The sequence below is a fragment of the Andrographis paniculata genome, unplaced genomic scaffold, assembly GCF_009805555.1.
Source record: "Andrographis paniculata isolate CXL003 unplaced genomic scaffold, ASM980555v1 Contig95END, whole genome shotgun sequence".
In the NCBI taxonomy this organism is placed as follows: domain Eukaryota; kingdom Viridiplantae; phylum Streptophyta; class Magnoliopsida; order Lamiales; family Acanthaceae; genus Andrographis; species Andrographis paniculata.
The window spans coordinates 1,296,114-1,357,061 of record NW_026137634.1 but is presented as its reverse complement, the minus strand read 5'-3'; the positions used below and the strand labels follow the sequence as shown (position 1 = coordinate 1,357,061).

At 36.5% G+C, this 60,948-nt stretch overlaps 11 protein-coding genes across 20 annotated transcripts in view; 6 read left to right on the top strand and 5 right to left on the bottom strand.

Moving 5' to 3' along the window:
* Window positions 1–379: 379 nt before the first annotated feature.
* Window positions 380–2,217, top strand: LOC127243405 (sm-like protein LSM36B). The gene is made up of 4 exons (XM_051263403.1): window positions 380–546; window positions 691–826; window positions 1,758–1,871; window positions 1,955–2,217. The coding sequence occupies exons 2-4, from the start codon at window positions 718–720 to the stop codon at window positions 1,999–2,001; spliced, it is 270 nt and encodes an 89-aa protein (XP_051119360.1). The 5' UTR covers window positions 380–546; window positions 691–717; the 3' UTR covers window positions 2,002–2,217.
* A 374-nt stretch (window positions 2,218–2,591) lies between these two features.
* On the top strand, window positions 2,592–8,474 carry LOC127243404 (DNA repair endonuclease UVH1). 2 transcript variants are annotated; one of them, XM_051263402.1, is made up of 10 exons: window positions 2,592–3,350; window positions 3,602–3,906; window positions 4,707–4,927; window positions 5,159–5,235; window positions 5,456–5,617; window positions 6,135–6,848; window positions 7,006–7,113; window positions 7,198–7,458; window positions 7,586–7,846; window positions 8,055–8,154. In XM_051263402.1, the coding sequence occupies exons 1-9, from the start codon at window positions 2,817–2,819 to the stop codon at window positions 7,811–7,813; spliced, it is 2,610 nt and encodes an 869-aa protein (XP_051119359.1). In that variant the 5' UTR covers window positions 2,592–2,816; the 3' UTR covers window positions 7,814–7,846; window positions 8,055–8,154. The 2 variants fall into 2 exon arrangements, with proteins under 2 accessions (XP_051119359.1, XP_051119358.1); XM_051263401.1 differs by having other exon boundaries at window positions 2,623–3,350; window positions 7,586–7,809; window positions 8,055–8,474.
* A 1,588-nt stretch (window positions 8,475–10,062) lies between these two features.
* On the bottom strand, window positions 10,063–12,533 carry LOC127243526 (auxin efflux carrier component 5-like). Its single transcript, XM_051263603.1, has 5 exons — window positions 11,509–12,533; window positions 11,320–11,405; window positions 10,785–10,942; window positions 10,465–10,541; window positions 10,063–10,366 (listed from the first exon to the last, which is right to left on the bottom strand). Exons 1-5 carry the CDS (start codon window positions 12,363–12,365, stop codon window positions 10,297–10,299), a joined length of 1,248 nt encoding a protein of 415 aa, XP_051119560.1. The 5' UTR covers window positions 12,366–12,533; the 3' UTR covers window positions 10,063–10,296.
* Window positions 12,534–14,530: 1,997 nt separating this feature from the next.
* LOC127243564 (cell division cycle protein 48 homolog) lies at window positions 14,531–18,093 on the bottom strand. The gene is made up of 9 exons (XM_051263651.1): window positions 18,065–18,093; window positions 17,810–18,011; window positions 17,288–17,516; window positions 16,423–17,189; window positions 16,105–16,326; window positions 15,940–16,011; window positions 15,581–15,862; window positions 15,043–15,402; window positions 14,531–14,918 (listed from the first exon to the last, which is right to left on the bottom strand). The coding sequence occupies exons 1-9, from the start codon at window positions 18,091–18,093 to the stop codon at window positions 14,634–14,636; spliced, it is 2,448 nt and encodes an 815-aa protein (XP_051119608.1). The 3' UTR covers window positions 14,531–14,633.
* Window positions 18,094–18,775: 682 nt separating this feature from the next.
* Window positions 18,776–22,753, bottom strand: LOC127243531 (transcription factor MYBS3). The gene is made up of 3 exons (XM_051263609.1): window positions 22,008–22,753; window positions 21,463–21,671; window positions 18,776–19,591 (listed from the first exon to the last, which is right to left on the bottom strand). The coding sequence occupies exons 1-3, from the start codon at window positions 22,300–22,302 to the stop codon at window positions 19,055–19,057; spliced, it is 1,041 nt and encodes a 346-aa protein (XP_051119566.1). The 5' UTR covers window positions 22,303–22,753; the 3' UTR covers window positions 18,776–19,054.
* A 17,107-nt stretch (window positions 22,754–39,860) lies between these two features.
* On the top strand, window positions 39,861–42,587 carry LOC127243412 (bax inhibitor 1-like). Its single transcript, XM_051263411.1, has 6 exons — window positions 39,861–40,041; window positions 40,711–40,854; window positions 40,937–41,028; window positions 41,761–41,947; window positions 42,041–42,196; window positions 42,310–42,587. The coding sequence occupies exons 1-6, from the start codon at window positions 39,925–39,927 to the stop codon at window positions 42,358–42,360; spliced, it is 747 nt and encodes a 248-aa protein (XP_051119368.1). The 5' UTR covers window positions 39,861–39,924; the 3' UTR covers window positions 42,361–42,587.
* Window positions 42,588–42,680: 93 nt separating this feature from the next.
* On the top strand, window positions 42,681–50,320 carry LOC127243413 (bifunctional adenosine 5'-phosphosulfate phosphorylase/adenylylsulfatase HINT4). Of its 6 annotated transcripts, none has more exons than XR_007836994.1 (8): window positions 42,695–42,987; window positions 43,097–43,143; window positions 44,149–44,225; window positions 44,311–44,377; window positions 44,851–44,928; window positions 45,000–45,111; window positions 48,379–48,503; window positions 48,595–50,320. XR_007836994.1 is itself a non-coding variant. In XM_051263414.1 (7 exons), the coding sequence occupies exons 1-7, from the start codon at window positions 42,781–42,783 to the stop codon at window positions 45,094–45,096; spliced, it is 495 nt and encodes a 164-aa protein (XP_051119371.1). In that variant the 5' UTR covers window positions 42,681–42,780; the 3' UTR covers window positions 45,097–45,575. The 6 variants fall into 6 exon arrangements, 3 of the variants coding, with proteins under 3 accessions (XP_051119371.1, XP_051119370.1, XP_051119369.1); XR_007836992.1 differs by having other exon boundaries at window positions 48,235–48,503; XR_007836993.1 differs by having other exon boundaries at window positions 48,235–48,516.
* Window positions 50,321–53,623: 3,303 nt separating this feature from the next.
* Window positions 53,624–55,516, top strand: LOC127243505 (auxin efflux carrier component 5-like). Its single transcript, XM_051263562.1, has 5 exons — window positions 53,624–54,562; window positions 54,666–54,751; window positions 54,914–55,071; window positions 55,184–55,260; window positions 55,339–55,516. Exons 1-5 carry the CDS (start codon window positions 53,796–53,798, stop codon window positions 55,409–55,411), a joined length of 1,161 nt encoding a protein of 386 aa, XP_051119519.1. The 5' UTR covers window positions 53,624–53,795; the 3' UTR covers window positions 55,412–55,516.
* Window positions 55,517–56,286: 770 nt separating this feature from the next.
* On the bottom strand, window positions 56,287–57,986 carry LOC127243563 (uncharacterized). The gene is made up of 4 exons (XM_051263649.1): window positions 57,891–57,986; window positions 57,098–57,721; window positions 56,898–57,008; window positions 56,287–56,748 (listed from the first exon to the last, which is right to left on the bottom strand). Exons 1-4 carry the CDS (start codon window positions 57,984–57,986, stop codon window positions 56,287–56,289), a joined length of 1,293 nt encoding a protein of 430 aa, XP_051119606.1.
* On the bottom strand, window positions 57,941–59,111 carry LOC127243589 (uncharacterized protein At2g29880). Its single transcript, XM_051263679.1, has 3 exons — window positions 59,050–59,111; window positions 58,599–58,940; window positions 57,941–58,531 (listed from the first exon to the last, which is right to left on the bottom strand). Exons 2-3 carry the CDS (start codon window positions 58,713–58,715, stop codon window positions 58,106–58,108), a joined length of 543 nt encoding a protein of 180 aa, XP_051119636.1. The 5' UTR covers window positions 58,716–58,940; window positions 59,050–59,111; the 3' UTR covers window positions 57,941–58,105.
* A 1,727-nt stretch (window positions 59,112–60,838) lies between these two features.
* Window positions 60,839–60,948, top strand: part of LOC127243625 (vesicle-associated protein 3-1-like) — a 3,143-nt gene continuing 3,033 nt past the window's right edge. The window contains exon 1 of one of the 4 annotated variants that reach the window (XM_051263734.1): window positions 60,839–60,948. This exon is cut by the window's right edge and continues 205 nt beyond it. The gene's annotated coding sequence lies outside the window, so the exon portion shown is untranslated. The other 3 variants (XM_051263731.1, XM_051263735.1, XM_051263732.1) reach the window with 3 other exon arrangements.

The following is a 60,948-nucleotide window of genomic DNA, read 5'->3' as shown; positions in this document are numbered from 1 at the left end:
AAATTTATAAAATTAAAACTATATTATAATAAAATATTCTAATATAATCAAAATATATTATTTATGTAAAATGCATAATAAATTTTTTAAGGCGTGTATAAGGAATAAAATTTTTTTTCAATAAAAAGTTATTTCAAAACACTGATTAAGTTAATTTTTTTTTATCCAAAAAGCTATTACAAAAAGTTAATTTATCAAATACATTTTAATTAGTCAAACAAGTTGTTCAATAAGTTAAAAGCTTTTCAAACAGTATTTGACAAGCGCACTTAAAGTTTTGAAGTTTAATTTTAAATTAGTCGTTACACACAATTGATTATGTAGAATGACTGAAGCCGCCGAAAACAATTCGTGAATATATATATATTATAAAATAAAAACAATTATTAACAACTGAAAAGAATTCCTGGCTGGGCTTAACGTTCAAAAAGCCCTAATCGCGGCGTTTCGGCAGCCAGAAGCCGTCGGTCGTATTCCCGCAATCGGCGCCGGCCGCTTTCGCTTCTCCGGGATTGGTGTTCTTGCCCTGTCATCTTTACCTAATAGGTGTGTTATCTGCTTTTGCCGATAAATTTGATTTACTGCGAAGAAATTATCGGCAATGGCGAGATCCTTTTTTCTTATTTATTTCTGCTACGAAGCGATATTAACTGTGTTTGTGGTATTTTCTCTTCTTTTCTGTTATTTAAGTGCTAATTTGGGCAATTGATTTGGATAATGGCCGGAGCTGATAAGCCATCCACGGCGAAAACTCCTGCTGATTTTCTCAAATCTATACGCGGTCGACCTGTTGTAGTCAAGCTGAATTCGGGGGTCGACTATAGAGGTCAGTTGCATAGCATTTACAGCTTTTGCGTTTTTTTTTTTTTTTCTCCTTTTGCTCTTGTTCTGTTGTTACGTAGGGTTTCTCATTTGTTTTATTTTCTTGTTTTGTGGTAATTTTTCTTTGTGAATATTATTACAGATATATTTTCTACTTTAGAAATTTGTGAGAAAGGTTCTTGTTGGTAGGGGTTTGGGCAAAAGAAATTGTTCGATTTGGAATATTAGCAAATATTTTTATTTAATTGCAATTTTAGTTAATTTTCTAATATATTTGTTTTTTTTTCTTCGGTTTGGTTCGAACTATTGAAACTACTGCAAATATTTTTTGTTAACAAAAATTTTTGGTTCGAATACGGTTCACGGTATCAAAATTTTCCGGTCCTATTTGTTGGTACACAGGAAGTTCCTATAACTTAGTATAAGCTCTGTCCACAAATGATTCCAATTAATGTTTTTTTAAGGATTGGTTGCTTAAGGTTTATGCATTGAATTAGTTCTTGGTGTGTATTGCCATGATTGGACGTGCTATGTTGGGTGGAATGGCTTGCCGCTTCTCGAGGACTTAAAGTGAATTATGATCTTATGCTTGGAACAAACAAGAAAGAATCTAATTGTGCAATATTTATCTTGAGCTCGGAGATTTGAGGTTATTGCGATAAGTTGGTTGTAGTGGCCTTAAGGTTTTGTTATATGCTCGAACTTGGATTCAAATGGTGTTATCTATACTTGGCTTTGTCAACCATGAAAAGAACACAATAGCCAATGTTTCTAGGATTGCTCAAAACTAGCAAAAAAGTACTCAATAACTTTGTATGATTAGTAATCTACTTAAAAACTGGCAAAATCTACAATGTCGAATGAAAATCGGTGATCATTTTTGGCTGCTTATCGAATGTTACATTGTCTTTAGACTTAATAAAATTATTCCACAGGTATTCTCGCGTGTCTGGATGGATATATGAATATTGCAATGGAACAAACAGAAGAATACGTAAATGGTCAGCTGAAGAACAAGTATGGCGACGCCTTCATTCGTGGAAATAATGGTAAGGCACTCGAGTTTTCAATTCGATACAGCATCCTTCGAACTGGATTAAAATTGTCGATTGATTTTTACCTCCTTACGCAGTTCTTTATATCAGTACGTCGAAGGGAACCCTGGCCGAGGGAGCTTAAACTTTTCCATTCGACGATACTGTTGACGATGATCGTTAGTCGAAACTGCCTGCTTTCTCTAAAAGCTAAGCTGAAATCAGTTTAGAGCTGTCTTTCGATCTTGGAACTTATTTGTTTTTTACCTTTGGATATTTCATTTTTCTCAGTATTTTAGGTCGTTGAATTTGAAATTTGCATGGATTTTTTTTTATTTATTATTATTATTATTTTTATTTCTTTGAGTTGTTTTAGAAATAATATTAAGATTATTTTATTTTTGTAGGTATTTAAATATACGGGTGTATTTGAATTGAGAGTTTGTATAATCTTTTTGGATTTTAAAATTTGGAGTATGATTCGAAATTTAAAGGTCATTAAAAATCAGATGTATTCATTCCAAATTCACACATTTTATAAAAAGTCGATGAATTTTACCTTCTTTTTCTAATGAAAAAAATAAAAAATTTGAATTAAATATACCATTTGAAAAAAAAAAATCAAAAAAATAAATCCATATTTGAATTTACAAAATTAAAAAAAAGGGAAGGATGTCCGGCAAATGGAAACGGTTAGAATAGATTATTAAAAAAATTATGTTGGACGGAGAGATTAAAGAAATTATTTAATTTAAATTTTTTTTTTTTTTAAAATGTTAGAATAGTAAATTTTGGGAAGAATATCCCAAACAAACAGATAGTATGTTTTGTAGTGCGGTTACAGAAACCCGCCCTGCCTAAAACCGTGGCTAACCCTACCGCCGGAACGGTGCCGCCACCGCTACCTCATCCATCTCCGCCGCCGCTCGCTCGCCATCTCCGCCGTCCTTTTAACCGACTATGGTACAATTTCACGAGCACATAATCGGAGACCTCCTTGAGGACCCTAGCGGCGGTCTCGTCGTTCTCTCCGCTGGCCTCGGTCTCCCCAAGCTCATCTCCTCTCTTCTCAGCCTCCACGACCATTCACAGGGCTCTGTCCTAATTCTCAACGGCTCTGTTTCCCAGAAGAATTCGATCGACGTCGAATCCCACTTCCCTTCCATCACTTCTGACCTCCCGCTCCAGCAGCGCCTCTCTCTCTACACGTCTGGGGGCATATACTTTATCACCGCTAGAATTCTGATCGTCGATTTGCTCACTCAACGGCTCCCCACCACTTCGATTGCCGGCATTATCCTTCTCAATGCTCATTCTCTTTCGGATACTTCAACCGAGGCGTTCATTGTTCGGATTCTGCGGTCTTCAAATCGTTCTCTTTATGTTCGAGCCTTCTCCGACCGCCCCCAGGCCATGGTCTCTGGTTTTGCTAAAGCTGAACGGACCCTCAAATGCCTCTTTCTGCGTAAGCTTCACCTCTGGCCAAGATTTCAGGTAATAGGTGCAGATAAAGACTTCCAGTTTATGGATAATCAATTGAGGAATTTAAAATCAGTGCTTGTCAAAATTTTAGAAGTTTCATGTTTTTAGACTTCCATGTTGATTAGTATAGGTTTAGATTAAGTTTGAACATCATCTTAGCTTGTTCAAGGTTGTAAAGTGAGTGCTTTGGTTTTCAGTGAGTTTTATGTTCTTACGCTGTAAATTTGCAATATTCATATCGAGTAAATTTTTGGGTGGATTAGGTGTACGTTTCTCAAGATTTGGAACGGGACCCACCTGAGGTTATAGACATTCGTGTCCCGATGTCTTCATACATGATTGGAATTCAGAAAGCTGTGATTGAAGTGATGGATGCATGTTTGAAGGAGATGAGAAAAACAAATAAGGTTGATGTAGAGGATTTGACTGTTGAAAGTGGTTTGTTCAAGTCATTCGATGAGATAGTGCGGAGGCAGTTGGACCCTATTTGGCATACACTAGGGAAGAGAACAAAGCAGCTGGTTTCAGATTTGAAGACATTGCGAAAGCTGTTGGATTATCTCATCAGGTATTTGATGCTACTGTGCGTGTGCACGCGTGTGTTTGTCATTTAGGAAGATAATATTAGAAGTTAAAACACTTTGAGAAAAGGAGTGGAGTATATTTTTTTTGGACGTGATAATATTTAGCGTCTTCGAAGTATAATTTATAAGCAATGAATTTTTCGCTTTAGTTTTGATAATGTAAAGGGACAGACAAAGAGGACTGTTTGCAGCCTTTTCTTAATGTTTGAAAGTTATTGGAATTAAGCTATATTAGTTTTAACCGTTAGCTGAAATGATGATGCACTGACTAATATGTTTAAGTTAGGAGGGGAGGTGAACCTATATGCAGGGAATGCTTCTTGAACAGATGATAATATTCAGCTTCAGGAAGTGCATGTGCATGAGATTTAGGACAAAATGTATAACTTATTCCTATTCATTATACAGCCACTCGTACTGAGTAGATGTAATTTGCCATAGTGGTCAACCAAATCAGTTTTGAGTCTCTGGCAAACTTATTTGAAGCTTGATTGGGCCCAAAAAAACCTAATTCAGTTAGACCATGTTCTTGCAATGGCTTCTATGAATCATTGATCTGGGAAGTATTGTGTGATGAGTAGGTGTCATAATCTACATGACTGTTGAAATTTTCTTGTATTGGAGTTGTGATGTTTTAGTACGTGATTATTGAAGAGATGTGATTTTGGCATTCAATCTGAAATTTGGACATTTATATCCCCTTCAAGATTGATAGACGTTTTTTCTTCTGTTTTTGAGTTTTATATATATTTATATATATATATATATATGTCTGTTTTAATAGGTATGATGCAGTGACTTACCTGAAGTATCTGGACTCACTAAGAGCCTCCGAGAGTTTTCGATCTGTTTGGATCTTTGCCGAGTCTAGTTACAAGATATTTGAGTATGCAAAAAAGCGAGTCTATCAGTTTGGTAGATTGGATAGTGGAAAAGCGACTGGAACAAGTAAGAATGCATCAAGTCGGAAGCGGAAGTTAGATGAAAGTAACACGGAAGGAAATGGTGAATTCTTATTCTGTGACTCTTTCCAGTAATGAGCTAATAAACACACACGCGCACACACACACACACACATATTTATATTGATATAACCGATGGTTTGTTGATTATTTATTTATGGATGACTTTGAAACATTGAAACTCAATGTACAATAAGCTATCCCCGAGAAGGTTCTTTTTTGTTTATTCATTTATTTAATTTAAAGCTAATAATACTTTGTCACCTGCTTGTAGATTCTTCAAAAAGTGAAAGTAGTACTGCCGTCTTGGACGAAATCTTGGAGGAACCACCCAAGTGGAAGGTGTTGCGTGTGAGTTGAGTGAGTGAGTTCTATATCTTTCAAATCTCAAATTCTTGTTGATTAGTTTAAAAACACTGTTTTGGTTGACTCTTTCCATATGTGAATGCTTTTAGTGTAGAAAGGCAATAAGGCGTTATATATAATTTAATCAATAGAATTAAAGTGTTGAGATTGTTTGAAATTTTTTTCATATGAAGGTACCCACTTTTTATTGGTTAATTTACAACAGGAAATTCTCAAGGAGATGGAAGATGAAACAAAAAAGCAAGTGACAGATGGGGAAGAAATAGATGGAGGTGAATGCAAACATAATGGATTTATTCTTGTGGCATGCAAAGATGAATACTCATGCATGCAGCTCCAGGATTGCATTACAAAAGGCCCGCAAAAGGTTTTCCTAGACACTATCTATTACCTCAAGTTTTCCCTGTTCATTTTTCTATTGTCTTATGGACTGTAGTTTCACCATTATGAAGCGGAAAATCCTAATTGGAAAGAAATCAAGTAACACATGGGTATACAAAAATTTCTTCCTACTTCGTCTGCCCCTTCCAAAGCCTAACAGTCTATATCTAGTTTCAATCCTGAACAATTTTAGAACACTAACCATACCATACCATAAGACTTATTTATAGTATATTCCAAACTGGCTTAGCTCTAGTAAAAATCCTGCCTGCTTCAAAAGAGCCTTGTCGTCAAGCCAGATGGCAGTGGGCCAGTGGCAATGATGGTGGTGGTTGTGGCATCCCTAGGAAACATCAGCTGTGACCATCTGGTGATGGTTATTTTTTGCTTGTAGAAGTTTCATGTGTGCTTAACCAAAATTACTGTAGATCTGTGGATCCAATTTGTTGGATGCATATCAGCGATGCACTGACCGTGTGCACTTTTTTACTTGTTTTCTGAAGGTCATGCATGAGGAATGGGAGAAATACTTGCTAAGTAAAGTGGAGCTGCAATCTTTACCAAAATCCAAAAAAAAGAAATCGAAAGTACCAAAGGGTTTCGGAATTCTTGATGGAGTTGTCAGCTCTGTTTCTGGACAAAAAGGTGAAATGAGTAGCATGAACAAACAAGAAAATGATGCACTGCTGGCTGCAGCACGTGCAATAAGTAAGCAAGCTAACGGGGATACAATGGCCAAAGAAGGCGGGGCCAATGAAGAACTTGGTAAAGCAAAGAAAAGTGAAAAATATAAGAAAAATATAGCGGTTGAGAAAACTGGTCCCGAATCAGATACAAGTATTCAGCCTGAAATTCCGACCTCTGAACATGATGCGCCAATTGAAAACAAAAATTTGGATAGGGTGGTTCTCCGAAAGCATGATCAAGGATCAGAAACTTACAGCCAACTAGTGCATTTCCATGCCCTGGAGAGTGATCAGAGAATACTGGATGTTCTACAGCCCTCTGTCATAATTGTCTACCACCCTGATACGGCTTTTGTCAGAGAAATTGAAATTTACAAATCTGAAAATCCTTCTAAGAAATTAAAAGTTTATTTTCTGTTTTACGAAGAATCTACTGAGGTTAGGAAATATGAGGCAAGTATAAGAAGAGAAAATGGAGCATTTGAGTCCCTGATCAGACAGAAATCTCTGATGATGATTCCGGTCACTCAGGTTTGCTCATACACACTTTGCTAGTAGCTTTCCTTAGGAAACATCTTCTATTGCTGTTATTCTCTGCCGCACTACATTTTGGATTACATTATTTTGAGACTAACAGTAATTGTTTCTACCGGTTCTGTAATAACCTGTTTCTTGGATGGACTATCAGGATGAGCAGCTACTGGGTGCAACTTCTGTAGACCCACAGTCGATAGCTGCACAAAATGCAATTACTAGAAAAGCAGGTGGAAGGAAGGAAACCGAAAAGGAAATGCAGGTCGGTGAATGCTGCAGAATTTTATCACCAAATTTTTCGTTGAGATTCAAATTAATTGAGCAAAGAAATTATTGCATTTTCTAGATCATAGTGGATATGAGGGAATTTATGAGCAGTCTCCCAAATGTGCTGCACCAGAAAGGCATGCGGGTTGTACCGGTGACCTTGGAAGTGGGAGATTACATACTCTCTCCATTCATATGTGTGGAACGGAAGAGCATATCGGATCTCTTTCTCAGTTTTTCATCCGGTCGTTTATATCATCAGGTGGAAATGATGTCCCGCTATTATCGCATACCTGTTCTTCTGATTGAGTTTTCACAAGATAAAAGCTTTTCGTTTCAGGTTTGTAACAATTGAAGCAGTTGTTCATATCATTCTTCGTCTAACTACTATTTAATTTAATTAATTATTCAATTAATTTTAACTACTACTTTATTTTGCTTGACAAAAATGTGGTTTGTCTGTCCAGTCTGCCAGTGAAATCGGCGACGATGTTACACCAACTAGCATCATATCTAAGTTGTCGTTGCTGGTACTTCATTTTCCTCGGCTTCGCATCGTCTGGTCTCGTAGCTTACATGCTACGGCTGAAATTTTTGCCACGCTCAAAGCAAACCAGGACGAGCCAGATGAAAATAAGGCAACTAGAGTTGGTGTCCCATCAGAGGATGGCAATGTCGAAGATGATGTCAGGTAACATGTGGGCCGGTCTACTTTAAATAATTAATTGGTTAGATCAAATGTTACCTTCTTTAAAGGATGAATTTCGATTCCCATCCATGTTATATATGTCGACTCAATTATCCCCTAAACAGGCAGCTACAAAATCTATTGATCTTATGTTCATGTCTATATATTCTTTTATACAAGTATATAGAAAACTACGACAACCGTGTTATTGTTTTTGACAATATTGACGAATGTATCTTTCTTGGCAGAGCCGAAAATTTCAATACATCCGCAGTGGAATTCCTTAGGCGGCTCCCTGGGGTTACTGATGCCAACTACCGATCAATAATGGAAGAATGCAAAAGCCTGGCAGAACTTGCGATGCTACCGATGGATAAGCTTTCAGTTTTAATGGGAGGCCACAAAGCTGCGAAAACCTTGAGAGATTTTCTTGATGCCCGATACCCAACCTTGCTTTAGAATTCATTCGAGTCCGATTTCAAGGTAAATTTCTTTTCAAGATTTATTCATCGTCTTGCTATGCTAATTTCCGAGGGGGGCTTAATGAGTGTATTGCTATTATCTCCATTGTAGTTTTGAGGTTGATAATTTCTTCTTGGGATCTCATATTTGTTGCTTTAATTATAATTTGTTGTAGTGAATAAAAGACATATAATGATTTAAATTATTTGTTTGGGTTCGATTTGAAATTAGGTTTTTTATTTGAATTTTAGTTTAAATCATTATTTGATTATAATTTTTTCAATAAGAATACATGTCCAGTGTGACAAATTATTTATCTTGCTTGATCATGGTAATCATTTTGTTGATTGGTAAAATTTGGATTGAAATAACACTTTATTTAATTAATTATATTGTTCCTCAAACCTTAACGAATCGTGGCACTTACTAACGACCATTTTGGATGTGTATTCATCTTGATAGTGTTATTTAAGTTCATGTTCATGTTAAATCATTTTTAATTATATTATATTATATTGGAATTGTATTTTATTTTTGATTTTTTTTACAAAAATTAGTATTATCTTCAACATTTTAACAAAGTGAATTTTGAGGTTTTGGTGATCTTAAGAATTGAATAGTAAAAAAAGTAAATAATTGTCATGTAAACAAAATTAAAGGTTATTCATTTATTCAACCATTATCAATTATTCATTTTGCTTATCATATATAATTTATCTAGAGCATATTCGAAAAATATAATTAGGAATTCCCGTAATTAATAAAAAAATAATTTAAAGATATTGAAAAAATAAAATTAAGATTCAGTATATATCAGAAAAAAATAACTAAAATTATCATTAAAAAGTAAAAACTAGAGAAATTATTTTCTTTTATATTTACCGAAAAAGATAAATAATGGGAATCGAAATTATACTTTTACCCTGTGTATATATGTATATATATATATGCCAACCCCACAACTCCTCTCACATGTCGTATATGCCAATAGTTAGGTATTGAATGAGGATTGTTGGGTATGAGATTGTTGGGTGTCACCCGTGGGAAGATATTGGAAACACTCTTTATTTATAAAGGTGAAAGACAATTCTTGTTATCATAGATTAATTTATTGAGAAGGAACAAAGGTGAAGGACAATTCTTGTTATCATCAATTAGTTTATTGAGACGGATCCCGTATTTTTTTTTTCTCTGACAATCCGGATCTTATCAAAAAGCATAGGGAACTTGTCCGAGGATTTTGTGATTGATATGGATTTCGTCGTTCAGCTACAGCATTATACTTGTATTCATCAAGAATTTTCAAACAAGTTCTCTATGCTTTTGATAAGATTCGGATTGTTTTCTTGCCCACAAAACCAGTAGGAAAAATTGAAGATGATCCGACAAAATCTTTTCCACCGAAGACAACAAGATCGCTCGTATTAGTTTCATCCAACGAAGTTGCTTGGTGGCATTTTTAAGTGAAAGATAATTCATCTTATCACCGATTGATTTTAATTTTAAGATGGAACCTCATATTCTTTCTTGGCATCAAATTGACCTTATTAGATAGCATATTGATCGTAGATGTATTCATGTGCTGAGTAAATTGCCAACATTTTGTTATTTATTTACTTTGTGTCTTTAGAGGAAAACATAGCTTAATGATTCAATAGATTTTTTAGATCTTCAACCAAAAACTTAAAGAAAACGTAAGTTTGTAACTATAACATAGTAACACATAATTACATCAATTAATTAAAAATATATACAAAAAAAAAGAAAAACCTAATACTTGAATTGCACCAAACAATAAGTTTTGCAAAAATGGGCAAGTTTGGCAAGAATACTTAGTGTATTATTTTGCCCATTTCATTTTCGTGTAACAAAACTACATGAACTAAACTTGTTACATCAATGTTCGAACAATTTTGTTAACTCAAATGAAAATTATGAATGGATTCAATCCATTGAAGAAATTGTAGTAAACTCTATGTAAGAATGTTAGGAAACCTCTAAGAGAGAATAGTAGCCAATCAAAGAATGTTAGACAATGTCTAAGATAGAATAGTAGCCAATCAAGAGCGGGAGCGATATGATCATGCCGAAGATAACCCTATAAAGATAAGCAATAATGAATTAGTAATGAATACTTCGATCGAAAGATAGGTATTTTCAAGAAAAATACTAAGATTAAAAAAATTAAAAGTTTACGCTGTGCTGAGGACAGTAGGGTTGACGTTGTATTCTTGAGCGATGATACACGATAAAATCGATTGTGGTAAAGCTGCCTGGAGTGAACAATGAGATTTTATGAGTTTGTTTTTATCATTTTGAGTTATCTACAATCAATATATCAATTTTTTAATTTAATAATTGTGGTCCTTACATAATAGTAAAATATCCTTACTCTTGAAGTAAAATTATGAATATTTTACTGTCTTATTTTACAATCTATCAATTGTACTATAGGATGTTTTCCTCAAGATACTGTTTAATCTATGTATCATACGAGAAATATTAATATTATTTACCGTCATGATTGCTACTCGAAGAATGTTGGATCTCAAGCCTAAGGCGAGAGAACTTGAGAACATAACAAGTGGCCCGACCACAAATCTCAAAACCAAGGCGAACGCGGCACGCTTTATGCCACATGATATTACCTTCTCTTGCAACGCCATAAAAATTCCTACAAAGAAATGCTAAAACATTAAGGCTATTTACATAGATATTTTTGGAGTTTTTAACATTTTATTTAACAATAAATTTTTTAAAAATATCACATCAAATATTAAAATATTATTGTTTTCAATTTTATTTTTTTAAACTCCAAAAGTCTAAATAAAACAGAGCTTAATTAGCAATGTATCGTAAACATATCCTTAATCTTGTCGAAACATGTTGATTGGAAAAAAAAAAAATCAGCATTGCTTAGCAACAACTAAGAATAGTAAGTAAACAAACTTCGAACATTAGATTAACCATCGAATAATAAACTTTAATGATTTCAATTTACACAACATATGATGTTTAACTTAGCGATAGCCTATTGAGAAAGATACGTACCGAGAGAGAACATTGCTAAGCAGCTTCCGGCATTGGCCATAATCATAATCGAACCTTGTACGAGGGTTGGTAATTCGATATCAAACCTTTTACACGGTAAATCATTCATTTCTCGATACGTGAAGTTAAAAAAAAAAAAAAAAACCGAATATTAACTACGAGTATTAACAAATATTAACATTATACTACCTCTGCGCCAAAAAAGCCCAAGTGAGGCCAATGGGACAAGCATACGAATTCGGGTTCGCCGCGAGCTTCAAGAAAACTTTCTTCAAAATCGTTGACAAATTACTTTGGCTTGCCGTGTTTTGGACATTACTTTGGCTCGCCGTGTTTTGAACATTACTCTGGGTTGCCGTGTTTTGGACATTACTCTGGGTTGCTGTGTTTTGGACATTACTCTGGGTCGCCGTGTTTTGGACATTACTCTCGCTTGCCGTGTTTTGGACATTACTATTATTCGTTGTTGTTGTTGTTGTTGTGGCGTTTGTCGCGTCGGGTCCAACTTCCACGACGACATGAGGCGGTTGATCTCGACTCGGAGGATCCAAAGCGGCGGGTCTAGCCGCGGTTTTAGCGTATTGAAACTCCAACAAAAACAAAAGAGTAGGAAACCAAATGAGAGTTTGCATGACCTGCGACGTGATGGCGAGATCTCTCCCGGCCGGTCCGTACATTGCGCTGAGCAAGGGGACGCCGAGGACGAGGGTGTTGTTCAAGCACGCGAGGGAGAAAGTCGTAATTGCCCACGACGCGGAGGCCTTTTTGGAGGTGGTGACCCACACGATTAACACCGTGGCGAAGATGGCCTTGGCGACGACGTCGCTCGCAATGTAGCGAAGGCTCATGTTGTAGGGATTGATTGAAGAGGTGAATTTGAGATTGAAGAAAGGGACGACGAAATAGCAATTCAATCGGTTGATACCGTTGCATTGCTCGATTTCGAACATTCGCCATCCTTTGATCGAGAGGAAGCCTAGGCCGAGCGCGACGTAGAGCGGCACCATGGCCGACACTACCTTGTATACATCTCCCCAAGTAATCATCGATCTTGGTCGATCTTGATTCGATCTCGATGTTCTTGATTCGATCTTGTGATTTGGTTTAGTACACTAGAAAAAGAATGTAGTGTGTGGTGTTTTTTAGTTAGTTTTTGGTTTTGGGTTTTTGGTAGAAATGTGAATGCGCGAGTGTGTATTTATTTTGTACATGAGCTTGGCCAAGAGAAATTTGAGTTGGATTTTGGATTTGTTGTGCTTAAGGTATTTATGATTTACCACATGTTTTTTCTTTGCTCTTATATTTAGTATTTGTGTGTTTGTGTGTGGAGCTATTTTGTATGTTCGCCTTTCGTTCTCGTGTTTATTGCTATGACTTATACTTATGTTTTTATTAGATGTAATAATAAATATATAAATAATGTGCTTGGTTCAAAATTTGAATTTTAACTATATTATTTGATTTTAGATAATTGAGTACAATATTAATAGATTTGGATAAAATAAAGTTTTAACATAATTTAAATTGAGTAGCTACTAGTATAAATTTCTCTCCATTTCCACGACCATTTTAATTGCACTAATTTTAATTTTTGTACGGTTTCTATCTTTTGTCTTTTTCTTCCAGCTTAGTTTGTTTATTTTCCTTTATTTTCTTCTTCATGCACCTTTTGCTTCCGTGCTTTGCTTGCATTTATTATTTTTATTTTTATTATTATTATTATTTATTTTTCTACCTTTTCATTTATTTTTTTGGATTTTTTAGAGAGGGTAGGAGAACCCAACCAATATTAGATTTAGATAAACTAAAGTTTTAATTCAAATATAAATTTGGTTGGTAGTAATATAAATAGAGTAAAAGACAGCCTCCCATGTTAATTTTCATTTTTATACAGTTTCTCTGTTTGTTTTTTCTTCCAACTTAGTTTATTTCTTTTTCTTTATTTTCTTCTTCATTCACCTTCCTTGCTTGCATTTATTATTTTTTTATTTTCTTTTTCCTTCTATTATTTTCTTTTTCAAATACGATTGCAAATTCTTTTTGGAAAAAGTCGAAGAACCTATCTGAAATTAATAATTTTGGAGTAGTAGTATAAATAGATTAATAGACTAACCACAATTTCCTCTCTCTTTCTTCCCACATCAATTTTAATTTTTATGTCGTTTATCTCTTTGTCTTTCCTTCCATCCTAGTTTATTTATTTTTCTTTATTTCTTCTTCATGCACTTTTTGTTTTTGTTTTTTTTTTTTTCCACTTTGCTTGCATTTATTATCTTTATTATTTTCTTATTTTTCCATTTTTTCATTTTTTTTTTCTTCAATTATTTTTGGAAGAAAACGTAGAATTCATCCAAATTTTGGCTGACTTATTTCGATAAATCATCGAAAAGTATTTTAAACGACAACAAAAAATAAAAAAATTGAATTTAAATATTCGATATTATTCACATCATAATTGCATCCTTGCTGATGAGTCAAGTGAAGAACCAAAGATAAAGATGGACAAGGTTGTAGGGATAAATTTATCGGAATTAATCCTAAATTATCAGATTTTAGTAGAATTTTACATAAATAATATTATTTAGATTTAACAAAGTAATATTATTTAGATTTAGTTAGATTATTTTACTTTTACATATTATGAAGATTTAATTAGATTGTTTTACTTTTACATATTTTTTCTCCCCTCTTTCTCTTTCACAATCTTTCTCTCATTATATACATATATCTATGCCTCGACGAGCCTAAATAAAAAATTCGAGGGCTCATCTTGGCGACATTATATCTATGCACCATTGTCCTAATATCAAATATGGAAAGTGTGTGTTTATCTTAGCAATCGACGACACAATAGAGGGTCTCACTTGTGATCTTTTTGATGCATTTTTGTTAAGTGTAAGTCCATTTTGTCATCTTTTACCGATCAAATTATTTTTATTGACGAAATTGATTCGATCAATAGCACCTAAGCTAGGGAAGAGCCATGGTGAAGTAGAAATTGACGATGTTACTCTTATGCTTTGTTTATCGCCAATATGGTGTCCTAGATTTCTTTTAACATAGTATCAGAGTCATAGTTAACTATTTTAGATAGGATATTGATCGTGATTTCAATATACATCAATCACAAAACCAATTTGTGAATGATCGATTAGTTGACATATATATATATATACACGTATATGTATGTATATCAAAGGTTGTTATATATGCATTCCTACTTACACTATACACATCCTTCCTAATGTAAAAATCTAAATCCAAAGGCCAACAACAATAAGGAGTATTAGGGAAAGCCATTCCTTACCTGACATTTACCTATACAGATCGTCGCCGTCGCCGGCAGACGCGGAAAATGGGTCCGAGGCAGAAGCAGCGCCGGAAGTCTCGGGGAAACGGAACTCAGTTCCGAATCCCCGGGACTGTTGCAAGGTCTGGGCAAACGCCTTGTGCTTACGTATATCCTCATCACTAACACTTCTACGAGCATACTTCATCGACTCCTCAAAATGTGCAGGCTTGATCTCCGGGATCTCGTCCTCAATGTCTTCGTCCATGGAGTCGAGATTTTCGACTTTTCGACTTTCCCTTTCTTTGTCCTGAAAAACAAACATACCTATCAATGTCCTCACACCTAAAAGCTTTTAAACTTGAAAGGGATACGAATCTTGTACGTAGACGATAAGCATAATATAAGCAGAAAAGGAGGACGAGGAGACGTACTTTCTTAATCGTCTCCCTTACAGCGTATTTGCAAGCCCTTTGGCATATTTCTGTGATATCAGCTCCGCTGAATCCTTGAGTGTACTTGGCAAGAGCCCGAAGATCGACATCTTTGGAAAGAGGCGATTTTCGAAGGCAGGCCTTAAAGATTTGATGGCGCGAGTCTTCATCTGGCAAAGGGATATAGATTAGCTGATCGAGACGGCCTGGACGTAGAAGTGCTGGATCGATTATATCAGGCCTATTGGTTGCCCCCATTATGAAAACAGTCTTTTTTGCGTTCATGCCGTCCATTTCTGTGAGTAGTTGATTAAGAACTCGATCAGCAGCACCATCGGCGTCTCCAGCGCTGCTTCCTCTCTGCAGCAACACCAAGAAGGATCATTACTCACAAATGTTAAATGTGTCGATTAATAGTTGAATTCTTCGAGTAGGTACTTTAAAACATATAGAGAAAAACAAAATATAGATTAGTTAAGATAATACAAACATTCACCATGAAGATGGAGGGTGGAAGTAACTTATAATAGGACTTAACCTGTGTGGCAATGGAGTTGAGCTCATCGAAAAAGAGTACACAGGGAGCCGACTGTCTAGCCTTGTCGAATATTTCCCGAACATTAGCTTCACTCTCTCCAAACCACATTGTGAGCAGTTCAGGTCCCTTAACACTTATAAAATTGGTTCGACATTCAGTTGCAATGGCCTTGGCGAGTAGAGTTTTGCCACATCCGGGAGGGCCGTATAACAGAACACCCTTCGAAGGCGACATACCAAATTTCTCGAACTTCTCAGGATGTTCCACCGGATATTGTACAGTCTAAGGCATACGTATCGAAGAAATTAGCAACCTTACTTTGTGAAATATGTTAGAGCAAAATAGTTTGTTTAGATTACCTCCTGAAGTTCCCTTTTGACATTTTCAAGTCCTCCGATATCTTCCCAGGTAACATTGGGTACTTCAACAACCTGTTGATTGGTTAAGATAATTATAACAAACATATTTTCCCTTAAGATGAAAACCACATGATCGCATGCTGGATCAAACATAAGTTCACTTACAGTCTCCCTTAAAACAGAAGGATTGCTTGCTCTAAGAGCATTGTGGAAGTGATCATTGGTAACTGCCATGGAATTTACTACATCAGCATCGATCGAATCGTCTTCCAAATCAATGATCTCCATTTTCTCTCTAATGCACTGCAGTGCAGCATCAGTGCACAGGGCGGCAAGGTCAGCGCCAACATAGCCATGTGTGTCTTTCGATATTCTTTCTAGATCAACCTGCATTTGTATAATTGTCCCCAATGAACTTGAACTTGATCGACAGCAAGAAAACAAGGTATATATGTGTGTGTATAAACAAGGCATAAGACTAACATCATCAGAGAGTTTCATGTTTTTGGTATGAACATGAAGAACTTCAAGGCGCCCGACCCCATCAGGAACACCAAAGTCTATTTCCTTATCAAACCTTCCAAATCTTCTGAGAGCAGGGTCAATGCTGTTGGGACAATTAGTCGCCCCAATAACAATGACATGATCACGAGATTTTAACCCATCCATTAGTGTCAAAAGCTGAGAAACAACCCTCTTTTCTACTTCAACATGGCTCTTCTCTCGCTTGGGTGCAATCGAATCAATCTCATCAATAAAAATAATTGATGGGGCATTGTCTTCAGCCTGCTCAAATGCACTTCTCAAATTGCTCTCACTCGTCCCAGCCAGGCTGGACATTATTTCTGGTCCATTAATCAAAATGAAGGATGCACCGGTTTCGTTGGCAACAGCTCTGGCGATCAAGGTTTTACCAGTACCAGGAGGTCCATAAAGCAAAATCCCTTTGGGAGGTTTCACACCAATTGATTTGAAAAGTTGAGGGCGCTTCAGTGGTAATTCCACCAATTCTCGAATCTGAGCCATTTGCTTCCTAATGCCACCCACATCGTCATAGCCAACCTCATCCAGCCTATCCTCATCTTCTCTCTTCAAAGGCTCATCTTCACAGACTATCTCAGTATCAGGAGCAACAATACAATACTCTGCAGGATCAGTCATTATAACTTTAAATTCCACATTTCTTATCTCCCCTCTAACGAGAAAATGATCCCCCATTCTCACAGGGCGATATGCTTCAGAGAAGTAAGCTGCACAAGAAAACCAATGATTGCAAAGAGTACAAGAAAATAAAAAATAAAAAATCCAAGGTTAAAAGGTTCAATTAAAGATGGAAGATTAGACTTACGCTTAACAAAACCATCAAAAAGATCATCAGTGAGATCCTCTATTGTGTCGTCAATTGGTAATATAAACACGCGGCTTCCATATTTGATATTAGGACACTGGTGCACAAATACAATGTCGCCAAGATGAACCCTCAAATTCGACCTTACAACTTTGTTCATCCTTATCTTTGGTTCTTCACATGACTCATCATCAAAAGCAATGCATACTGTATCCTTTCTTTTCTTCCCCTTGAGTTTCCATCACACCAAAGTGTATATTACATTGTGATTGAACCAGAATATTTCCACATTCAATATCAGTTCTAGTTTTCACATAAAAGAATATGCACTATCTGACTGTATGCCAATATCGAATTTCACGTAAATATGCCTTAACCAGTGATCGAAAATTAAACGATTAGCTTAACATGCACACATTCTAACCACTTAAAAGGACATTAGAAAATCATAAGAACCCTAACTTCGAATAGAAGAAGGAAATTTAAAAATCAAGAGGCGAAGCTTCAGAAGAGTGGTATTACCTTAACCAAAATTGTATCTCCACGGGAAAACTTGAGCTTCTCCATGGTCGTAGGGTGGAGCGAGACGACAGAGTTATCATCGGTAACTGCTTCATCAACAATCAGGCGATTCGGAGCCTTTTTCCTATCCAAGATCGCCGTCGAGAAGTCCTTTTTGCCTCCCTTTCTGTTCAAAAGAAAGTAAAGAAATTCCGTCAGATTACTTCATTGTAAACCAAGAAAATAGATGCGATTCATCAACAAATAGCGACTCACGACTCAGAAGACTCCGGATGATTACTCATGGCGAAACAAGCAACGGTACATTGCGAGGAGGAGCAAAGATTTCGAAAATGGAGACAGTTGGAAGTGAAGATGAAAAAATGCAGTGTGAGTTCTGTGTATCCGTTGCATACTTGCATATTCGTAACGAACAGGTATTTATACTAATTCAAAAAAATAATAAATTTAAATCCGTAATTTTAATTTTATTTTTAGCCCCTCGGTTAATTCAAAAGTATAATTCAGTCCCTACTTATTAGGATTGTAAATGATCAAAAAATTGTATTCGAATATTCGAAATTTCAATATCCGTATTCAAAACATTATAATTTGAATATAAATCAATTATAAATATAAAGTTTTAATATTAGATTTGATATTTGTAAAATTTATATGTATTTTTTTCTATCAAGTTGTCTAAATACTATTATAACAAATTTTAATAACAAAATTTTAAATATAATTCAAAATTGTATGACACTTTTTATATTTTTATCAGATTCTTTTTTCGTTCAAAAATATCATATAAAATATTTTTTTTATTATATTACAAATTAATTTTACATTAAAAATATCACATCAACCTCTATTTATATCCATATCAAACAAACTAACCAAATTAAAAAATCGAAACCCACAAAGAAATACACTCAATATTTTTATGCAATGTTTTTAAAAATATAAAAAAACAAAATTTCATGATAGTTGAAATATGAAAAAAGATTCAATAAAATTTCTGACAAAGAGCATTTTTTATGTTGTCTACAGGTCTTAGGCAAGAAGATGCTCTAATGGCCTAACACAAAGTTACATACATATATATATATATATCAAATGTAGTTATTGAAGGAATCTCTAGCAAGAACAACAGATCAGATGTGATTCATAACTTACTAATAGAGACACTCCATTCTCACTCTAACTGCTAATTTTCTATTAACAGACACATCTTCAAACCGTCCATACCATACTTCGATTCCTTCTCTAGACAGCATGAATTTGATTATGAGTAGTCGCCGTTGTCGCCGTCGCCGCCGAGTTTATTTCCGACCTGTCGGGAGCCGGGTTGGCATGGAAAGCGGACGGTCGTGCCGAGCCTTCAGCTAGTTTGAGCGAGAGCGTCGAGGGGCCGGCGTCACCGAGTGATTCGCCCAGGCTTAGTTTGGACATCCCGATGAGCTCGTCGACGTTGATCGGGCTCTTTGAGTGGACGGCGGTAGGTTTCACGACTTCGTGAGTTTCTTCCTTGGGGGGCGGGTCTGCGTTGTACCCTGCCCATATTGGGATCGACACCGGGTAGAATGGGGCCGCGTACGCGGGATAGATGACGGGGAATGGGTATTGCGGGGCGCCGTCTGGGTTTGCGGGAATGGTTTCGTTGTCGTTGTTGTAGCTGGCAGATTCCATCGACTCGCTTTCTTCGTCCACGGCTGGTGGTGGGACGGGAGGGCTGGTTTGTGCCTCGGCTGGCAGCGGATTCAGGGGGAGAAAGTCGCGGGATTCTATGGGAAGATCGACAGACTGCACAATAGGTAAGACAATAAGGAAATTAGGTTTAATTCAAGAACACAAACAGCATAAATCGAACTACATAAATCGAACATATAAAAATGGTGATCTAAAGATATAGTTTAAACTTGATTTCAGAGGTAACATCTACAAGACTATTACGACACAAACACAGCAGTTTATGCAACATTGTCAGTGCGGCAAACAATACCAAACGATGAAACCACAACATGAGATAATGCATTTTGAGACTCCATTTTGAGTTGCATTCTTGAGTTATCATTCAGACAGCCTGCTCAGTAAACTGGTCGAGAAACATTGTGCAAGAAAAATCTAAGGACGAGATTCTCAAATTTGTAAAAATGAAGAAATTCCAAAGAACAGAACCTATGTTTGGTAAAAACCCTACAGAATCGACAATGGCTTCATTAGCTCAATATTTCAGCAGAGAATTAGTACCACATCAATACAAGAACATACGGTAAGACCGATAAACCTCAAAATGCTATGAAACATTCATATAAGAAGGGCTTTATTTAACTATGAAAACCAGTCTTAATACCTTTAAGCGAAGATAATCTAATCATTTAGGCATTATCATCGATGAATATAGTTAAAGCGGAAATCGGAAAAATAAAACAAAAAAATGGAAGATTTAACACTATTTGGAACCAATATATCACAATGAAGCAAATCAAAATCGGGCAGGGGCAGAGCACAATTATAATTTAGAGACGAGTAAGTAGCACAAAACTAAATATTTCTAACTCACATTCAGACTCAAGCCATTCAAGGTTCAAATGGCGAGAGTTGTTTCAACTGGGTAAAAAGGATGACATTCAATGTGAGTGGTTGAAAATAGGACATGGATATCTATTTGGCGTTGTACAGTACAAAACGGTCAATAACACTGAGCTTAAGACCACTACAGACTACCTTCTTTCTTATCTACAGAACGAAAATAAAATGGCAGAATAGAGAATTTAAAAAAAAAAAAAAAGAAGTCACAGAACTATTGTAAGGTTTAGAACAAAACTCAAGTGTTAGAATAGAAAAGGTGTCACAATATTTTACTATGTAATCACTACGATTTTCTATAAAACTACGCTATTTTATCACAAAAACATCACAAACAACCACTATATAAGCAAAAAAAGAAAAATATAAATACAAACACTAACACTAACACAACCACAACCACAAACCAAGCACATTCTTTAAGGCAGAGAGCTAACAGGAAATTTAGTTAGAGTCACCTTACTGTATCCAAGCATTGAAAAGTAACAAATATACGATAAAAACGAAAATCAAGCCATCATTTCAGAGATACAAGTAGTTGCACTATAAAAGACCGACTAGGAACATCATTAATTTGACTAAAGAAACAACAAGAATACCATAACATGTTTCAAGCTCTTTCATGATAACCTAATTATAAAGCAACGCTCGGATATATCTACAATGGCTCCAAAACTCAAACTTGGTGGGACAAGCAGAAATACACAGACCAATTCGACCTAATATCAACTCCATTAGTAAGAAAAAGAAATAGCATCTTTAAGCCACAGTATATACATATATATACATACATATATATACACACATGATACAACCTGCTATGATATTACCGTAATAGAAAACCAGATACCGTACGTATAACTAAATAACACACTTTAAAACCACACCATATATGCCCGCTCTGATCATTATTGCAGAAATCGTAGGAAGAGAATATTCTAACAACATATCCAATATATTTAATCGATCTTTCAAATATTAAAATTCAGATTGGATAATATTTGGCCTGACAAAAATCAGTTAAGCAAATATGATTCATCGGCCTGACATATTCCTGTTTTCAAGAAACTAAAAAGGAAGCTTACTTCATCAGCCACGATATCAAAGAGACTCGACCGTCTCTTCCTTCTCGACACGTTGCTTTGCCTTATGAAGTACTTTTGGGCATGACTAGCCACCTGAGTAGGCGTCCTAGAAATTACATAGTTCCGCGCAATGCCGCGCCAGTCTCCCTTTCCGAGTTTTTGCAGGCCTAGTAGAAACATCCTATGCTCCTCCTCCGTCCATGGAACACCTTAAAAAACAACCGAGAATTTCAAACAAAGAATTCACCATTTTCAATAGCTACACACAGTGGTCATTAAAATCATTTACAGAAATGTAGAAACACCATTAACACTTGCTGAAGCAGAATTAATCGAAAGAACTTGATCAAACCAGAGGCTGTGCATATAACTTGAATCGATTGAGCTAATGATCAGGGAAAGAAACATGGTAAGATTTAGATTAGTACATAAGATTTTATCAGATTATGAAATACTTCTTCAATTCATACTTCAATTGAACCAAAACCAGTCAATTGAACAAAAAACCTAAGAACTGAAAAATCTGTAGATTAAGAACTGAAAACCTTTCTTCCTCTCACGGTTGGAAGACGATCCAGCAACGAAGTCTTCGGAAGCGTAACCGTCGGCCGATGGATGGTCGGGAGTATCGGCCGGAGAGTCTCCATGGACGGCGCCGTTTTGAGCACCACCGCCGCTACCGCCGCCGCCGCCGGACATATACTGCGACAGATTACCCATACTAGCGCTCTTCCGGATCGAGCCATCAGTCAATCGAACTCCAAAAAGCTTCACCCCTCGATTCGGACACGTCCGCGAATTATGCCCGTTGTGGCTGCAATGCGAGCATCTCCTCGTCATTTCTTCAATCGGAGCCCTCGAACACGCCGACTAAACGGATCGGATTTGGTACATGACCCGATTGGATAAAAAAGATTCGTCTTTTTATCGCGCAATCGGCCGCCGCCGCGCAGAGATTGGAGACGAGGAGGCGATGGAGATGGTGGCGCTGCGAGGGTTGGGATTTTTGAGGAAGAAAGTGAAACCCGTCGTCAGTCAGGAGATAAGATTAGATTAGCGAATGCTGCGGTGTACCTCCGGCCATGGAATTTATATATATATAATTCTATTATATATGTATTTTGTATTGCGGAAATCCAAATTGGATCAAGAATCCGCCATTAGATGGATAATTAGACCTCGAAATACTCTGCTTAATCTTGTAATAGATGATGCCTTTCTTCTGCTGCTACTCCTACAAGAGCTGCTGCTGCTGCGTCTTTGATCCCACCTGCTTCTTTCCAATTATGTATACTCGCCCAATTTGGGGGTCTTTTTAGGGTTAAGTATAACCACTGTGGTCTGAGTTTAATTGGAATCTTTTCAAGATTTATTATTATTATTATTAATTAATTAATATTTTATTGTTATTTTAATTTTATACTCTTAATTAATTCATAATGTGATTATTTTAAAATAAACAAAGCTTATCTTATCCAACCATGTGACTGTTTATATGAATTTAAATTACATTGTAATGTGCTTAGTAGTACTCCTACGTAACTTCTGATTAGTAGCTTAAGGATGTTTTTTATTTATTCATATAGAGTGGTTTTTTTAGTAATAAATATATGAGTAAGGTTGCTAACAATTAATTTAAAAATAAAATATATTTTATCCGTATCTTTTACTACTTCACATAGGTTAACCGGGCCAGTAATTCTAGGAAAAAAGAATACTAAAATGATCGAAATATTTTAGTCCCTCCCTCAGTATCTCCATAACAAAGTATTCATTTTATTTTTTAATAACGATAACATCTACTAACATTACAAATACTTTTACAATTTAAAATATATTACACAATGTGTTACTTTTATATTACACAATACTGATAAGGCTATTTTAGTTATTTCTATTTTATTCCTACTATATTCTAATATAATATTAATATTTCTAAAAAGCAAACAGATACATAGTTATGGGACGAATAGAGTATATGCATATATAAAAAAAATATTGTAAGTATCGAAATTTAGTATGATAATTTTTCGGTATGATAACATTATATAATTTAATATTTATGGTATACAATCGATTTGTTCACTTAGTGCTTTTCTCATAAATTTATTTTTTATGTTTGATGTTAAATATGAAAAATTGTATCGGTAATATAAAAAAATAATATTTTATATTAAAAATTTGCTTTTATGAATAAATAATATATATATGTATAATTTGTTAATATATGTATATATATTGTATTTTGAAAATAATATTTATAGATAATTGTGCCGAAAAAAAATGCAATGTAAACAAAATGAATATATTTTTCGATATTTTGATTTATATCGATATTTTGGTATTTATTGGTATATAATGATATCGTACAAATGATTTGGTATATCGATTTTTTTGTAAGGTATCATTATATATCCTGCAAATTAGGTCGACACTATATCACTAGGTCATCACTTACGAGAAACGTGTGTTTGCTTAAACATTGTCCTATTAAAATGATTTTAAAAAGTAACTAAATTTCACAACAGACAACACCCTCGTGTTGATTTAACACACCCTTGTTCAATTTTTTATTATGAATTAAACATAGTCATATTTATGTCACACAATTTTGTTCTTAACATAACTATCTTCTAGAGCAACAACTATATCATTATATAGTACTTTTATTTTTCATATGTATTTGCAATGATATTATGCAAATAAAGCATTACATATATTTCGTATAATGAAAAATAGATAACCCCTTGCGCCTCAAATCACTTGCTACACAAGGTTTGCCTAGTGTGTCTTTTTCGTCGAGCCTGATTTGCAGGGTATTAGGTTCGACCGAGGGTTTACCCAATGCACACTTTCGGGTATTGACTACGGATTCCCACGTCATAAAAGAAATAAAAATAAAAAATAGATAATCCTGTAAAAGATGCCATGATATGAAGAGTAAACTTATAATTGTAAAATCATTGTTCAATTGAAAAATAAAATAGAAGCAAATATGAATAAATCTATCTAAAGAAAACAATAAATTGGATCAAAAAACATTTCAATGAACAAGAGCATGCGGAGAATATTAACTGTGTTTAGTAAATATATTTTTTGGACAAAATAACATAAAATTATAAAATTCTCTCATGGGTGTCGATTGCCGGAGTTTGCCTTCATCTCTGTTCGATATGTTGTTCTTGAACAATATCTATTTTTCTTTTTGAAATTTGGTTAATTTGTTCTTAAATATTTGATTCTGTTTTATTTCGAAATTGTAAATTTGAATTCAGACGCCTCTATTATTGTTTCCGTTTGGTCAGAAAGGTTATAATGGGTTATGGACAACGAATACTTTTTAAGGGAGTGAGTTCATATAATTAAATTATTAACTAAATTAACTCATTCATTGACAAAATAAATGTAAATTTTTGGTCGAATCTAAACCATGTGTGACAAATAATCTGAAGGCATAGGGGTTCAAACCCATAACTTCATAGTCATGAGTGCACTCCATTCCACTAAACTATCTCTTACGGAATGAGGAAAGATCTTGATACGAAATACAAGTGTTCACGAAGTAAGTACTTGGCTTTTGCAGCCATTTGGATCGTTGGACCAATGATTGAGAGATTAAAAATACTCTATTCATCTCATATTTATATATTTATTTGCTATTTGCACGAAATTTTAAAAATATTAGTATTATATTATGATAAAATAGAAATAAAGATAAAAAGACAAAACTAACCCTATTAGTATTGTATAATATAAAAGTAATGACATTTCTGTAATATATTGTAAATTGAAAAGATATTTATAATGTTATATAGATACTATAATTACTAAAAAAAAATAATAAATACTTTTGTTACGTACGAAATTTAGAATTAGGTTAAAAGCCCAAGGTAAAAAGAAGAATGGGCCTGGCAATAGGGTTAATTGAACTGGCTGAAGGACACTGTGAGGAAATCAAGGAAAATAGATTTATTTCTAAGGAAAATACAAGCCGGAAGGTCCTCAGGTCGGTAGGTCCTCAAGACGGAAGGACCTCAGGTCGGAAGGATCTCAGGTCGGTAGGTCCTCAGGTCGGTAGGTCCTCAAGACGGAAGGTCCTCAAGACGGAAGGTCCTCAAGACGGAAGGTCCTCAGGGCGGAAAGACCTCAGGTCGGAAGGATCTCAGGTCGGTAGGTCCTCAAGATGGAAGGACCTCAGGGTGGAAAGACCTCAGGTCGGAAGGATCTCAGGTCGGTAGGTCCTCAAGACGGAAGGACCTCAAGTCGGAAGGTCTTCAGGTCGGGAGTTCCTCAAGGCGGAAAGTCATCAGGACGGGAAGTCCGCAGGTCGGGAGGCTTTCAGGTCGGGAAAAGGAAGAAAGTTAAGATCTCAAGAATTGATCCAAATCCAGACCGAAGTCGGGCAGACGCGGAGGTCTGTTAAGAGGAAGGTCGGGCAAGGAAGAGGTACGGACAGACGCGGAGGCCTTTGATCAAAGACAGGGGGCGGTTGATATGGAGGTCGGCCCAAGTGGGGTCGGGCGAAGAAGTAGGTCGGACGAAGGACGAAGTCGGGCCAAAAGAGCGGAAGGTCTGTGGTCGGCTCAAGGAGTGAAATATAGGGAATTTTGGTCTGCTGGGGACACGTGTCAGCATGAGAAAGGTTGGAAGACGGTTGAGAAGGAGACGTTGTAACCGTTCGGGTGACGGTTTTCAGTACGGTTTCCCAGGGAATATTTAAGGATTTGGATCATCATTTGGCAAGGAATCTTCAATCAACTTCAACAAAGCAAAGTCAGATTTGGGGATCACCACTTTAAATTTCAGTCTTTTATTTTCCAGTTTATTTTTTGTACCGTACAGTGTTTAGAGATTCCTAATCTCAGGCACTAATTAATCAAGTTTAAGGATATTTTCTATATCTTTGAATTTTACTTTATTTTTGTTGAAAAATTACATCAACAAATTGGCGACCACAGTGGGAGCAAGACACAATTGCTCATTCCAATTCCGGCGATAATTTCATACGTCTTAGATCCGGCCGAATCATCGGAAGGGTTATGGCAGGTTCACAACCGCAAGCATCTTCGGCACCGGTGGGAGAATCCGTTCCGCCACCCATTGTGCCAAATGCCGGGGAAATCCCACAACCACCAACTGATTGGTGGTCTTATGTTCAACAAATGAACAACCAGCATACCTTGGTTATGCAGAATATGTTGCGTGAGCAACAAACGAACATGTTGCGTGAGCAACAGAGTCAGTTGCAGAACATGATAGATCAAGCACTGTCAAGGGTTAGTCTTCAACCCACTCAAACGCCACCGGGAGTGTCACCGTCCAGACCACAGGCAAATTTCGCAGGGCCTTCATTCGTGGATAGTACATTCCCAAGTGCCACAAATCCCAACCGAATGGATAGGGGAAAATCTCCTTTGACTTTTCCCAACAATGTTCCACTGGGACCAAGGGTTACCAATCCGCAGCCGAGCAATACAAGGGAGGACAGGCCTGAAGGATATATACATGATCCTATTCATATTCCTGTGCAGGATGCGTTCCATGTTCCTGATCATCAACGCTTTCATGTAGATCCTGACGAGATCGCACATATATTAAGGGATCAGTATGGATTAACTCCTCAGATGGCTAACCGCCCTGCATATCAGAAACCTTTCCCAGAAAGGGTCATTAATGAACACCCTCTCCCAAGGAATTATCGACCACCCGATTTTCATGCATTCTCAGGGGAGGACGGATCTTCCACCATAGAACATGTTGGTCGGTTCACAGCACAATTGGGAGAAGTTGGTAATAACCCTTTTTATAAGTTGCAACTGTTTGGCTTATCTCTTACTAGAACCGCGTTTTCGTGGTTTGCAAGTCTGCCTCCTGGACAAATTCAGACGTGGGAAGGACTGGAGACGGCATTTCATGCTAGATTCTTCAATCCTTTACCAACTGTTTCTTTAACAGATTTAATGGAATTGAGGCAGTATCCAGAAGAATCTGCTTCACAATTTATAGAAAGGGTGCGATTGATGAAGGGACGATGTCCTACGGTAATCAGTGAGAAAGAGATGACCAATTTAGTGGTCCGGAATATGCATACTCGCTTAAGAAAGGCACTCACTGCCCTGGATGTTGAGGATTTGGCAAGTCTTGCATCCAAGGCAGGACGTTTAGAGTCTTTGTTCAGAGAGGAAGATCAGCATAACAGGCGTAATAGAGGCCAACATATGGCGAGTATGGGAACAGAAACATGTGACTTTGATTTTAATCAGTCAGAAGAGATGGCAGCCGAAATCCTTTCTGGAAAACCGTATGTATGTCCTAAATTGAAGCCAGTACTAGGATCTGAAGGAAAAGAGCAACCGACGTTTGATAGTTCAAAAGCTGATGAAATTTTTGATATCTTGCTGACTGATGGTCAGATCCGTATTCCAAAGGGGCAAAGACTTGCCACTAAAGAAGAAATCAAAGGGAGACCATATTGTAAGTGGCATAATTCTTTCACACACACTACAAGTCAGTGTACTCATTTTAGGAAGGAAATTCAAAAGGCCATCAAGACAGGTCGGCTCAAATACATCACTCTAGGTGTAGACCAGCAACCGTTTCCGAAAGTAACAACGGCAATGGTTGACATCCAACCAAGTTCGGAAACAAGGAAAAGTTCGGCCAATGATGGACAAACAGGGGAGCAAACTCAGGCAAGTCCCGGAACAAAGAAAGGGAATCAGCCGAACAGCAGCCGACCGGAAGAACGACTCAAAGTTGTTGAAAGGCCGGTCGCTGAAAAATGGGACCGTCCAGACGGTTCTTTTAATGTGGAGGTGAAGGAAAAGGTTTTAGTGCGAGACCACCCGACCAGAAAAACGGGTTCAGTCGGGAACGATTGGGCTCGAAATAAAAAGCCTTTACCCGTTGATATAGATCCTCGTTTCCCAGGTATGAATCGTACGCAGATTCGCAATGCCAAACGCAGGTATGCTGCAAAGTATGGGAAACGAGTTCCTGCAGTACAACAAAGAACCGACGAACAAAATGCAGCCGACCACTTGACAGGAGATCAGTCCATTAGAGTCTTTACAGAACAAACGACCGACGAGCAGGGAGCGGTCATTCAGTCTCCAATTGGTCGGTCCAGTCGGGTCTGGTCAGGAAAGCAACCGAATGCCGAATCAGGCGCTTCCGACCATACCAAAAGAAGTTCGTCGGGACAGGGGAAAGATAAAGGAATGGCAGATGAAATAATTAAAGGTTTTAGATGCCAACATTGTGAACGGATCAACATCAATCCATCTCTTGAAGACTTCCGTATAGAATCTTTGACGCTTCAACCTCAGAACAAGACGAAGGAAGAAGTTATAACTACAGAGGAAAGTTCAAGATCTGTTAAATCTCGTCTGGGACCACGCATCCCTTGTCGGATGACAGAAGTTAATCAGATGAGAGATGAACCGATATGGGCGAGTCTGGTAGATGATACTATGGACGAACCGTTATGGGCATTCTTGGCAGATGACGAATTAGAGGAAACAGAGTGGGCAAAGATTACAGATTCTGAGCCTCAGTCGGAAGCACCTTCAATTGTGTTTCCTCCTATTCCAGAGGGTGCGAACTCCCATTTGAAACCTCTGTATGTTAATGCTCACATTTGTGGGAAACCAATCACAAAGGTTTTCGTGGATAATGGAGCAGTCTTTAATGTTATGCCATTGAAGACTCTCAAGAAGCTAGGGAAAGGAATTCATGATCTGTCCCCTGTGGAATTCGAAATGACAAGTTTTACAGGGCAGCCGACCAAGCCTGAAGGTATGATGGTTGCCACAATTGAGGTCGGACCAAAGAAAATTTCCACTGTTTTCTTTATTGTGGACGCAGATACTACATACTCTCTTTTGCTGGGACGAGATTGGATTCATGCCTCTCAATGTGTGCCATCAACCTTGCACCAACAGTTAATGTTCTGGGAAGGAAATCAGGTCTTTAAAATGGAAGCGAATGATAATCCATTCGATGTAACAGAACAAGTTGAAGAGTCAGTGTTTTATTCCAGTCAGGTGGCTCCGATGTCTCAGTTGTACATGGCCAGGGAATACCCAATCAAGGGTTATAAAGTCACTGGCCAGAACTCGATGTTCTATTAAAAGAACACCTTTATTGTATGGCTCATGGTAAAGCCACACCCATTCCCGTATAATTTGTTTGTAATGGAAGATACAAGCTTAGAAGTATGTAGTTCTCTTATTAATAAGTTTTATTTAAAGCAATTATTACATAAAGCAGAAAATAGTAAAGAGATTCTGGATGTTCACCTCCAAAAAGATGAACAATTTCGTTGGCCCGACTTATTAGAAAAAACAGAACCAACAGCTTCATCACAAGACCCGTTATTGGAGTTTAATTTAGGAACCGAATTGGTTCCAAAAGTGATCAGGTTAAGTGGTTATTTGTCTAAAGAGCAACAAACAATGATACTCGAAGTTATTAGAAACAACATTGATTGTTTAGCATGGGATTATTCAGAGATGCCTGGTTTGACAAGAAGTTTAATAGAGCATCGATTGCCTATCAAAGAAGGTTGTAAACCTTACAAACAACCTCCAAGGCGAATGAGCCCGGATCTGATGCCTCAAATCAAGGAAGAAATCCAAAAACTTCTCAAAGTGGGTTTCATTCAGCCTTGCCGTTATGCGGAGTGGCTGGCTAAAATTGTGCCAGTGGTCAAGAAAAATGGTAAGATAAGGATTTGCATCGACTTCAGGGATTTGAATCTAGCTACCCCTAAAGACGAATATGTGATGCCTATGGCCGACATGTTGATAGATGCAGCAGCAGGACATAAAATCCTTAGTCTGATGGATGGTTATGCAGGTTATAACCAAATATTTCTGGCAGAAGAAGACATTCCTAAGACAGCATTCAGGTGCCCAGGGGCTTTAGGTATTTATGAATGGACAGTCATGCCATTCGGGTTAAAGAATGCAGGGGCAACTTACCAAAGAGCCATGAATTCAATCTTTCATGATTTAATTGGCAGATCTATGGAAGTTTATATTGATGATGTTATAGTTAAATCTGCCAGTTTTGACGAACATTTGAGAGATCTTGAAGAGGCATTTGAAAGAATGAAGAAGTACAAGTTGAAGATGAATCCAACCAAATGTGCTTTTGGAATATCAGCCGGGAGCTTTTTAGGATTTCTAGTTCATGAGAGAGGAATTGAAATCGATGCCAACAAGGCTAAAGCCATTCTTGATAGTCGGCCACCCAAGACGATTAAAGAAATCCAAAGTCTTTTGGGTAAGGTGAACTATTTGAGGCGTTTCATTTTTAATGCTGCTGGCAAGGTCAGACCCATCACTAAATTGTTGAAGGCTGGAAAAAATGCTTTTGAATGGGGTCCAGATCAACAGATGGCTTTAGATGCTATCAAGCAGGCATTGGTTCACCCTCCAGTCTTGACGCCTCCTAAACAAGGTCGGCCACTCAAACTTTATTTGGCAAATACATATGAAGTGGTTAGCTGTTTATTGGCACAGGATGGTGATGACGGGAAAGAAAGGGCAATCTACTACCTCAGTAAAACCCTTACAGGACCAGAACTGAATTACACTATGCCAGAAAAAATGTGTTATTCATTGGTCTTCGCGTGTATTAAACTCGAGCATTATCTGCTGCCCAGAAGAGTTGAGGTCATATCAAAAGTGGATCTCATCAAATTGATTTTACAGAGACCTACTATGAAGGGCAGACTCATGAAGTGGGCCATCAAATTGGCTCCTTTTGATCTTCAACATTCCCCTTTGAGGGCAGTCAAGGGACAAGCAGTAGCCGACTTCTTAGCAGAATTTTCCCAAGTCGGGTATTCTCATAGTGACAGCATCCGACCATTTGGTTGTTCATTATATTTGAATACCCTACAGGTCGGATGTGTGCCTTATATAAGTACTAGAACATGGTTGATGTTCTTTGATGGTTCTACCTCTGGAAACAAATCAGGGGCAGGGGTCTTTTTGCAAGGACCTGATGGTCAAAAGATCAACTTACAACTACGATTGGAAGCCATGACCCATAATTCAGCAGAATATGAAGCTTTAATTTTGGGTTTGGAGGCTTTGATTGCCAGGAAGGTCCAGTCTGTAATCATAAAGGGGGATTCTCAATTAGTAGTCAACCAGGTAAACAATCAATATGTTTGCAATTACCCTCATCTGCGCAGATACAGGGACATTGTGGGTCGGTTACTGACAAAAATCTCAGAAGTAATAATTGAGTTCATTCCGAGGAAAGAAAACCAACGTGCTGATGAATTGGCTCAAAGGGCATGTAAAGGAATTCTGGAGGATATGTGGTCGGAGGTCAAGTCGGGCATAGAAGGAAAGACGGACCCAATATGTGACCGAATGGTCGGGCAAGAGACGGTCGCACAGGAGCCTGACTGTGAAATTATGGTCGGGCAGGAGATGGTCGTTCAGGAGCCCGACTGCGAAATTATGGTCGAGCAGGAGGTAGTCGCGCAGGAGCCCGACTGCGAAGATATGGTCAGGCAAGAGACGGTCGCACAGGAGCCTGACTGTGAAATTATGGTCGGGCAGGAGATGGTCGTTCAGGAGCCCGACTGCGAAATTATGGTCGAGCAGGAGGTAGTCGAGCAGGAGCCCGACTGCGAAGATATGGTCAGGCAAGAGACGGTCGCACAGGAGCCTGACTGTGAAATTATGGTCGGGCAGGGGATGGTCGTTCAGGAGCCCGACTGTGAAATTATGGTCGGGCAGGAGATGGTCGTTCAGGAGCCCAACTGCGAAGTTATTGTCGGACAGGAGTCCGACGGCGAAACAGTGCCCGATTGGAGAACAGAGCTTATCATGTATTTACAGAATCCAGGTGCGAGTGTTTCGATTGCGACACGATTGAAAGCTTTACGTTTTCAATTGATAAATGGAATTTTGTACAAGAGATCATTTGAAGGTTTACTTTTGAAATGTTTGGGGTCTAAAGAAGCTCTAGAGGTAATGACAGAAGTACATGGTGGGATATGTGGAGCTCATCGGGCAGGTCTGAATATGAGATGGGCTATCCATCGTTTGGGTTTTTTCTGGCCAAAGATTTTTCAAGATTGCATACAATTTGCCAAAGGCTGCCAGGAATGTCAGAAACATGGAAACTTAAACCATTTGCCAGTAACCGAATTGCAATTCTTGGCAAAACCATGGCCTTTTAAATCATGGGCTATGGATATTATTGGTAAGATACATCCTGCTTCATCGAAACATCATTGTTTCATATTGGTCGCGACTGACTACTTTACCAAATGGGTAGAAGCAGCTGCTTTGAAAAATGTGGATCATAAAGAAGTGATAGACTTCGTTTTGAACCAAATTATTTACAGATATGGTATTCCTCAGTCTATAACAACCGACCAAGGCCTGGTTTTCACAGGGGAAAAGTTCTCTAGTTTCTTGGCAGAATTCGGGGTTCGATTACATCATTCGTCACCTTATTATCCCCAAGCCAATGGACAAGCGGAAGCAGCAAATAAGATTATTATTGGGATTATAAAGAAGATGGTGGAAGGGAACCCAAGAAAGTGGCATTTGTTATTGTCTCAGGCTTTGTGGGCACATAGGAATACCAGAAATACGGCAACAGGGTTCTCACCTTACCAACTCACGTTTGGCCAAGATGCTGTTTTACCAGCCGAAATCCGAGTATCATCTGGCCGAACAGAATTTACTGATAGTGATCTTACAGAGGAATACCAACAACTTATGTTGCAGCAGTTAGAAGATTTGGATGTTAACCGACTTCATGCAATAGAGCGAAGTGTGAAACAGAGTGAAATCAGAGCAAAGAGTTATGGAAAGAAAGTTCTTCACAGGACATTCCAAAAAGGAGATTTAGTCTGGAAGACCATTCTTCCTACATATAAGAAAACTGACCAATTGGGAAAATGGTCACCGAATTGGGAAGGACCATACATTGTTCAAAAAGATATTGGAAATGGCGCGTTCATTATTGTAAATCATGAAGGTAGAAGAGTACATGATTGTATTAATGCTAAATATCTGAAGAGGTATTATCCTGCCTTTTCAGATAACAAAAATGCCTGAAGTAAAATATTATTCTCAGAACCCGTTTGTGGGGTTCGAACCTATTTAAAGGTTCAGTTCGGTTAGTCATCGTGTAGTTGTGGGAAATTTTCTGCCTCTGAATCAGACTTTTCATCCCAGTGAGTGGATATTAGCTCTGGTTCTTCTTCAATAAGATCTTCCAAATCTGGTCGGTACCTTTCCCATTGGCTTTGCATTTCATCTAAATCTTGATGGGTACGTGCTTGCATGTCTGTTATGGCTTGATGTTCACGATCAACAATGGTCCGTAGTCTTGAAAAGACTTTTCGTTGATTGGAAAAGATGTTATCCCAACCAAGATCTGGAAGTATAGTTGCTGCGTGATTTTCTATCATTTCCATGTGGTGATGGAGATCAGGAATGCGGCTAAGGATGTCATGAAGAGGTTCATACCCCTCAATGACTTTTTCCATCAGGCGGATGACGCGATGAATGGTTCTTCTTCCTCGTTGGGAGAATCGGAATTTGAAGTCTAGTTGCTTGAGTATATGTAACAAGTCTTCTGCATGGCCTCCAATAGGGTGATTACCCACAAAGAAGGGTTGAAGAACACCCTGCCAGTTGTTTGATGGAACATAAGGTCGGTCATTCGCCATGTTTGTTAACACGTCAAGTGTTTTGATTTTTCAAAATATGCCTTAGAATGTGTTTCTTAAAATGTGAGAAACAGTGTTCTTTTAAAGAAGGAGTTTGGTTCGTTTCCTATAAAGCTGGGAATTGAAAGGTGATCCTTGTTTTGAGAGAAGAAAGAAAAAATGGATTACTAAGTCAGTTGTTGTTACAAAGGGGGAAGTATTACAACAGTGCCCCTAGGGCAGTTTTTATATGGGTCCATTTGATTTCATCCCTGGATAGCCTTCTGGTATTGGCAGCCGTCTGATATCTTATGATGAATTGGGATCGGGCTTGGGTTTTCAGCTCTTGATCCAATTCAGCTTCATTCTTGGTGTACTGCTCAATCAGACGCTGCTCATTGATAATTTGCTTATCCAGGGTAGACTGTTCTTTCCTCAGCTCCCGCAATTCTGCCTCCTTTTTCTGAATAGCTTCATCAACTTGAGCTTTCGTGTTAAGGAGACCACCCAGCCTTCCAGTAGTCTGCTGGAGGGATTCTCGGGTCTTAGCCAAAGAATTCTCCAGCGCTGTTTGATCGAAGTCGGGCTGGGGGGTTTCGGCTGACAGGAGTCCAATGACTAATACTTCAGTCTTGAGCTCTGTAAGTCTTTCCATCAGCCGATGCAGAATGGGGACGGCTGGTGATTCCGTTGGAGTGTAAAAAAGAAGGCCACCAACCGTCTGAATGAGCTTGTCCAATAAGTCGGACCTTAATTCGGACAGGGGACGGTTAATGGCCTCAGTGAACACAGTCTGGGCCTCCGCTGGAACCGGAACAGTCGATAGGACAGCTAAGTCCGAAGGCCCCTGCAAGTCCTACAATGTCAATAAATATTCCAAGGGAGTTGCAAATTTGTTTGGAGAAAATATGTGGTACCTCTGGGCGGACTGCTGTCAGTGAGGGGGGCAGCAATGAGGTCGGTCGAGTTGGGCAGACAGCTGGTATAACAGCAGCCGACTCGTCGGCTGCTGCGAATGGTCGCTGAGGTGCCGACCTGGGTCCCTATGGAAAGTAGTATTTGAAACAGTTAGTGTTTTTCGAAAGAAAAGTTATGGCATGGATTGGTTTAATCTTACCAAATTCACAGAAGTCTCCGAATCGGATGAAGACATTTCTTCCATTTCTGGAGGTTGGGCTGCCACAGGTGGTTCTTCTGCCTGCCATTCGATGGCTAGAGGGAGCGCCGCTGCTGGTAGGGCGGCTGCAGGTTGGACGGCTACATCTAGAGCCACTGCAGCCAGGCTCTCTGGGGCACCTTCGATTTCGGGATCAGCAGCATCAGGGATGTCGTTTTGAGGGTCAGCTTTGGCGAGGGCGGCTGGTTCTTCCTTTGACATAGATGAGTCTGATGCCATGTATGGCGGCCGACCCATCTGGGAAGTAGTCCCCTCGCTGTCAGAAGGGACCCCTGCTGCTGATGGGATGGGTGAAGGTGTCTGTGGAAAAATCATGAAGATGTTTGTTGTTAAATATATCAGGGTTGATCATTAGAATCCTAAGTATGGCTGATGAGAGAACTTACTGGTTCTCTAGGCACTACTGGTAAAGATTGCCTCCTGGTCGGGGGCCTGGCCCGACCACTCCTCGGTACAGGAGGAAGAGTTTGCCTCCGCGTCGGGTCCTCCGCCCGACTGCTCATTGGCAAATTGGTCTGGACCAAAGGCCCGATTGAATGGTCGGTTGGTGCTGGCGTCGGTTGCATGGTCGGTGTCACCAAGGTCGGTTCTGGGGAATGAAATGAGTAAAATCAAAGTTACGATATAGTGAATTGGTTCACGGTGTTAAGAAACATTACCAATTCGGGGTCGGGTCCTTGCTGACGTCCTATTTATTCCAAGGTCTGCTAGTGTTTGCTGGTCGGTCTCCGAGGTCGGGGGTGTTTGCAGCTGGGAAGTTTTTCTTTTGCGCGTGGGACCACCAGATCCGATTCCCGGGGCGGTTGTTTGTTGTTGGGTGCTAGTATGTCTCGCCGCCCCTAGAACCAATCCTTGGGGGGGGAGGAGTATGTTCAGCAACCGACCCTCATCAGGGGATATCAGGGACCATACAACCGACCACCATTCATTGAAAGTATCTACAATCTCAGGGTTGGAGCGGAAAGGAATATAAGAATTGGAAATTATATACGTGGTGAGAAGGAAGAACACTTTTGGAAGGGGAAACTATGACGTACCTACAAAGCCAGAACAGGATAAAGGCAGTATGCTCCCGGTCGGTTACAGGAGTCCCTGGAGCCCCTTGCTGGTCGGTTGCGAACTTTGTCCAACCCCATTCCTTCACACCTTGTAAAGACCATCCCGGATGGTCTTCTGATGGCTCCTGCCCATCTAGGGCTCCCATTACAGGGTCTTCACCCACGACTGGGAGATGTGCGATCATGGCCACGTCCATAAGAGTTGGGCCAAAGGGGCCTGATGGGAAGAGGAAAGTCCCATTTTCCGCATTCCAGAAGGCAGACATGGCCAACAACACCTTCTCATGCAGGTTGATAGGCATGGTGGACAGTAATATTGCTTGGTCGATCTTTTGGGAACGCCATTGGGTCTGGAAGTGTTCTGCTACCCGTCGATACCAAGCGCGGTAAGGATCTTTTGGGTCTGTGAGATGGGTTTTGATGCTGTCTCGGATGCGAACTGCTTGGTAGTTAGGGCTGTTGATAGCCAAGGAATTTCGGGATTCCAAGATTTCCCTCATCCGATTTGAATCTTCAGGAGTAGTGCAATATGGACGGATCGTCGGAGTCAGTACTTTCGAGGCTGAAAATGGGCCCTCCGGGAGGGTTCCGTCGAAGGGAAGGGCAGGAATGTATTGATTCGCCATGGTTAGAGTGTTTTGGGATTGTGATTCGCAAAAGCTTGTAGTGCGGAGAAGGAAGTTAATCAGGAGTGTTGCAGTAACTGGTGCAGTTGCTAAAGGAGTTTTTCTCGAGGGTGGTGATTTATGAACTTCCAAACATTGATTGTTAAATGGCGTTTGAAAGTCCCTTGGCGGCGGGCAAGTTGTTACGTACGAAATTTAGAATTAGGTTAAAAGCCCAAGGTAAAAAGAAGAATGGGCCTGGCAATAGGGTTAATTGAACTGGCTGAAGGACACTGTGAGGAAATCAAGGAAAATAGATTTATTTCTAAGGAAAATACAAGCCGGAAGGTCCTCAGGTCGGTAGGTCCTCAAGACGGAAGGACCTCAGGTCGGAAGGATCTCAGGTCGGTAGGTCCTCAGGTCGGTAGGTCCTCAAGACGGAAGGTCCTCAAGACGGAAGGTCCTCAGGGCGGAAAGACCTCAGGTCGGAAGGATCTCAGGTCGGTAGGTCCTCAAGATGGAAGGACCTCAGGGTGGAAAGACCTCAGGTCGGAAGGATCTCAGGTCGGTAGGTCCTCAAGACGGAAGGACCTCAAGTCGGAAGGTCTTCAGGTCGGGAGTTCCTCAAGGCGGAAAGTCATCAGGACGGGAAGTCCGCAGGTCGGGAGGCTTTCAGGTCGGGAAAAGGAAGAAAGTTAAGATCTCAAGAATTGATCCAAATCCAGACCGAAGTCGGGCAGACGCGGAGGTCTGTTAAGAGGAAGGTCGGGCAAGGAAGAGGTACGGACAGACGCGGAGGCCTTTGATCAAAGACAGGGGGCGGTTGATATGGAGGTCGGCCCAAGTGGGGTCGGGCGAAGAAGTAGGTCGGACGAAGGACGAAGTCGGGCCAAAAGAGCGGAAGGTCTGTGGTCGGCTCAAGGAGTGAAATATAGGGAATTTTGGTCTGCTGGGGACACGTGTCAGCATGAGAAAGGTTGGAAGACGGTTGAGAAGGAGACGTTGTAACCGTTCGGGTGACGGTTTTCAGTACGGTTTCCCAGGGAATATTTAAGGATTTGGATCATCATTTGGCAAGGAATCTTCAATCAACTTCAACAAAGCAAAGTCAGATTTGGGGATCACCACTTTAAATTTCAGTCTTTTATTTTCCAGTTTATTTTCTGTACCGTACAGTGTTTAGAGATTCCTAATCTCAGGCACTAATTAATCAAGTTTAAGGATATTTTCTATATCTTTGAATTTTACTTTATTTTTGTTGAAAAATTACATCAACAACTTTATTATGAGACGGACTAAAATAAAAAAATAGATATATTATTAAGACACGAAAAAAATATTATTCTACAATTTCCTTGTTTGATCTTATCCCCATTTGGGTGGAAGAAGCGAACAACTCAGGTAATCAAGTAAAATAAGAATCAATCTTTTCACTAAGATATTTTTTAATGATTTTTTTTTTATAATATTATTAAATATATATATTAATATAATATATATTATTCACCATAAAAAATTAATTATTTAATATAAAATATTATTTTTTGTATTATCAATATAATTCTACGTACCACACAAAAAATTAATTGAATAAGTGATAAACTAAATATGATTTCTTATCATATTTTCTCTTTGTCCATTTGAAAAGTAAACAATTATTTTGATATATAATTTAATAAATTATATTTTAATAATAATTGATAGTTTTATATATAAACTATTTTATTTTTATAATATATAAATTTGCCATAAAATTATTAATATAAAAAAATATAAATATAATGGTATTTATAATATGCAATAGATTCATAGGAAGAAAACATACATTATATATAACCACCTAAAAAAACTTTAAGGGTGTGTTTGTTTGAAATTTGGATTTGAATCGTAAAATTTTAAATTTTAATAGTATATGTCAGATATAAATAATAATTGATGTGATATTTTAAATATAAAATTATTTTTTTAGTATAATATAAAAAATAAAAAATAACGGTTTATTTTAATACTTTTGAAATTTTTTTCATAAAAATAATATAAATCCCACAAAATTACTCGAACAAACACACCCTAAAGTATTTTTAAAATTATACACACCATCCTTAATTAATGTAATTAATGTATAATGACGATTCCTTGGCATAGGAGTGGCACGCAGCAGTAGATTGATGACGTGGCGAATTGCGATTGGCCAAGGTGCGTGGCAGCATCAAAATGGCGCCGCCGATGGGCAATTCTTATCAAACATCCCTGACCACACGATTTATCGGAGGACTCCACGGAATTGACGGTGTGGATCAATTTGACTATCCCCAGCTTTCCGGAAGTTTCACAGCAGCGGCGATAGAATTGTCTAGAATATTCCCGCACTCTCTTTCTATTTATGACGTCATATATAAACATGTCAAAATTTTTATTTTATAAAATAGTCAGCAATTAATTAAACTAAAATTATTTGTTATTTTTAGTGATGATTTATTTGTAAATAAACAAGTTTAAAAGAGAACTTGCAGTGCAAGAAAATTATGGATTCGTTTATTTGTATATTTATAATATTATTAAAGATTTTTTATACAAAATTTCACTATTTGAACTATGCTTTTTTTTAATAAATATATTTTTTTTTTAACACAAAAAATTATATTATACATTATTTTAATATAAATTTAAATTAAAATTTTCTTAAATTTATCAAAAGAAACAAACTTTAAATTATTATTATTATTGTTTAAGATTTACTAACAAATAAATAAAATATTTATGTAATTATTTATAATTTAAAATTAGAAGACGCGTGAATATTAGAAAATAAAAAAAGAAATTAGGAGTCTACCTATATATATATATATATATAGATAGGAGAGAGGCTTTTCTGATCAGAATACATACAGCGGTTGGTTTTGAAATCCAGTCAAGAACAGAACGATAATGGATTCCTTCGCGTCTTTCTTCGATTCGCAATCCGCCTCTCGATCGCGTTGGAGCTACGACTCGCTCAAGAATTTACGCCAGATCTCCCCGGTTGTTCAGAATCATCTCAAACAGGTTAGATTCCGCTCTGCTATGTTTGATTGTCTTCCGATTTTTTTATTCTCGAACTTGCTGTTACGTGTTTGGGAAAGATTATGATGGAAATTGTGTGCTGAATTACTCGTTTTGAAGGATGGCTTATGAAAATTCTGCGTGGGGTAAAATTAGGGTTCGATCTATTTGTTAGATTTTGGAATGGTGAATTGACTCTCTTGATTATATACGCTTGGAATATAGAATTCCTCTCGATTCAATTGGAAGAATATATATATATATATTATGACATGGGGATGACAGATTCTTTATCATCTTATCTATTAGGTTCTTCTCTTTTTTGATTAATTTTCAACTCAACTTTGGTCGCGAGTTATGTAAAATTCACGGAGAAATTTATTCCGTTTTCTCTTAAACCTAATTTCCATGTTAAGGTTTCTCGGCATTATTTGGCTGGATAAACAATAAAACAGGCCTGATTCAATTTCAGCAGATACATTACCGATATTGTTATTCAGTAAATTAAATTTGTTATAAAGTATAGTTGCGCCATCTTTCAATTTATTATGGTGGTCAATGGTTGGAGACTGTTGAGAAGTTATAGCCTTATTTTCAGTTTAGTTTATTTCCACCTATCCAATGACGAGAAGTAGTTGAGTTATATTAACGCATTAATCTGTTTGATCTTAGGTGTATCTCTTGCTATGTTGCACCCTTGTGACATCTGCTATTGGAGCTTATCTTCACATTCTTTTCAATATTGGTGGGTTTCTTACAACTCTTGGAAGCATTGGGTGCATCATCTGGATGCTCTCTACGCCCCAATATGAAGAGGTTTGGTTTCGGTACCCTTTTCCATTCTCTCCATAACAAAGAGGAGCAATATTTTAATTTTTATTTGTTTGATCACAAACAGCAAAAAAGAGTGTCACTTCTCATGGCTGCGGCAGCCTTTCAAGGAGCCTCTGTTGGCCCTCTGATTGAACTGGCAATTGATTTTGATCCGAGGTATAAATGTTTTTCTGATAAGTATTTAACTTCCGGTGTCATTCTGGATAATATTCGTAGTTCTTTTGTTGCCTCCTATTGTTTCAATTGTGTTCTACTTTAAGATGTACAATATTGTGAACTTTTTGTTATTTTGCTTCTGTACACTTGCTTTTGCTCCTAGTTTTGCATTTATTTGTAGGATTTCGTTTCAACTATGTGAATACTATATACTCGTCTCCTGTCTGGAAAAACCATGCATTCTTATTGAATATGGAGACTAAAAATAAAGATATTTTAATATAGAAGTGGGATATGCAAAAAATAAAGAAAGGTATTATGAGAAGTTATTAAAGAATTGATAAAAAGGGGTGGGGATAAGTAGAAAAAATGGTGGTGAATTTGTTATTATTTGTTAAAACATTGGTAATAAAATTGCGAGTAGATAAAGTTGTTTATTATAAATACATTATGCATTATGCATAAATTTAACGGATTATATAATTTTGGTAGATGGAGGAAGTATAATTTTGTTTGTGGGCTAGTGAGTATTAAGTATACTTCATTATTTATATATTTGATGGCCTTTTCAAATGTTATATGGAGGCTCGTATATTTGTATAAGAAGGTTCAAAACTTCTGAACTAACCTGTTTTTCTGCTAATGAAAGGCGAACTTATTATGCAAATTTCAGTTTCAATATGAAACATCATTTGTTGCAAAGCTAACATGTAATTAAATTTTTTGTTGTAGCATTCTATTCAGTGCTTTTGTCGGCTGCGCCGTGGCCTTCGGTTGTTTCTCAGCAGCTGCCATGGTAGCACGCCGTCGAGAGTACTTGTACCTCGGGGGGCTGCTCTCTTCCGGTATCTCCATACTTCTCTGGTTGCAGTTTGCTACTTCACTTTTCGGTGGTTCCATGGCCCTTTTCAAATTCGAGGTATTATTTAGTATTTACTTGACGCCCCCTTATAGCAATCGAAGGAAATAAACAATTGATCGAAGGTGCTCACAATTTTCTTCTACATGGCAGTTGTATTTCGGACTCCTGGTGTTTGTGGGCTATGTCGTCGTCGACACCCAGGATATCATCGAGAAGGCTCATTTTGGAGACCTGGATTACGTGAAGCATGCTCTCACCTTATTCACCGACTTTGTCGCCATCTTTGTTCGGATTCTCATCATCATGGTAATAACATTTGAGAGAATTCATTTACGGATTCGGAACATAGTATGATGATTGGTATTTTTCTATGTTGGTGCATCTCTTGCTGACAATTTCGAAAAAATGGTTCTTTGCAGTTAAAGAATGCTTCGGAAAAGGAGGAGAAGAAGAAGAAAAGAAGAAACTAACTCGACCCTACGAAATAAGTCTTGTGCATAAACTTATGACTTTCTTTGATCGCCCGACTTTGTACTTTGTTATATGCTCGACGGATTGTGTCGTTTTTTTGTTTTTGTTGTTGCTTGAAAACATGTGAATTGATGATGCTAATACATGTGATATCTTAGCTCTGATAATTGGATGATGTTTTTTAATGTAATATTTTAAATGAAAAATAACGGGGATTTCAATTTTAGGATACTCTTTTATTCCTTGTCATAGAATTTTAGGATCTAAGAATTGTTATGGAGTTTGTTATATAATGAAGAATTATTCCTTCCTGTGTCAATAGGCAAAGAACCATTTTTTCTAATGATAATTTGAAAGGCAAGTGAAACAGGGGGGAGTATTGTGAAAAGATTCAATTGGGGAAGGACTTAACCGCAAATATGCGAAAATGTAAGGGTATAAATAAGAGTGAGTTGAAACTTTGTGAACTGAATTTGGAACTGTCTATACTACGATCACTTGCCGAAGCATTTTTCTCAGTCGGAGATCATCGAATACTAGTGGCGATGGCTGCTAACACGTTGTCACCGCCTTGCATCTTCTGCCAAATCGCCCGCGGTTGTACTTCTGCCGTTCTCCTCCACAAGGTCTTCGTTTCCTTGTTTAAATTTTTGCTTGTTCTTCCGTTAATCTGTTGCAACTTACATATGCTTGCGTTTGGTGTACATATTTCTCGACTTCTGTATTCCCGTGCAGGATGATAAAGTAGTTGCTTTCCAAGATATTAATCCGTCTGCATTCAGGTTTATCGACGCTTTGACTCCTAATCAGCTTTTGTCTCGTTTGCTATAACGGTTTCAAAAATTATTTCACTTTGAAAAAACTTATCATTTCGAGCTATTGCTGGTTTCTGGTTGATTATGACGGTTTGTGCGAAATGGAGATGATGTTCGATTTTGGAGGATTCTTTAATGCAGTTGTTTTTGGTATTAATTAAAATAAAAGGATATGAGAAGTCTTCAATAGGTATTTGGAGTTTGTGTCTATCGTTTTACAAATTTAATATTGTCGGAGGAATTCAATCGCAATCCATTACTGTGTCTTCTTGATCGTAACAAGATGATGACATTTTTATTGTTTTTGTTTGTTTTTACTGAATCTAGAATGGCTTCAATTTTTAGATAGACATAATATTACGTTGAAGCATTTCACAACTGATAAAAGTCTGCTTCTTCATTGTCAGTGTTTTGGGGTTTCTACAGTGTGCTACAAGCCTACAACTTGTAGAAGATGTATGCTAGGGTACAACTTCTATAGTGTTTCAACAACCAAAGTAAAATAGGTTAAATTGGAACAAACTTTGACAATAATTGCAAAAACGTAATCAAGACCATGCTAAAGTGTATGTCTAAAGCCAACTAGGCTCACAACTTTTGCATTTCTATTCTTGTTCTTTTTATATCATTCTCATTGAAATTTGTTATGTTTAGCCAACTAGGCTCACCACTTTTGCATTTCTATTCTTGTTCTTTATATCATTCTCATTGAAATTGGTTGTGTTCTGTGTCCTGACCATACTTATGCTCGACTCATTGATAGTGGAATTTTTCTTTAGTTTACTAAATTTCCGTTCCTTGTTCTACCATTTCTTATTTTTAAGGTGTGGTTGAATTTTGTTATTGTTCAAGTTGAAAGGAATTATAACATGTTTGCCCACCCCTCTTAAAAGACAAATCTTAATGTTGTAGCTCTCACCCATGACTGTGGTTTGGCTTTATTGTTAATGCATCTTAGTTTCTTCAAATTAGGCACTACTTGGTTATTCCAATTGAGCACATACCAACAGTTAAAGACCTTCGAAGGACATCAGAAGACTTTGCATTGGGTGATGATACTATTATGTTGATTCTTGTTTGAAATCATGTTTGGTGTCATTGCATTGTTTTGATTTCACCTTCTCCCCCTTGTAGTCAGCCATATGCTAAATGTTGGTAAAAACTTACTGCAAAGAGACGCATCCAATGCCAATGACTATAGGTATGTTATAAGTGCATCAACTACAGCAATCTTTAAATGTTGTGTGGTTTGTCCTTCATAGGAGCTGAACAAAAACGTAGATCATATTTTCCCTCTGAACTTTGCTATTTGCATATTCTTAATGCTTAGCAATGCCAATTTCATTTATCCACCAAGTTTATGCCCTTTTAATCTACAATTGTAGTCGTAATTTTGTGTTATTGTGCATTGGGTTGCCATATTGAATGCATATCTTCATTCTTTAACATCTACTCAATTTTCGACATGTCTAAACACTCTGTAGCATTCCTTTTGGGTAATTCTTGCATACGTATGGATTACATACTTGACATGTTACAATAAATGAAAATTTTCCTCATCACTGTACTATAATTAACCATTCTCCCTGTTTCTAATAAGCACTTTTCTTCCTGATTATGAGTCGAGTTTGTGCTTTTTAAGTCGAAACAAATGACATGCAATTCCTGGTTCAGATTTGGCTTCCACCAGCCCCCATTTAACAGCGTCAATCACCTGCATCTTCACTGCTTCGCACTTCCCTTTACGCCAAGGTTTGTGCTCTTGTGCATCATCATATATTTCCTGGATTTCTAATATCTAAGCTTCCAATCTTTTTAAGCAGATGGAAGGCTATAAAATACCTGTCTTTGGGAAAATTTGGCGTATTTATCGAAGCTGGGAAGCTGTTGGAGAGGATCAAGCCATTTTCTTCACTATAAAAACTGCTACATAAGGTAAATTGGCTTTCCTTGTTCAAGCTGTATATTTTAGTTACCACAAATTGATTCACACTTCTTTGAATCAAAATTGTGTTTGATCCTATCAATAAATCCGCCCCTTCGGACGGATAGAATGTTGGATTGATGAACCGTTACAATGTGGCTGTGATTACATTTTGGATCCAAACCATGCTTTTGACAAATCAATTCAAGAAAGCTCGGAAAAATCTTGTCTTGCTTTGCTTGAGTAGCTAATTAGTTATAGAAATCGAGTCTAGTTTGAGTTCATAAAATATTTTAACTTAAGCCGAAAAGCCCCTTATTGCAGAATTTGTAACTGCAGACTCATGTTTGGGCTCGAATAATTTGATGCTCCTATAATGTTTTAGACAATCTTCAATCTATACTTTTATCTTTATGTGTATCTTTTTTCTTTTTAAATAACCACCAAGTTCCAAAGGTATTTCTCTTCATATTTTATTTTATTTTAATCTTAAATTTACAATATTGTTTATATATATATTCTTTTTATTTGATCATAATAAGTAATAAATATTTTTAAATTTAAGTAACAATTATAAATATTAATAAAAACCTATATATCAATTAGAAAAATAAAAATAAATATAAATATACAAAAACTAAATTTATAATTATATTTACAATTAACATTAAAGCAAAAATAAACAAATAAATTAAAAAAACGCTAGAATACGAACGTATGTTCATTTGGCAAATTTTATTGTATTTATATTGTTTATTAATTTATTTTTTTTAAAAAAATATATCAAATCAAATATTTATTTTTTATTTTTTATATTATAATAAAAATTAATTTTACATTTAAAACATTCCATCAACGTCTTTATATATATCATATAATTATTTTAATTCAAAATTTTTACTATTCAATATCCACTCAAATTTTAAACCTCCAAACACATTTACTCTTAAATCACTCAAACAGAATTTCTTTTATATTTTGATATAATTTTTATGTAAAAAATAAATATTTCAAAATAAAATGCTAAACAAATTAATATACTATATAGCTCTTTTTCAGTTAGGAAGGTGCATCATGCATGCAAGTATGGAGAAAAATATCTAGCCTTCGAGAAGCTATTATCAAAAGGAATAATATATTTTAAAAATCAGATATTTATATTTACATTAGATATTTATAAGGGTATGTTTGTTTGGAGGTTTTGATTTTGAATTGGGATTTGAATAGTAAAAATTTTGAATTTGAATAGTTGTATAATGTGATATAAATAAATGTTGATGTGATGTTTTGAATGTAAAATTAATTTTTAGTATAATATAAAAAATAAAAAGTGTATTTAAAATCCAACCCCCAAACAAACACACCCTAGAAGGAGTACAAAGTAGTATCATATTTATAATGATCTTTTAAAATATTAAATATGTAAATATAAAATCTAACAAAGAAAAGAAGGATAATATAACTAAGCAAAGCCTATAATATAATTTATTAACTCATTTATATTTGTTTTAGGGCTATTTTGGTTGTGTCCGCTAGTTATTACAAGTGTATTTGTTTACTAAATAGGCTTCTTTCTATGGTTTTTTTATTTTTTTATTTTTTGTATATATTTTTTAAAAATAATACACGATATATATTTATTATTTTTATATTCTCATATAATTATTTATATCTCATATAAAAAGAATTTTCTTTTTAACGATCTCACAAAACAAATATAACAATGTATATGCTTACTTTCAAAACATTCTTGACAAACTTTGCTATGCTAACAATAATATTATAATTATATATAGCTCTATTAATTAATCAATTATTTATTTATTTTGTTTAAATGTGCAATCAACTTTGTCCATAAAATATTGGTGGGATCATAAATTTATAATTAGTGCACATTTATTTTATTTTATTTATTTTTTTATGACGTAGAAGGTTTGGCTTTGGGTAAATTTGACAGAATTTAATTGGCCATTTAATAGTTTGCCAATTAAATTCGACAAGTTAAGACACATTCTGCGCATATTTATAATGACATGCATGTGATTAATTAAAATATGTTGACAATTAGCTAATAGGCAACAAATGCAGACACATATATATATATATATATATTTAAGTTTATAATTATGGGTGTGTTTATTTTGATGAGTTTGAAAAAAATAATATTTGATAAAATATTTTGTGAAAGGAAAAAATATATATTTTTTAAAAAATGCAGAGTTCAATCTATGATTTCTTTTGCAACAAATGCTTATATGAAATCAAAGTTATGTTCCTTTTAAATTTGCTTTGTGGGGGTGTGTGTTTTAATTTAAATAGTTTAATATAATATCTTGAGTGAAACCATTATATTTTTATTAAAAATTACAATAATTATATAATGAAAGGGAAAAAAAAAATGCAAACATTCTAAGACTTGGGAGACATTTTCTAGCGTTACTTGTTGATTAAGAATTAAAAAGAATTAATTTTATTAACTAAAAAAATATTCCTCGAGCGATTTTTTCTTTCTTCTTTTTGTTTTTTAACTTTTAGATTTTGATTTGAGTTTAGTAAAATAATACTCCTTTCATCTATAAAAAAAACTGTATATTTTTGGCATGAATTTTGATAAATATATATATATATATATATGTATTTTTATTTATCTTTATTTTTTATGATAATTTTTTTTTTTAAATTGTATGTTTTTCTACTAAATAAGAATATAATACTACATTCGTTCGACTCTAAGAGTCTCATTTATTTTTTGTGTTTATATTTGACTCTTAATTATTATATTAAAATGTAGTACAAATTAAGAAAAAAATTATAAAAGTACTTTCTTATAATACTAATGTTGGGTATTTAATTAAATAGATAAAAGAGGAATAAATTATTTGTCCCACATTTTATTTGATTAATATATTTTATTTGAATAAATAAATAAATAAATAATAATTGTTGCAACTAAATGTAGACGTTGGCGCACGTCATTAAATACAAAATAAATTGAAAAATATATATGTATATATTATATTTTCCTCCCATTTTGGATGAAAGATGTAATATCAATTCCACTGAAAATTTCTCTTCCATTCTAATTCGGTTTGCGGAATCTGATATTTCGTTGATAATTCGTTTTATTTTCGGAGGCGATCGGTGGAGGACTGAAATTGCTTCAAGGAAATTGCGTGCCACACGAGACTCGGATTTGATTTTGCATTTATCTGATTTTGTATTTTCGGATTTAGCCGTATCTCAGATTTCACCAAATTAATTTTTCAACAATCTTGAAGCGAATTCCCGTGAAATCTGTGTTGGCGTGGAAGAAATTCGGAGGTGTCCAAACATGGAAGAGGATCGGGGTCTCATACTGCGGAACTTCCTGGACATCTGCAAGGATGGGGAACTCTCCACTGTGGTACCTATGGCTGGTCTGCTTTTAGCATAGACAAAGTTCACATTACATGTTGGATCTGATATCGCTTTATATCTTGGTTTTATTGGCGCAGATGGGGATGAGAATGAGGAGGTTAACTCCAGCTAGTTTTACACTTTTGTTCTCTATATTGCATGACCTCAACCACCCCCGCCCAAACGATTAGGCAGCCAAGAGGCCTGCTACCGAAAAAGCTGCGCAGGTAGCGTAGTATGAACAGGTCTTCAAGGCCGCGACGGAAGGAGCGCAACTTGTTGTTGCAATCTCCAACTAGTCTGTTGTTAAATAATAATAATAATAATAATAATAATAATAATAATAATAATAATAATAATAATAATAATAATAATAATAAAATTGGGATCCTATTGATATCCGTGTAAGACAGTCCGTTGTTGTGCTGCCTTGTTCGCAACATATGGCTCCAAGACCTACGGAGGGTCTCGTTGCATCTACCAAACAACAACCATATGACTTGGCATACAGCCTGTTGCTGTTGCGGACCATGTAACACAGCATCTTGCTGCAACTTTCAAGCAGCTTGTTGCTGCGGCAATCGAGAAGCCAAAAAAATTCAATGGGCAGAATTGTAAAATATGGCAGCGGAATATGTTATATTATCTGACCACGCTGAATGTACATATTGGCTAATGGAGGCTGCACCTGTTATGCCGGAACGACCTCAGAAGAAAAAAAAAAAAAACACGAATTTTGAAAGTCATGAAACACTCAAATTTGATGTGCAAAAAATTATATATTGAATGGCTTAAGCGACTCCCTATACCGGTGTCTGTCGGTATGCATTAATGGCTAAGCAACTGTGGTAGATGTTGGAGAAGAGGCGAAATGAATTCGTCACTCTTTTGAGAACATTCTAGAATAAGACAAACTTGTCCCTGCCATAACCTTTTACTACGATAGTAAATCTGTTATCGGCAAAGTATAAAGTAAATGTACAATGGAAAGAGTTGACACATTCGCCGTCGACAATTCCATAAAATAACTGAACACAACTAAGGTTATTACGATAGACCATGTTGCGTCAAAAGATAGCCTAGTGGATCCGCTAACCAAATGGTTAAACCGTGATGCAGTTGAGGAAAAAGTTTTATAAAGAAAAACTCAACCTAAAAAGATTGGACATCCCAAAAACTATGTTCAATATGACAACCTACCTATAAGACTTATGTATGTCACTGTGGGGGCTAATAGTCTCGACCCATTCCTGTCAACGGAAAGTGACATAATAGGGAGGATAGCAAATAATTGTTTTGATGATCACTAAGTAAGTGTTGTATCACTCGAAGACTTAAAAAGATCATTTCTGTGAGAGAGAAGTGGGGCCGCTTCTAAGGAGAACTGTTCAGGCTCAATTCTTTAGAAACTCTCGTAGAACCAGAACGTATTCCATGGCCAAAACGGACCAAACAATAAGAATCGAACTAGAAACATGAATTCTCTGTCGGTATGTAGTCCACTTACTAGAAGATTGAATAGTTCAAGGACAACGCGTACACTGGACAATTGGTAAAGACTACATACTGTTCAAGGGAAAGTTCAAAGAAAATTCTACTTATCCTATGCAAAATTCATTTTTCTTTCTTTCATCGAGTCATCGTTTTTCTCTTTCAAGTGGGGGATTATTAGATATTTAATTAAATAGGTGAAAGAAGAATAAATTATTTCTCCTACATTTTATTTGATTAATTTATTTTATTTGAATAAATAAATAAATAAATATTCAAATAAATAGTTTGTTGCAACTAAATGCAACGTGCAGTAGACGTTGACAGTTTTTTTTCTACACGTGATTAAATAAATAAATTGAAAAATATTATATATATATATATATTATATTTTCCTCCCCTTTTGGATAGAAGATGTAATATCAATTCCAAAAATTTATTATGAAAATTTCTCTTCTATTCTAATTCGGTTTGCGGAATCTGATATTCCGTTGATAATTCGTTTTATCTTGGGAGGCGATCGGTGGAGGGCCGAATTCACTTCAAAGAAATCGCATGCCACGCGAGGCTCGGATTTGATTTTGCATCTATCTGATTTTGTGTTTTCGGGTTTAGCCATATCTCAAATTTCACCAAATTAATTTTCCAACAACTAATAGAAGGACGTGTGTACAAAAAATTATACAAATATAAGAATATTTTTAATGTTAAGTACAATAACGCTGACAAAGAAAATATTTTTAAGAGACAAATAAAAAAAAATTCAGAATACGAAAGGAGTAATTGATTTTGATATTTTGTATGAAAAATTGCACTCTATAGTAAAAATAAAAATAAAAGAAAAGAATAGCGTAATATTATGGGCTTTTTCAATTTTTTATTATACACTTTTTACAATTTTTAATAAAAAATATTATATTTTATTTTTTTAAAGATGTGTAACATTAATTTTCGTATAAGACATTGATACCCAAGTGAAAATAAAATAAAAATACAAGGTGTGTGCTTTTGGTGTTTTAATTTTTGTTTTTTAATAAAACAATGATATTCTATTTTTATATAGTAAAATGATTCTAAAATTTTTTAAAGAGAATGTAATCAAATAAAACAAATCCTTATTAATATTCAATTTATTTATTTATTCTAAAACATTTTTATTTGAATAATATATTAAATAATCGTTTTTCTTTGAAAATTTATATTTTTTAAAAAAAAATCACAAGATTTTTTTTTTTTTTTTTTTTTTTTTTTTTTTTATGACGTGGGAACCTGCAGCCGTTACCTGAAAGTGCGCACTGGGTAAATCCCCGATCGAATCTAATACCCTGCAAATCAGACCCGACAAACAAGTTACACTAGGCGAATCATATGTGACATGTGACCTAAGGCGTCCGGGGTTTGAACCCATAACCTTACGGTCATGATCCAAACCCCCCACAAGAAAAAAAAAACCCCTTTATTAATATGTTAGGTAAGCCTAATTTTTAGTGTATTAATGTGCATTTATTTTAATTGGAAATGCATTGGCAAGATGGTAATACAAATAAGAGTAAATTGTAAAATACGATGTTTTAGATAAAAATGATACATCAATAAGTATAATTTTCTTTTTCCCTCACAAAATGATACATCAAAATATTTTTTAACATTTAATTGTATACATATATACATACATACATATATATTGTTTTATTATTATTATTATTATTATTATTATTATTATTATTATTATTTCAAATACAAATAAATATCATTCAGCATATATAAATAAATGTCAATGAAATTATACTAGTACTATATTTTTTAAAATAAAATATTATTTAAATTAAAATTCAATTTCGATCAAAACCAAACATACCATTAGTGTTGATGGAAAAGAGTGATTGGCCACTGAAGAAAACAAGTTTAAATGGGATTTTTCTGCTAATTAATGGATTCTTGTAATTATAGTTAAAATACAATGTCAAATAAATCACTACAATTTAAATAATGCACTAGGCTGTCTTTGAATGTACTGTATTCGCATTTTTCATCATATATATATATATATATATATTAACAAATTATATTTAAAAAATATTATATTTTATTAAAAAGTGTATATAAATTTTTTTTATTTCAATTCAAATTTTTATTATTTTTTTCTTATAAGCAATTCAATATTCGATGGCATAAACTAATTGTTGAACCTACGGTCTAAATAAGACCAACTTTAAAAAGAAAAAGTAAAGGCAATAATAATAATAATAATAATAATAATAATAATAATAATAATAATAATAATAATAATAATAATAATCTTACTTAAAACCAGTCACTGCTATGGTTTGATACCCCTTGTTTATATTAAATATTTCAATCCCAAATACTTTAATAAGAAATATCATAAATATTTAATTATGTATTTATACATTTATAGAAAATTATAATAATTGGATGCTTAAAACAAAAAAAAGAGAAAAGATGATGACAAAATGAACACAATTGAAAAGTTTTAAAAATAATAAAACTTTAGTATGATATTTTATAAAAATAAAATAAATATTTATTATAATATTTTTGCAAAATAATACTGTCATAAACAAAACTTTAGATCCATATAAATTAATAAAATGATTAAGAGGAGGGCACTAAGACAAAACAGGCAACAAGTTTTAGCCTGTTTAGTAATTAAATATATAAATAAATAAATATTATATATATATATATATATATTTCCGCACTAACAAAGGTGAGTGGAAAATCGACGTCAAATGTAATAATATATATATATATATATATTCATCTACCACTTCTTGATCCACTAAGGGTGTGTTTGTCTGCGATTTGGATTTTGAGTTGAGATTTAAATTGTAAAAATTTTGAATTTGAATAGTGATATAAACAGGTGTTGATATGATATTTTGAATGTAAAATTAATTTTTAATATAATATAAAAAATAAAAAATAAGTATTTAATTTAATAATCTTTTTTTAAAAAATAAGATGAATAATATATTTAAAATTCAATCCTCCAAACAAACACACCAACATCGTGACTTTATAGTTAATATATGGAACTTTTGTATTGGTTTTAAGAAGTTTTTGGGTTTTTGTTTTAAAAAAATATTTATTTGTATTTGGATTAAGATGATTATATATATTATAGTAGTGTAAAATAAAGAAAAACAATAAAAGTTATAAGATATTTTCAATTAAAAAATACTCCATCCGTCCCACATACTATGTCCACGTTGTCGTTTCTGTCCGTCTTGCATTTTCATGTCACTTTTATTTTTCGAGAAATGATTACACACTTTAATCTCATTTTAAACTTTTTAATTTTTTTAATTTTAATTAAATTAATTAGTTATCTTAATTTTAATTTATAATTATTTATATTATATAATAATTATTTTCACTAATATATTTTTAATTATTTAATAATTATACCCCTAAAATACCGTGTCTACGGTATAGCAGACACGGTACATGGGATGCGACGGATGGAGTAATAAGTAACAAAAGATTTAAAACAATATTATGCTTATGTTGGGACATGACGGCCCTTGAAACAAAAATGGCTAGTCATGTTCTATATATTCTCCTAATAAAAGTACAAAATTTAAAGTTGTCCACTAGGTTTTCTTGCCTCCCATAGAATCTAATAATGAACTTGAAGATTCCAAATTTATGTCTTCCTTTCATTTCATTCCTTTACATATGTATATATATATACATACACCATGAAAGTAGTTCATCACTTTGTGCCAAAACACCAAAATTTAGTACAAAATACTAACTTGTATTGGTTATTAGGTAGTAAGAGATGATAGGTTTAGGAGATGCATACAAGGTTGTGGTTGCGACGGCGCCGTTGTACGTCGCGTTGGGTTTAGGTTATTGCGCCGTGAAATGGTGGGGGATGTTCAAACCCGACCATTGCGACGCAATCAACCGTTTCAATTGCTACTTCGTCATCCCTTTTTTCAATTTTCATTTCGTAATGGCCATCGATCCCTATAAGATGAACTACCGGTTCTTGGCCGCAGATGTTGTCGCTAAAACGCTCGTCGGTTTAGCTTTGGCGCTCTGGATGAAAGTTTTTAGGGGAAAAAATTTCGCTTGGGCTATTACTACTTTCAATATGTCGTGCTTTAACAATACTTTAGTGGTCGGTGTGCCTTTGCTCGAGGCCATGTACGGTCCACCGGGAAAAGATCTTGTGGTGCAATCGTCTGTTATCCAGGCTATTATCTGGTTTCCTCTTCTTTTATTTTTGTTTGAATTAAATGGCGTTGTTCGTTTGTCTTCTGATGAAAGTTGCAATAATTCTACTGATTTTGGTCTCAAACAAACGCGAGATATGGAGAATGATTCTGTTGAGATTGTGTTGGCAGAAGTCGAGGGTAATTCAACTGTTGTAAGTATATTTGATGATAAGAATGATTCTAAAGTAGTCTCGTCTTCGTCGCCTTTGCCACCATCGTCATGCAATTTTGTATCAACCATGAAGAAAGTTACGATGAAGCTTGTAAAGAATCCAAATTGTTATGCTTGCGTTCTTGGCTTGGTTTGGTCTCTTATGGCGAAAAGGTACGTAACTATCAACGTGCATGCACAACTTTTATTTTTAAGTATGTCGATTTTTATTTTTATTTTTTGAAATATATTTTGATAAATGTCGCGATATATGAAGGTGGAATCTTGAAATGCCGAGCATAATCGAAGGTTCGATTCTAATAATGTCCAAGGCGGGAAGTGGAGTAGCAATGTTCTCGATGGGTATATAATTTTTATTATATTTTAAGTCTAACGTTGTATTTCTTCAGTAAATTTTTTCAAATTTATTATGTAGATTATGTATTTTTTTAAAATATATATATTTCTCACAAAATATTATTTAAATATAAAATTCAAATCAAATCTTTGATACATTGTGTTTAGGACTTTTTATGGCGCTGCAAGAAAAGGTGATCGCATGTGGCGTAAAATTGACAACATACGGCATGGTTTTGAGATTCGTGATTGGTCCACTGACTACGCTCGTCGGGTCTCTTGCGTTGGGGTTGAAATCCCGGGTTCTTCAAATCGCAATTATGCAGGTTTTAAAAATTTTGATACTATTCATTAATAATAATTTTTTTTTTTTTAATATCACATCAATTATATATATATATAAAACGTCGCAGTAACAATTCATGTCGATTTCCTTAGGCGGCTTTACCACAAGCAGTCTCGTCTTTCGTCTACGCGCAAGAGTACAACATGCATGCAAGTGTACTTAGTACAGCGTATGTATTTACTTACATTCAATGAAATATTTGTACCATACCTAATTTTTTAAAATAAATTTAATTATTTTTTTTCAGGGTTATTTTCGGTACGATCGTAGCTCTTCCTCTATTGATTGGCTACTATGGAGCCTTAGACTTGGTGCTCTAATGAATCTGCCAAACTTGATACCTTAGGGAAAAGTACTTTTATTTCATGTATGACTTTATTTAATTTCATTTAATGTAATAAAAATCAAGCATTTATGAGCATGGACGGTACATGAGATTAGAGGATCTCAGTTCTCAAAATACAACGTAAAAAAAAATAAAATCATACTCTTTCAATAGATGGTCACGTTTACTTATTAAAAATATCTTTTTATTTATATATATATATATATTTACAAATATTCTTCTGTTAATATTATAAGAACAATAATTGAAGTATTTTTGTAATTTTTTTTTAATTTATACTATATTTTGATATAATAATTCATATTTAAAATCAACACACAAAAAATAAATAAAACTTTAAAATCAGACTAATGTAGTATATTTTTTATTATTTTGCCCTCTTTCAATTCCAGTTCAATATAATAGATATATTTTTTTTTTTATCATATTCGAATTACACTTAGTTATTCAATTTTCTAAATAAAGTAATTTATATATATATATATCAAAATATCACTAATTTTTACAAATATATATATATATTTTATATTTATGAGAGAAAATATCAAAATTTCTAATTTACTACCACCGATCAATAAAATACTACTTCTTCCATCCACCGAATTTGAAATAAAGTATTATTCTTTAATATATAAAAAGTAAAATGATATTTTGAGTTTGATGGATGAAATATTATTTTTTCATATGAAATTTCATTATAAAAATTAATATAAAAACTTATTTATTTAAGAGTGTGTATGTTTAGTGTTTTAAGTTGAAGGGGTTTTTTTTTTTAATGAAAAATCATATTAACAATGTAAAAAAATGATATTTTGTGTTGAATATTAATTTTGTTGGCACCAAATTTGCTCAAAAACCAAACAACAATGCAAGGAAGGTGTCGGTTATGTCTGGATCGTTGACAGAGGACCCTTCCTGATCTGCTGTAGGATCGCTTCCTTCTCCGTCGTGGCTCTCAATATTCTCCCCATTTGAAATCGTGAAGTTATGGACGGTTACGCAGGCATGTACGAGATTAACCTGTCGGAAGAATTTGTATGGCCGCATCAAACCTCTCAAAATTGCAAATCTTCTCTTTAGTACTCCAAAGGCGCGCTCCACTACATTCCGAAGTTGAGAGTGACAATAGTTAAATAGCTCTTTCGGTCCATTCGGGCCACCCAGGGTGTCGCGGAAAGTTTGTGAATAGTAACGATGGGACCGGAAATGCGTCAACGTCAACGCAGAGTTCGTATAAGCTGAGTCCCCGAGGTAGTATTTTCCTACACCATTGATGGATGAAATAAAAGCAGTATTCGGAGGAGGGAAAGCCTGGTAGGCGACGACAATAAGTAGGGGCACGTACCAGGGGGGAAAGAAAAATCCCCGGCAACGGTGATAGCATGATTAAGAACACGTGAATCGTGTCCACTTCTCTCAAACCCAGCATAAACGTAAACAAATCATATGTTGAAATCTACCACGCCAAGGACGGACTGCTCGGTATCGCCCATGCGGCTCCGAAAACATGGTGCATCCTCCGCTGGGACGGCGGCGTGTATGAGTGTCTCGTCGAGTGCGCCAACACAATCCTATTCGTTAACCAATAATTAGACTTATTGTGTGGCCACGTATATAAAGGGCGTGGATGAGATGAGGTCTACGACCTACGGTCCGGTACCTTGAAGTATGGCATGAAATGTCTATTCGTCGCAATGCGGGGATGCGTTCTATGTTGATCTTTGGGACATACAACCTCCGCCCCAAGAAGGCACAATGACTCGCTGACACGCTTAACGTGACGGAATATAGTATGCGTGGAGTGCTGAAACTGTTCTGCACTGCTGCGGTGCCGGTTAGAGTGGGCGACAGTATGGAGGAAGATAGCGACCGCCTCGTGTACACCAACTCGTGTTTGTGCTCTTGTCTTCATGAGAGCCCGCGCAGATAGAGTGTCGCATAGGTCAAGAAACGTACTCTTTGACACCCGTAGCAGATTCTTTATTCTAGCCGGGTGACCGTTAATCAGTTCTTTCGTGAATTCCGCACCACTTAGGGCCGAATCGTAACAACGTCTGCGTGCAGTCGCATTCGTGAAAGTGTTTATTGCTAATGCGCTGAGTTTCTCCATTGCATCGATGTTGTTTCCGAACATCGTGTCATCATCGGAATCCTCGTTTTCTAGTTCCGCCCCTTCATTCTCGTCGTTGTCTCTGTTCTCGCTATCACCAGATGTTTGCTCCCGCGGGCTTTGGTAGTTGTCCACATTTGGGCCATTCGAACAACTTTCTATTTCCCTTCGACACTGGTATGTGAAAATCACAATATTCAATGAACAAAGAAAAATTCAATGTAGATGTTTCTAAGCAGACAGTAACAGAGATCCCAGAAGGAAGTTGTTTACAACAAAGTTTGCGAGAAACTCAGACGAAAGACCAGGTGAGTAAACAAGGGGGAATAACGTGGACGAGTACTAGTATCAATAAGGTTAGTAACGGATTGAAATAAGCTAAGTCAAGGTCGTTATAACTCAGGTTCCTAGCGAGCGTCGCACAAATGAGAAAGCCCATGCCCGCTGCAGATCACTCGTCCATGTTAGGAATAGGAATCGTTCGTTGTTTTTGTATATCGCTCTGGCTGCCCGAAGAAATGCATCTTGTGGAAGGTCCGTGAACGTTTGCAGAATGCGCTAATCTTCGAGAAAGGTCCGTTTGTGCTCTTTGCGGTGATCGATAAGCTGCGCCCGCAACTCTTGAACTCCGCTGCGAAGCTCAGATTGAATGTGGTATGCTAACTCAGCGTTTGTCGACATACTAGATGGGCGCCGACGACGTACCGGACCCCCGGTCTGCATCGAAGAACTAGTAGGGAGTCCTTGCTTGGTGGTTCTGTTGGCATCGCCTTCACCTGTGCCGTCGTCATTCTCATGTTCGCCCCTCATCGTGGACGGCCCCGCCGATCTTGTCTCAGTACCCTCGGTAGTGTCCATGCCCCGTGGCAGTGCATTGTTGGATTGAGTACCGGCTCCTGTGGTAGACTGAGGTCCAAACATATCATGACAATAGTCGAAGTGGGCGAATGGACGCGACAGTAAATGCCCGTACCCGGGGTGTGCCTGCCATTACGCGACCGTGAGTTTCATGCTCCGGTTTTTCTCAATAATCATCGGATTAGACGCATACCGTTAGCCACGCGGCCTTCTGTGCCTCGCTCGCATCAATAAGACCCGTCTCTGCGTCCCATCCTAGCCCTATCTGTCGAACGATAAGGTCTCGGAGTAGAGCATACGAGGTTTTCATCCGCTTAAACTTTCCTTGAAGTTGTTCCAACTCGTAGTCGCACTCAGTCTCTTCATGGAATTGTGTAACTATCTGTTGTCAAACCTCCGGCGCAAAGTTACCCTTGCAAAGTTCCTCAGCTAGCCAGTGCAACCACAGGATGTGGGTGAAGTACAACTCTAGCTCGTAAGTCCAATTCACAATAGGTTTGCATGGAGCAGCAGGGTCTGCTCGTCGGCGAGGCATCTGTCGGAAGTGAAACGACAGAATGAGATACATGTCAAAAATCTAGGGAAATCAACTACTCAGGAATCGTAACGGGGGACCTATCCTCAAAGGATGTTCTTACTGATACCTTGCGTTTTCTCTTACAGCGATACAACACTCGACTGCTCCCTACAGAGCTTTCGGCGTCGGGAATTTCACAGGCGTCCAGCTTTGCACGCTTCGGTAAGGCAATAATGGAATTGCGCAGGTTAATGTGTGTTCAGTGTAAAGTGAACACGATACAACAAACTAACGCATTTAAATTTTTAGACCAAAGACAAGGGGAGGAAAGGAGACTGTTTCACCGTACTGGCTACGCATTTTTTAAGTTTGGAACAAATAAACGTACGAATGAAGCGTACGTTCTTGCCATTGTTCCTGTTGACAGTAACCACCCCACCGTAGCCTCACAACACAACCCTTTGTTGTATTGTAACGGTTCTATTCCGATGTATATACGGTAGGGATGCCCTTACCGTGCAACCCGGGAAAGCCTACAGTTAACGACTCAATTGGATATCAAAGAAACTCGATACACCCACACGTATAGGGGGAAAGATCTACAAACATGTACCTTTTACGAGTCATCTTGGTTTTTCTCACTGTTTCGAAAAGTTCACACAGCGAGGATATTAAATCTTGGTTTTTCTCACTGTTTCGAAAAGTTTACACGGCGAGAATATTAAACTACATAGATCGACACGTATGAGAAAGGTGACAACGATCACGTAAGTGATGTCGAGAATAAACTAGTCAGTAATTGTAATTACCATCACCCAACAAAAAAGACAACCACGTATTCACTCGCTCGAGGAGCCTTCCTCAACACATCCATATGTAAATTTGAGCGACAGTGGCAATCTATAGTTCCGGTATGTTTTTTTCGCAAAAGAAATGATGAAAGTGCCGGTCATCGGAGCCCTACGCACTACTACGCAAACGGAGGGGGAGAGGGCTACAACCCGGCAACTCCAATATCCGAAGACGCTCATAATTTCTCATGGATTTCGATAGTCGTTATAGCGCCCTTATAAAGCACCCCAGTTGCGAAGTCTACCCTAAACAAATATGTACTACGAATTGCAACGTGTATCTTTTTATTATTTTTTATGACTGTTGATAATGGAGGCTGCCTCATCACGACAAAGTACTCCCACTTTCACCGGTATCGTTCTATCCATGTTATTCCACAAGTTCGCCCTTATGAGACCTTAACCCAGACCCTCCTTGGCTAACGCTATATTGAAACCCTCTTTGGTACCCTTTTAATCGTCATTCTAGTTAGGTCAAGAATTAACAGATTGAAACCTTCTACCTTACACACAGGATGTCTCGCACGACAAATACCTCTCTATCACCGATTGACAACACTGAAAGCCTTAACGATGCAGATCGAAACAGATCACACCCTACTCATTCGCGATAAGTAATAGCAGACATCGAAGAGATGCGTGCCTTGATCCGTCGTCCCCTTCGAGCCTTGCCGATACTGGCCCGGGCGCCGCACACCTGAGCCTGCAACACTGCTCGCCACAGAATCATGGTCCAAATACGTCGTACCCTTCGACTCGCCGGAATTCCGTCACCTTCAAATCCGCTGATTTCGGACCATCAACTTCGCAGGGATTAGGTGCGCAATGCTGTGCGCGTAAATGAAATACGAGGGAATGGTGTGCACCCCACCAACCTCAATTAATGGTTAATTTAAAAAAATAGAAAAAAGTAAAAAATATAAATAGTCATAGTAGGCATAACAGCCTAAAGAATCTCCTCGGACGCTATTGAATAGGCATGTCAATCTTGTCATAAACTGGGGCTTCGCGCCCAAACCCGACCCACAGTAGCTGCCTAGTACATTTGTCCCAAATCGTGTTTAAGAAACACACCCAATAAACACGAAAATTACACGTGGATGGCCCCGAAGACTTGAAACGGAAAGAACAATGGCAGAGTCAACTGCTTCCAACTAAAGTTATTATTTTTACGT

What these genes read in the sequence shown, in the direction of transcription:
- LOC127243531 (XM_051263609.1), bottom strand. Translation starts at nt 22,302, where the DNA reads ATGACGAGGAGATGCTCGCATTGCAGCCACAACGGGCATAATTCGCGG. An exon ending in CAACCGTGAGAGGAAGAAAG is followed by an intron (nt 21,672 to 22,007) that starts GTTTTCAGTTCT and finishes TTGTTTTTTAAG; the next exon opens with GTGTTCCATGGACGGAGGAG. An exon ending in TTGATATCGTGGCTGATGAA is followed by an intron (nt 19,592 to 21,462) that starts GTAAGCTTCCTT and finishes CCTATTGTGCAG; the next exon opens with TCTGTCGATCTTCCCATAGA.
- LOC127243505 (XM_051263562.1), top strand. Translation starts at nt 53,796, where the DNA reads ATGATAGGTTTAGGAGATGCATACAAGGTTGTGGTTGCGACGGCGCCG. An exon ending in TTCAAATCGCAATTATGCAG is followed by an intron (nt 55,072 to 55,183) that starts GTTTTAAAAATT and finishes CGATTTCCTTAG; the next exon opens with GCGGCTTTACCACAAGCAGT. An exon ending in GCAAGTGTACTTAGTACAGC is followed by an intron (nt 55,261 to 55,338) that starts GTATGTATTTAC and finishes ATTTTTTTTCAG; the next exon opens with GGTTATTTTCGGTACGATCG.
- LOC127243563 (XM_051263649.1), bottom strand. Translation starts at nt 57,986, where the DNA reads ATGGGCTTTCTCATTTGTGCGACGCTCGCTAGGAACCTGAGTTATAAC. An exon ending in TACTAACCTTATTGATACTA is followed by an intron (nt 57,722 to 57,890) that starts GTACTCGTCCAC and finishes TTCACATACCAG; the next exon opens with TGTCGAAGGGAAATAGAAAG. An exon ending in ATTTCATGCCATACTTCAAG is followed by an intron (nt 57,009 to 57,097) that starts GTACCGGACCGT and finishes GTTAACGAATAG; the next exon opens with GATTGTGTTGGCGCACTCGA.
- LOC127243589 (XM_051263679.1), bottom strand. Translation starts at nt 58,715, where the DNA reads ATGAAAACCTCGTATGCTCTACTCCGAGACCTTATCGTTCGACAGATA. An exon ending in AGAAGGCCGCGTGGCTAACG is followed by an intron (nt 58,532 to 58,598) that starts GTATGCGTCTAA and finishes GCGTAATGGCAG; the next exon opens with GCACACCCCGGGTACGGGCA.
- LOC127243412 (XM_051263411.1), top strand. Translation starts at nt 39,925, where the DNA reads ATGGATTCCTTCGCGTCTTTCTTCGATTCGCAATCCGCCTCTCGATCG. An exon ending in TGGCCCTTTTCAAATTCGAG is followed by an intron (nt 41,948 to 42,040) that starts GTATTATTTAGT and finishes TCTACATGGCAG; the next exon opens with TTGTATTTCGGACTCCTGGT. An exon ending in TTCGGATTCTCATCATCATG is followed by an intron (nt 42,197 to 42,309) that starts GTAATAACATTT and finishes GGTTCTTTGCAG; the next exon opens with TTAAAGAATGCTTCGGAAAA.
- LOC127243526 (XM_051263603.1), bottom strand. Translation starts at nt 12,365, where the DNA reads ATGATTACTTGGGGAGATGTATACAAGGTAGTGTCGGCCATGGTGCCG. An exon ending in TGGGCTTTTTTGGCGCAGAG is followed by an intron (nt 11,406 to 11,508) that starts GTAGTATAATGT and finishes ACCGTGTAAAAG; the next exon opens with GTTTGATATCGAATTACCAA. An exon ending in TTCGAGTAGCAATCATGACG is followed by an intron (nt 10,542 to 10,784) that starts GTAAATAATATT and finishes TGTTCACTCCAG; the next exon opens with GCAGCTTTACCACAATCGAT.
- LOC127243404 (XM_051263401.1), top strand. Translation starts at nt 2,817, where the DNA reads ATGGTACAATTTCACGAGCACATAATCGGAGACCTCCTTGAGGACCCT. An exon ending in CTGTTGGATTATCTCATCAG is followed by an intron (nt 3,907 to 4,706) that starts GTATTTGATGCT and finishes CTGTTTTAATAG; the next exon opens with GTATGATGCAGTGACTTACC. An exon ending in CCAAGTGGAAGGTGTTGCGT is followed by an intron (nt 5,236 to 5,455) that starts GTGAGTTGAGTG and finishes AATTTACAACAG; the next exon opens with GAAATTCTCAAGGAGATGGA.
- LOC127243413 (XM_051263413.1), top strand. Translation starts at nt 42,781, where the DNA reads ATGCGAAAATGTAAGGGTATAAATAAGAGTGAGTTGAAACTTTGTGAA. An exon ending in TCCAATGCCAATGACTATAG is followed by an intron (nt 44,378 to 44,850) that starts GTATGTTATAAG and finishes TTCCTGGTTCAG; the next exon opens with ATTTGGCTTCCACCAGCCCC. An exon ending in GCACTTCCCTTTACGCCAAG is followed by an intron (nt 44,929 to 44,999) that starts GTTTGTGCTCTT and finishes CTTTTTAAGCAG; the next exon opens with ATGGAAGGCTATAAAATACC.
- LOC127243405 (XM_051263403.1), top strand. Translation starts at nt 718, where the DNA reads ATGGCCGGAGCTGATAAGCCATCCACGGCGAAAACTCCTGCTGATTTT. An exon ending in TTCGGGGGTCGACTATAGAG is followed by an intron (nt 827 to 1,757) that starts GTCAGTTGCATA and finishes ATTATTCCACAG; the next exon opens with GTATTCTCGCGTGTCTGGAT. An exon ending in CTTCATTCGTGGAAATAATG is followed by an intron (nt 1,872 to 1,954) that starts GTAAGGCACTCG and finishes CTCCTTACGCAG; the next exon opens with TTCTTTATATCAGTACGTCG.
- LOC127243564 (XM_051263651.1), bottom strand. Translation starts at nt 18,093, where the DNA reads ATGAGTAATCATCCGGAGTCTTCTGAGTC. An exon ending in CATCCGGAGTCTTCTGAGTC is followed by an intron (nt 18,012 to 18,064) that starts GTGAGTCGCTAT and finishes TTTACAATGAAG; the next exon opens with TAATCTGACGGAATTTCTTT. An exon ending in TCAAAAGGGAACTTCAGGAG is followed by an intron (nt 15,863 to 15,939) that starts GTAATCTAAACA and finishes CGTATGCCTTAG; the next exon opens with ACTGTACAATATCCGGTGGA.